Source organism: Leiobunum rupestre, chromosome 4, assembly GCF_980474605.1.
Source record: "Leiobunum rupestre chromosome 4, qqLeiRupe1.1.hap1, whole genome shotgun sequence".
Lineage (NCBI taxonomy): Eukaryota > Metazoa > Arthropoda > Arachnida > Opiliones > Sclerosomatidae > Leiobunum > Leiobunum rupestre.
In genome coordinates this window covers 58964334-59036422 of record NC_143387.1, presented here as the reverse complement: position 1 = coordinate 59036422, position 72089 = coordinate 58964334, and the positions used below count along the sequence as shown (strand labels likewise).

Genomic DNA, 72089 nt, shown 5'->3' with positions numbered 1-72089 from the left:
ATCCTAGACATTGGAGTTTGTGACAAAGCACACGATCTAGGAAGAGACACGTACCTCGTAAAATGTAACGAGACTTTCGACCAGGGCCGGCTCAAGAAATATTTTTCACCCGGGCAAGGGGGATTTTTGGCGCCCCTCTTATTTTGAGACTAAATAAATTATAAATTTACCGTTTTCCTAACAATAAATAATCCCTTTAATCCCTTTCTAAATACTTTGTGTAAACGTATTTAATACCTTCTTTATGGTACAGGGTCATTTTACACGGAGCTTGAAACACTAGGTAAGGTGGCAAGACTAGTATACCTTAAGTACATTATTTATAATGTCCATACTGAATTGTATCACGGTTAATATGTGAAATAAAAGAATTAAATTTACAAAGAACCCGTGAGTTAAAGATAAAAATAATCCCTGGATATTTTTATTTTTAACTCACGGGTTGTTCTTAGTAAACTTAATTCTTTTATTCATTACATTAATTGCTTTAACAACTTAATTAAGAAACGTTTTACGGGTTTTTTTAAGGCCTACACTTATGAACTTTTTAAAAGCTGTCGCTTGCTTTTCTGCTTTAACGGCTTCTCTTAATTTACTTTTTTTATAAAAAGAACCAGAATGCTTCTATTTCTCGGACATCTTAATTCAATTCAACGTGACTCTAATTAATATCTATCTAACAAAAACTATTTAACTGAAAGTAATAAATGGCTTTCTGCGCGTGCGCGTAAAATAGAAGAGACTAACGGTAACCACGGACACACGACAGATTAAATCGTACCGATAGACTGCTTAAGAACTAGCCATCGAAAACGATTTAAATGCATTTTAGAATATTAAATGCAGGTTCATAATAGTCTAAGAAACAAATAGAATTCTTGAAAATGGCCTGCTAGTTTATTTATCACAAAGCTGGATAAATGGACAACGAAATAGCAAGCAAGTACATAAGTACTGTATTACTTTGGGCTTCCTTCTATTCTTGTGGCCCTAAATTGGTTAGAGTGTGCAATAACTGGTGGGTTTACCGGGGAGTCGGGGTCCGGCTCTTGTAACCCATAAGGGCGGTGGCGCACTGGGAGATGTTAGCTCTGATCAAATGGTCCTATCTCCACCTCCGACTTCGGCCAGGTTTGGCTGGAAACTGAACTTCGACTCAGGCTAACGGAGAGGGTCCGTGTAAACTAGCCGCCTCGGCGGATTGGGTAGCCTGCTGTGGGGTGGCGGGCCTCCGTGTGAGGGCACGTTGGTCCTGTTTCCCGGCCTTATGGAGTCACACCGCGATCTCCGTGGCCAGCTGTGCCGGGTTATGTGGACCGCTGTGTCCCGTCGTTCCCCTTTAGGAGCTCTCTACAAAGGGTATGACTCTTTACCTACGTAGGTAGGGTGTCGGAAGGAGTTGCTTTAGCATCCACTCTTACTCGCACGGCTGTGTGCGAAGTGAGAATTGGTCCACCCATTGCTGCACCTTCTGCTGGGTTGAGTGGCTTGCGTCAAAGGTCCGACCATAAGTAGTAGGGTACTACTACCCTAGGGGCTATCGACTTCCCGTAATCGGTGTACACCCTAACTGTAATGATTACGTATTTTTCTGTAATCTTTTGTACTTATTTTTAATCCCGTTATCATTTGTAATCTTCGTACTCATCTGTAATCACCGTAATCATTATGAAATAACGCGTACTCTGTAATCACGTGTAATAATCTGTATAGTGCGTAATCGTCTGTAATCACGCTTATTCATTGGAATTATCCTGTACTCAATTACTCATCTGTAACAATTTTAAAGTTTTGGGTTGCCTGTGTACTCATCGTAATAATTATCTTCTCATCATAATCATTCTGTACTCATCGTAATCATCTGAACTCATTAATGATTACGTAATCGGTGTACAGGCAAATTCTTACTGGCTAGCCCCACGCTACTACCCAGGCTGTATTTGTCACCTGTCCGGGCTTGGGGACGCTGGCGTAGGGCACTATGATGATAGGCCTCCGGTGGTATGCCCCCTGTTGCTAGGTACACCGGGCTAAAACTTCTGACACACTTCTATTCTTGTAGTATCTCCCAACCACTTTTTCTTGTTCATATTATATACCCTGGTTTATAATGAAAATCCCAGGAAAATGCTTTATCCGTCAGAACTATGCACCGTAATTTTATGGTTTATTTACTATTTTAAAATAAATAGTCGCAAAAAAAACGATCATCGACGATGTTGGACATTTTGGTTGGGAAAACGGTTTGTATTTCTAATTAGCTCAAGATTTTTCAAATTATGTTATGCTTTCTTTAAAAATTTTATAAACAAATCCAATTCTTGGTGTAAACTAAAAAGGCGCACAACTTAATTTTGGCGCCCCTCTCAAAACGGCGCCCCGCTCATAGTATTTAGACGCAGCTCTGCGGCTTCCCCAGCGTTAACTCCCTCGGGCGTCTTGAAGGGTGAATAAATTTGCGAGGCGAACGGGGAATTTAAACCCATTTTTAATGGGGCAACAGGTACGGGTGCTTGAAAGTTGGTAATTTCAACTTTAGGTATTGGTATCGCCTTCCTCATTTCCCTGGCCTCGCTCAGTATTTTTAGAAGTTCGCGTAATTTGGAGCGGCTGTTTAAATTAGAAGATAATATATTTTGCAGCTCATTATCTAATAAGTTATAATATGTTTCCTGGGGAGAAACAAGCTGTTTATTTTCTTGAGATATTTGTCCGACACTCGATACGGGAACTAAAATAATTTTTTTCATTTTATCTTTTATTGAATAAATTGGCAATTAAGGGAACGATAGATCCTAGGAGGGCCGGTATGAAAAACCCAGTGCCTTTCTGAATTATTAAAGCACGCTTCCTTTTTTGTGAAATTTTCGGACTGGCCAAAAACCGTATTGTTTTTTTATATATAGATAATTGTTTTTTTTAGCTTTAGATAAAACAATTCCACCCTTTTCAAGTTTTTGCAAACGGTCTGTAAGGCTTTTAATTGCGTTGAAGAACTGTTAGCTAAAAAAATTTTACGTATCCCTCCTTTAGATTTATACAATAAATTTAAATATGGATAGTGTGTTTTAAACCTGTCAGAGGGATTTGCAATAGGAGTCGTTTTTTTACGTACTGTCTTTTTTGGGGCCATTGTCTTTAATGAAGTTGATAATAATATAGTAAATTATTTATTATTGGAAAAAACTACCATTTGTGGTCCGTTTTGATTAAATGTGTACGATCTTAATCGTAAGTTATCTAGAGTGGTGACAGATGTGTCTATAAATAGGGAATTGTAAGGTTCACTAGTAGCCATATCGTAGGCCATTTTAATTATTCTTGTATTATAAGGAGATATTTGATTAGCTAAATATTGAATTTGACTTAAATCTCGAGGAGATTTAAACAGATTTAGATACGACATATTAAGAGAGATTAAACGAGATTGTTTGCCTCGAGGAAATAAGGTTTGTGAGATTAATATGACTGAAATTTCATAATGATGACTGTCGACGGTAACCAATTTAGCAATTTGGTCATTTTTGTAAAGTTCATCCGCCAAATCATCAATAATAAGTAAGGAATTTCTATTTGCTTCCCAAAACTCGCTGTCTATCGGAGGTAGTCCTTGAATAAACTCTATATCTGTTAAAAGTTGACATAAAACCTGGTAACCTGATTGCCAAACCGAATAACAATAAATAATTTTAATAGGAGGTTTATCGATTAATTCATTCCTCCATCTAATTAGTGAGTTCGTCCATGATGATTTGCCTGACATAGTAGGCCCTGATACCATCATTCGAAATGGTGAAAGAAATTTTATATAAGACATTACTGTTTAAACAAAGACAACATACTACGTAGTTTGTTAGTACATTGACTGTTTTATAGATTATATGTAAAAATCAACAAACACATTTTAAATTTAAAAAATTATTTTATTAAAGTATAATATGTTTCTTATCAAAAATCATTCCTTCACCAATTATATAAACTTTCAAAATAACATACAAAAATAACATTTTTGAATAAAAAATAAATCATAATAATTCCTTCACCAAAAAAATTATACATTAATTCCCGTTTTTTAGTAAAAATTCAATTTTGGAAGTTAAAAGTTTAAATCTTAGGTTGTTTAAAAATAAAGTATTTACTCGATTTTCAGAAGAGATTTCATTTACGATAACTATGTGGTTAAATGAAACCTGTTTTGGGGGTTTTTTGTTACATGTTTTTTAGAATTATAATTAAAAGATGACAATTTTATTTTACAATTCGCCATCTTCATATTCTAAATAGCCGTAGGGTACACTAGAGATATTCTCTTTTAGCACACGTTTACAAAATGATTTTTTGAAAGTTTTACTTAAGTTGCCAACTCGTAAAAGCATTTTGTACTTATCTTTTATTACGTTAAAAGGAATTTTCACCTTAAACTCGGTATTTGGTACAAAAATTATCTGTTTGAAAGCGTCGAAATGAATAATGTCTGAATTCTCCCTGGTAAGAGTTATCCCTTTTAGTTTTATAATTGTCTGATTATTTTTAAGTTGAAAGCTGTAACATTTTGGCCCGGTGGACACGAATTTTGTTATATATGTTTCGGGGTCTCGCACGTAAGTTAACCTAAATTACCACCGAGGGGGGGTAGCCATTAATTTTGTCAAAATAAATTACACGCTTTCCCAACTTATTAATTAATTTATGCAGATGAATACGCCCGTAACTAGTGACAAACGAAGCAATTATTACAATATCTTTGTAAATGTGGGTGCCAGCTCACTTTTTTTATAACCTACCATGGCAACATCGTTGTTGATTAGATGAAAGTCTGTTAATTTATTCGTTGTGTCTGCTATAATCTCGGTTAATTGGGAGTAGCGATTGATAATTTTAGTTGTTGATTTATCCATAAGGCCATTCTTCCATATAATGAATTTTGCGCCAATTTCGCGGAAGTTCTTAAGGATGGGTTATCAACAATTTCTTCGGGTTCTAATCTTACTCCATCCGCTTCGTATATAGCGTCTAAATACTCTTTTTGTTCTTGATATGTTTTAATATTAGGTGGAAATCCTGAATTTTTAACTTTTGCTCTAAAAAAAATGTCAATATATGGTTTGAAAAAATTAGTGGTATTACTGTAATGGTAAACTTCGAAAATTTCTAACAGCTGGTATTTACACTCTTTTATTGAGTAGTAGATTTCCACCGAAGGTAAAACCACCGTTATAGCTCGTTCGTCAATCATTATTTTTTACACAACTACCACATAAAGGATAATAAAGTTTCTTATTAAAACGGTAAGGAAGAACGGGCAAGTAGAGGTTTCGGGGGGGGGGGGGGAGGATTCGACAACTAATTATTCCAAAATAGGCGTCAGGTGCATAATCAAAGCTGTGTGTGATAACTTTAACACTTTTACAACCATATTCCTTTTTTGTAAGCAATACGCATACAGACTACAAAAGTCAAAATATCGGATTTGTTCTCCAATTGAGGGGTCTATTTCATGGTACAGCTTAATTGTTTCTACACGCCCTCCAACTAAAGAATCTCTAGGGTTAATTTTAGGAATAATTTTAATTGTATTAAAAAAACCTTTAGCTTCACTATTTTTTCTCAACAAGTCTAATATTTTTCAATAAATTTTTTTCGGTCTAATTCTCTTTCTCTAATTTCTTTAAATGTTTTTCCGATAATTGGATTAAAGCTCGAGCCAGAAAAATGTTTTGGACAACCGTGCCAGAAATCACCCATTACATCAATTACTATGGGTGGATTTTCACAGTAACCATCTACGAAATACGGACCTACAACCTGTTCCCCGGCCGCGGATCTGACCGTTTGCAAAATTAAATTATTTTCCTTCTCGTACCAAAATAAATATTTTAATGCAATCTCGCTTTGATTCTGTCTACTTGCCAAACCGATAGCCGGAATAGTACATAAGGTATATGGTTCTAAAAACTTGTCGATAAAAAACATTGTTAAGTGCCCCAGAAAGAGAAATACCCTCATAATTACTGATATCAATTTCAATTAGGTCTTTATATAAGATGCGAAATTTCTGCATAGCTAAGCGTAATAAATTACAATCTAAAAGACAATACGCTCTGGATTCTGATTTAATACAATATACCGGTTCGAGCTGTTTGTGTGAATACCAATTTTTAGATTCCCGGTATTCCAACTCTTTCATTTTATTGGGTTCAAAAAATTTTTCGTCCGGAATTGGTCCTGAATAGTTTAAAGTCTCTTTTGTCCAAAAAATATAGGGAAAATATCCTTTAGATTTAGGTAAAGAAAACATTTTAGGAAACTGCCTTAGTGGTGCACTAATATAATTTAAAGAATCTACAAAACGAATGTCTATCCCTTTAATATAAATAGTAAGAATTTTGGCTCCATCGTAAATAACCTCGGGAATGACATGTTTAATTAACTTAGAAATAATAAACATTCCATCGAAAGATCTCAAATTATGGGCCATTACGATGATGTTGGTAAATTTCGGTCTAATTGTTTTTCTTTTCCGTTTCCCATCCGTAAGTAAAATAGTTTCATGTTGAAACAAAAAATTGAGAAAGTTATTTACACAATATTGTCCTTCAAAAACCGTGGTTTCCACAGGCTGATTTAAGATTTCACTTTGTGCCACTAACAAAATAGGCTTATGAATATCATGCTCGATTACAGTTTCAATATCGAAATATACATAGGATCGTGGTTTCTTTTTAAAGGTTAACTGTTTAACATAATGTTGATTAGGAGGATGTTCAATTTTACAAGAGTTGCAAACTGTTTCACATTTGTGAGTTTTTAAAGTATCAAATTGAATACAGCATTTTTCACATCTGTGGAAAAGCTTGCAAGTTTCATTTTTAAAATGAAAATTGTAACATTCCCCTTGTTTTAAATACCTATTACAAAGTTTACATCGAATTAAAGGAATTTCTAAAATTTCGTGAAAATTTTGACTTAAACACCTTTTACATTTAATATTTGGAGCAGCAAAACAGTGGTGCTTGTTTCTATGTGTGGTGGAATAAAAAAAAATTTCACAGTCTAAGCACGAAGCTACACCGCCCCAAATGGAATGTAGATTTTTAGCTAAATGAACGTGCGTGCCAATTTTTACAAGTAGAATTTTGTTTTCGGAAAGCGGAAAACCTTTGAAATAAATTTGAAAATTTTCCGTTGCGTTTAATATTATTATCTGATATTTTGGGGCTAAAAATGTTTGAAATTTGGCTATATCACCAATTTCTACAGCATCTTGTGCAATTCCTACATCCTCATGCAATTTTTTAGCGCCTTTAGTTTGTAATTTACTACGAAAGAGTGTTAAGGAGCGATATTCTTTAAGAACACTTGTTAATGGAAGTTTTTTCTTTTTGTATTCGGCAATTTGACAGAGTTTTTGTCCGACTATGAGGGCTCTCGCTACGCATAAATTATCGATTTTGTTTATATAGTAAAAATTGCTTTTAGTTTTTAAAAAAACATCAAGATCAATAATATCTCTGTTTTTTAAGGCTAAAATTTTTTCCCCATTTTCTGTGGGGATTTCAAAAGAATTATACTGAATTTAATTTCTCAATCTAGTAAGAAATCTTTTTTCGATTGAGCAATGCGAGCTATATGGCTAAATATTCGAGAAACAGTTAACTGATCAATTTTAATAAATTTAATGTTAATTGGATGTTCTAAATTTTCAGATTGAATTGCAAATCTGAGGAAATCGAAACCTGGTGCCTCTTGTTTTACGTATTTGATAATTTTGGACAGAATCTTTTCAAAAACTGTAAAAAATAAATGTGTGGGGATTTCGTTTAAATCTATTAGTTCTAATTCAATATCAAGTTGTTTACATTTCCACTTTTTTTAATTTCTAGGACTTAATTTTTTAATTTTATAAAACTTTTTATAATTAAAACTGTTTATAGATGAAAAGTCTAATTCAGAGTCCGAACCGTAATCACTGGAGTCTTCCATATTCTAATTTCGTTTCCAGGTCTAAAATGTTATTCTAATTACTATTACGAATAATTAATTAATGAGTTTAACTTGCCTTCGTGGGTGGGCAAACAATTTTTCCTTCCGTCTGGTCAATTATTTTTTTCAGCCTGTTTGTTGAGTTTATGATTCGAACAACGTCCAGGGATAGTGTGTTGGCTAAGAATTTTACTCTTTTATAATCTCCTTTCCAGATCTCATCTTGAGGAAGATGTTTAATGTTTTTATACGAATATATCTGAATATCTAGATATATGCCCTTGTCGCTCGCCTTCTTTCTCGGAGTTTTAGTTTCGTAAGAAACTCCACTTTTTTCACTTTCACTGATTGTTCGATACCGACTTCTTCGATATTTGACATGCGACGTACCTCTTGAATAAAATCTACATCCGATTCGTCCGAATCTAATAACATCTCCTCTTCAGGCCTATTAAAAACTGCTTGACTCGCGGAGCTTTGACTATCGCTTGTGGAAGTCATTTTAGGCTGTTATGTTTTAATAGTAAAATTTTGCCCTTATATACCAAAATCATTTATTTTTTCATTAATTTTTTTCAAAAATATAAAACCTTGAATATTAAAATGTTTAATACTACAAGGATAGAACCTAGTTATAATTTATCGGTATGTAAATGGTATTTAAATTTTTTTTGTGAATGCCAATTTAAATATAGACATGTATAAAAATATAAAATTATTAATTATTTTTTGAAGGACTTTATATTTAATCAAATATTTTCCGTGACAAAAAAGAAAACGCCCTAAGATTTTTAATATTTTTGCTTTAAAAATCGATTATAGATGTAAGAATTTTGTTAATTACAGGATTAGATGTTTTAAAATTCTATGGGAAGAAATATATTTCTGCGAGGTATAAAATTTAAACGAAGGGATAAAAATTATATTTCTGCAGGGTGTATTTGATAAAAAAAATTGTCTTTGACTTGATTTTAAACAGGTTGAAACAGGATGTAAAAAATTAAATATTTCTAAAAATTTTCTTATAAAAAGACTGTCTTTACCGTATTCGTTTTATAAACCATGGGATCTCGCGAAGTTTTGACTTTTTCCGGTAAGATTTCTCATCCTCTCGCTATTAACCCATTTACTCTTAAATACTTAGCTTTACGCAAAGTTAGGAATTATAATCTTTTTAAAATTAACGATGTTTCGATTAGACTTGAAAATTACTGTATGAAAACAGTCTTTCTTGAGTGTCAAGCGTTAGTAGAACCTTTTAAAAAAATCGTTTTTGCGTGCCCCTTTATAAAAAAATCTTTTAAATTATCTCCATCTGTTTTTGCTTCAGTTTTTTCTAGAAGAATCAACAACAATTCTTGTCTATTTGACGTTCATTCTAATAATTTTTTCTGTCCCCACGATGGTTTTGAGTTTGATGGTTTAATTTTCCACACTCAAACATCTCTTGAGGGCTGGTTTTCTTACGAAATTTTACGTTTAATTGGAAAACATATGCGATTATATCAAAATTTAAATAAGATCCCATGGTTTCGACAACATAGAAATCGTAGGAACCTTCAACACGATCTTTTAATTCTCTATCAATTACAACAACTTTCTTTCTTTCGAAAAAAAAAAACAATTAACTATAACTAATGACTTTCGCCTAACAAGATATACCATCCGTTTAGAATTAGGAATGATAGTTCTATTTTTTATTAATGATTTGGATCGACAAGAAGTTAAAATAGTTACAACTTTAGAGTAAGGAATACTAATTTTAAAAAATAATTACAATAATTAAGATAAATATTTTTATTTAGTTGCAAATTATCTCCACCAAATTCGAATTTAAACGATCGTCGGCGAATTTTACAACTACGATTCAAGGTATTTACAATATTTTTTATTTATTTATTTTAAAAAATTAAATTTATTTTTTTAAAAATAGGACTCAAATCTCATAAAAGTTTAATTTTGTGAATTAGACATTTTTTATTTAATTTTTATTTTTTTTTATTTTTTAATTGTTTATTTGGTGAAAGATAATAATTTTGAAATGTTTTATATTTTTTATTTAAAATGTTTTCTTTTTAAAGAGTTTAAGTGTTTTTTAAACATGTTTTCGAAAATAACTAGCTTTATTAATTTAATTCAGGCGGTGGAGGCTCTTTTTAATACTTCATAATCTACTTTTTCTTTTTTAACTAGCTTTATTAATTTAATGTTGGGATTGGTGCAAAGACCTTTTTTTCTATATTAAACATCCTTTGTTTTCATCTTTTTTATACAATACATTTTCAAGAAATCTTTTTGACAGGTATCTAATTTTTTGGTTAAATTAATTGGTTGATATAAAGATCTTTTTTGTTTTATTAGTATTAGAATTTTTTATATTTTATTTTATTATTATTATTATTATTATTTAAAAAAACTTCTTGAAAATTTATTATTTAAAACTGATTTAAACAAAGTTCATCTGGGATACAATCTATTGCTCATTTCAAACGACCCATTGGTCATTTATTATTCTTATTTTTTTGATTTTTTCATATCTTCTATATACTTTTTTCTATACTAATATCGTGTTTAAACTATAGTGTTTGATTTTCTTATATATGTTTATTTTAGTAATTGTTGAGTGTATTAACTGAAATTTTATAAGTACATTTTGTACTATGTCGTTTAAAAGTAAATATAATTGTTTTTATTAATTTGTTTAAAAAAAACTTGTTTGAGAAGGATAGGGATAATTAGTTAACCTTAGTTGTATTATAAAATTAATAATTATTCCCAAAGGCAATATTTTTAAATTTTAAAATATAGGTCCGGCTTAAACTATAAAATCTCAATGTAAAGGATTTTTACCAGGAGAAATCTAGAATCAAGATGTCTGGTGAATTATATCTAAAGCCTGTAGTTTCTTTGCCCCGATCGTTAAAATTTCTCTCTATTTGTAGATAATTCGAAGAACGTTGTTTAAAAACTGTATTTCTAGAATCTAAAACAGTAATCGAACCATATGGTTCGATTGAATTTAAATGCCCCTTTTTTAAATATTCCTTTAAGTTAAATCCCTTATTTTTTGTCGCACCCTACGAATCGCGAATTGAAAAATCGCAAAACTTTTGTTCTTTTTCTGTGCATGATAAAAGTTTCAAATGTTATCGTCCAGGAATTGTGTACGATAATTTATTATTCCATTGTAGGGTAATGTTAATCGGTTGGTTTAGCTACGAAATTCTTCAATTATCTAGCAAATATATGCAGATATTTTGTAATACTACTCAAATTTCGTGGTGGAATCACAAGAATTTAAAACAGTTTGAGTCTGAACTTCACGTGTTAGATCAAATTCAACATGTTGGTACTGTACAACATAACGTTCGATCTATTTTAATTAATTCAGACATTCTCGAACTGTATACTTCCGAAGCGATTAAGACCAAAACCAGTGTTTTTATTCGTGCGATGGTAGAGCAACAAAAAAAGTTAAAGAATTCTTGTGGTAAATATTTTTTAGATATATTCGTTTTTAATAGATTAATTTATTTATATTTATAAATTCTAGCCCGAATTTCCAACCCGACATGTCGTTTCGTACCGAAGAGGAAAAATACCTTCTACGAATTGATGTAATTATAATTATTTTTAATTCTACACTTAAAATATTTTTAACATTGTGTTTTTTATATTTTTTAGCCTTCAAATTATTTATACCCCCTTCTTTAATTCTTTATTATTTATTAATTCAATTTGTTAGATTATATTTTAGTTTTATTTGTAGTGTTTCTTGTGTTGTTTGAAATATAATAGTTATTAAATATTATAATAACTAATTGTGTTTTTGATTACTTTTACTAAAACTAACATTGTTTTAGAATAATAAAACTATTAAAATATTTGCGAAAAAATGAAAAAAACTTATTTATATTAATTTAGTTATTTAAAGTATTTTGTGTGGGGCCAAAAGTTACCAAGGCTATAAAACGAAGGTCGCGAATTCGTTTCCCCATATCGCAGTTAACTAATTAGCATTTTAAATGGCTAAAAAACTAAAAAACCAAAAAATGTGACACCAAAAGTAAATAAGTTAAAGTATTTGGTGGGGTCAAATATTACCGCCGATATCTCGGTCCGAGCTTGTCCGATCGTGTCCAAACTTGTTGGGGTGATAGACCGAGGCTTAGGGGTTGTGGACAGTGCTCGAGCATCGAGGTCAAAGATTATCTTCAGGGTGAAATTTGAGATTGAAAACAAAAATATTTTGTTGAGTTTTTCCAAGGTCAAAAATTGGTTTTGGAAAAAAATTTTGGGGTTGTTTTTGGGGGGGGGGGTATTTTTGGCGGCCATCTTGGATTTTTACATGTTGAAATTTAGTTCTACTCTACAAATTTTTTGTTGCCTTTTTCCAAGGTCAAAAACTGGTTTTTGGAAAAACATTTGGGGGTTGTTTTGGCGGCCATCTTGGCGGCCATCTTGGAAAAAATGGTTCAAATTTAGTTATCCTCTACAAATGTTTTGTTGACTTTTTCCAAGGTCAAAAACTGGTTTTTGGAAAAAAAATTGGGGGTTGTTTTGGCGGCCATCTTGGCGGCCATCTTGGAAAAAATGGTTCAAATTTAGTTATCCTCTACTCCCGTGAGTATTATTTTAACACATTTAGTTTTCTGATTGTATACGTAGTTAAAAGTAATATTGTTTTAGAGTTATTATTTGAAAAGAGAGGAAGAAATATTTAATGTTACACTGAAGAAATCAGCGAGTGAAATTATGGGTAGGATTCGACCAACTTGTTTATATGGAGAACGACGCCTTCAAAATTCAGTTAGTGGCGACTTCTAGCAACGCCAAAAGGAATCTTTTCCACGCTATTCAGTTTCCACGATATTCAGTTTCCACGCTATTCAGATTCCACGCTTTTCAGTTTCCACGTTATTCAGTTTCCACGCTATTCAGTTTCCACGTTATTCAGTTTCCACGCTATTCAGTTTCCACGTTATTCAGGTTTTACTAACTTTTCCACGTAAATCAGGATGCACGTTATTCAGTTTCCACGATATTCAGTCGGTCCCTTCGGTTCATTTACAAAAATCATAATATAAAGTCATCGCTTCCATAAGCAGATATAAAAAGGTGAGTTTTACGAAGTGAGAAACATGAGCCCGTGAGTATTATTTTAACACATTTAGTTTTGTGATTGTATACGTAGTTAAAAGTAATATTGTTTTAGAGTTATTATTTGAAAATCTTTCAAAGAAGCACTCCTGACTATACATATAAATTATTTTTTTTCTTTAAATTGTAAATTCTGCCTAAGATTCAGTTAATAGGCTGCCCCCTATGAAGGTTAAATTGAACCTACCACACATTATAGATGATATAAAATGAATCTTTTGCAAGTGTTGATACTTTTGGGGGCTTGGTATTACAAAAGGTAAAAATAAAATTCGGAAGCATTTATTGTACCATGTGTTTCTTAATGTATTTTCCAAGATAACCAAAATGGTGGATTACAAAACTTCAATACTGAAGGGTATAAGGTTTTTTCAAGTTATTTTATAGATTAGTTTTAGTTTTCAGTCACAACAAACATTACAGGCGACACTAAAAAGTTCAATGCCTCTATTTAACACGTAATTATTTTCAATTTAATATTTTATCAATTTACTACTCAAAATTAAGGGTTGAAAAATATATACATAAGTTATCAGTCTGTCATGGCCTAAACGCGACCACAAATGCCATGTACCTCTTAACTTAATTTTGGAACTGATATCAACGCCTAGTGACTGCTTCCAGAGCTAGATCCTTTATTCTTAAAGATTGTGATTTAGAAAATATTCGAGCATTATTTATCATACATCGTTAAATACGTAGTAATAATTTCTAAAAGATTTAAACCATTTTTTGTATGATATCAAAAATATAAAATTTCAAAGGTGTTGAATTTCAAGAAAATAGTTTTTGATTTATAAAATAAAAACAAGGAAAATACCCTTTTTAAGAGCTCTTTTCTAGAGCTATATAATAGTGTATTTATATTTCGTGTTTTCAATCTCCAACATGACCCTTTAACCCCAAAAATAAAAATTTACATTTTGACATCCAATAACCTGATATCAATTCCAGTTAAGACTATATAAACTCCACCTTTGAATTGGCCTTGCCGAAATGTGTAAGATTGTCTTATTATGTTAAAATAAAACATATTTATAGAAAGTTATTAAACTTAAAGCGAAGGGGTACTGAAATCAAGGTACGATATACCAAAAAATGTGGGGTTTCGGTTAATCTGTGTTTATTCTAAAACTATTTAATATTTTCAGCTAAAACCTTGGATCTCACGGTTTTTTAGACAAATATATCCATGTTTAAAATTAAAAAAAATAGATTGACCCATGGTGACATGATTGATCGAAATCGTATGGAATGACCCATTCAACGGAAAAGGAATAAAAGAGCGATAAGGAAATAGACAATCCAGCAGAAAATGAAATCGAAGAACAAGATGAAATTGAAATCGAAGAACAAGAAGAAAATGAAATTGAAGTACAAGAAGAAAATTAAAATGAAGAACAAGAACAAAATGGAAACGAAGAACGAGAAGAAAATGAAAACGAAGAACAAGAAACTCAAAGCGAAGAATAATATGTTTAACAAACGATAAAATTTTAGAACATTAATTTATCATATCACTTTATTTGCGTTTTATTTACTTTTTAATTCATGTATTTATTAATATAGTAAAACTAACCCTATGCATTAAAATATAATGCGATGTGCACCTGATGATGTTACCGAACGGCAGCGAAACTAGTCTTGTCTTTTAATAAAACATTTTTAAATTTTACTATGCAAGAGTGGTCGTTTTCTTAATCTTTCTACATGAATTTATTAATTTATATATTTATTCACATTTGATATTTACTTTTTATTGTTATAAAAAATATTTTCAAAAAATATCTTTGGTATCGTTCGCTTTGGAACTGCATGTGCTGTGGTCGTAACGACCTAGAATGCCCTCTAGTGGTTGAATGTCAAGTCAGGCAGTCTTGAAACTATTTTTTTCGAACTAAGCGCAACATTTTGACTTAGTATTCGCCTTAGAACATTTTTCATTCGAAATTGGCCTTAAACCAAGGACGTTTTTTATTAGAAAACGAAGGGTGGGGTATCAATTATTATTTAATATTAAAATAAATACTTAATCACTTTAATCCAATTAAACTTTGACCTTCTCCAATGCAACAGGGCTACCTTTGAATATTACTTGAAGTTTTAATTAATAATCATTAGCTAAGAAATATACCGTTTTTCGTTATAATTTAAAGATATTTTAATTTATTTGCTCGTGACCTTTGATAAAATCGACGTTTTAAGAGTGTATAAAGAAGGATAAGACAATTTGAAGAAGAATGACACCTCAAATGTTGAGTTTGGGTAAATAGTTTTTGAATTATAAGCGAATATAAAATGGCGGCCGTTTTTCAAGGTGGCGGTGAAAGTTGGCACCGCAGACTTTAGGACTTTCAGGGGGTCCCTTAAGTTCTCCCCCCCCCCTTTGACTCTAGACGAAGACTCAATAACTTATAATTTTCGTCTCATTTTGCTCCATAATACAACACTAAAATTAAATTTTGCTCTACAATAGTTTTTGAAATAATTTAATTTTAATTGAGGGGCCAACTTCATAACTAGCCCCCTAAATCTCACTCATTTCAAAAACTAATTAGTGCATTAGATTCGTCTCAATTTGCTCCATTATACAACACTACAATTAAATTTTGCTCTAGAAATAGGTTTTGAAATAATTTAATTTTAATTCGGGGGCCAACTTCATAACTAGCCCCCCTAAATCTAACTCATTTCAAAAACTATTGTAGAGCAAAATTTAATTTTAGTGTTGTATTATGGAGCAAAATGAGACGAAAATTATAAGTTATTGAGTCTTCGTCTAGAGTCAAAGGGGGGGGGGACAACTCAAGGGACCCACTTTGGGGAGGTTCTATAAGATCATAACCTCTTTTGATTGTGAAATTTTTAGGTATGGCATATTTTTTTCCACAAAAAAACATTGACACTGTGCTAGCGCAGAAACGACTGCTCAGACGCTAAATTCAAATAAGATCATTCTTGTCAAAAACGTGCTCAGCATTAATTTTGTAATTGACAGTATAGCTGTAAAAGTAAAAATAACGAATATATTGGTGAAAAAACATTTTTGCCGGTCATTTTCCCGCTAAAAAAAGTTCCATACACCCCAATGATGGGGACTTTTGACACAACGTTACTAGACACTAATTAAAGGTGTATGCGAAAATTCAGCCCGGGGACATTTTTTCCGAAGTTTGGTCGATTTTTTTCCTAAAGTTACTGGACTAAAAGTTAATTTTTCACCCCCAGTCTCGTTTCCTTTTGAAAAAGGTGACTTGGTTCGTATGAGCAAAAATAAAACAACGTTCGAAAAGGGTTACAAAGCTAACTATACCGAGGAAATATTCAAAGTAGCTCAACGCTTATCTAGAGACCCTCCGGTATATGAGCTCGAGGATCTGAAGACTGAGCCCATTTCGGGTGTGTTCTACAAGCAGGAAATACAGAAACACGGGAAAGACCTCAACAATTTTTTGTTTAATATAGATAAATATTAAGAAAGAGAACTAAAACCGACGGAACTAAAGAGCTTCTCGTACGTTGGCGTGGTTACAGTTCAGATTTTGACTCTTGGGTGCAAGAAATCGTAGTACTAGGAGTTTCTATATTACGTTACCCTCGGATTCTTCAATACATTATTTCAAAAACAACACTATAAGCAAGTTCAGGACGTATTTACCGGAACCCATTAAACTAGAGGGAGCGTACGAAGTTGGACTTGCTGAAATAAGTTATCCTAGGACGTGGAATAACGTTAATGAAGAATGTTTAGTTCGAATTTGGAACACTGTAGAAGATACTACATTTGTAGACGATACTTTTCAGATGTCCTTGGAAGAACCATTATCCAAGAGGTCTAAAAAAGTACCCAACCAGTCAATTAAGAAGACGGCAAAGAACTCAAACGCGAAACGGCAAAAGACCCCGAAAATTTTGTGAAGAGAGATCTCGAAGATGAAATGCGTGATATAAGCATACTTATACCTCCCGGATATTACGGCCCTACCGAAGAATTACTAGAGATTATGTCACTCGATGATGACGAACAAAAAATTAACTCGAGGGTCGAGTTTATTACAACAAACCTAATCGGCGGGTGGTTGTCGAAATTAAAGGAATGAACCAAGTTAACATACCGCATGAAATCACCATTATATTAGGATTCACGAGAATTCCAGGCAAAGATGTAACTGTAGTTACTTCCATGACAGTGCCTTTTAGCTGTGATATGGACGCTGGGCTACATTATCTGTTGATATACTCTGATAAAATACAAAGTCGATCGGTTGGAGATTCAGATGTTCCCTTTTTACGTATTATAAGTATTCAAGGAAAAGACGGGGACACTGTTGATAAGGCGTTTTCTTGACCCCATTATATGCCTATTGCGAATAACAATTTTCAAACCATTGAAATTAAAATTATGAGTGAAATGGGTGAGCTTGAGGAAACGTTCACATCACTCTTCATTTTAGACCCCGAAGAACATGGACTTCTCTATAAAATCAGGTGTAAAATCTTTCTTCTGTTCATTTGTGGCTAGCGAGTCAAAGGATAATAATAATAATAATAATAATAAGATTTATTTATCAACATTAATATTTACATTTTTGTTTGGGGGAGACTAAGTCGAAAACGACTTTTATGCCTCTGTATGTGTATTTATATTAACATTTGTTAGGAAAATAGTGTTTTCAAGTTTTCGACGAAAAGTCAAATATCGATGGTGACATAATAAATTACAACAAGTTGGCAAGCCAAAATATACCTCTCCTCGGAAGAATTGTCCCTAGTGGTATTAATATCTCGAGATGACCCTTAAAGTAATATCTCCGCAATTCAGAGTTATTTGCTAAAAATGTTATCCCAGTTCTATCCCGCCTGGTATAAAATTTTAATTATAATTAAAATAATTGAGACGAAACGACCAATATTAATTTATTCAAAATATTATAAATTATGTAGTTACAACAGTGAGTTAGACGTACTATAACAATGCACAATTGAATTAAACCCTTTTTACAGTACAAGTTTATCAGTTGAATATAATACAAAGCAAATTTTAATGAATGAAATATTTCTACAGAGGGTATTTGTATTTTTCTCGCTTACGAAATACTATAGCCACACCTTTAACGCTCATTTTATTTCAACACTTGCCCTTGATGAAGATACCATAGAATAGCTATTTTCGACCTCTGGTAGGGGGAATCGTATATATCCAAATATCCACACCAAATGTATTAACAAGAAGCAAAAACCTTACCATTAACAAAGCACAGAGAGCCACTTAACTAAACGCAAGCTCGAATATCAATAAACGTTAAATGAACGCCTTCGCTGTATTGCAACTATATTTAAGATGATTAGAAAACCCGTAAATAAATAACAGAAAATAACAAAGTGGATCACCCAAAGGTTTTACCCTTTAACCCTCTTATCTCTGCTGACTGCGCTAAAACAAGATTTGACCTTAAAAATTGCATGCGTAAACAAGAAATAGGTTCTCCTCTGACGCTATCGCGCGATTCTTACAGAATTAGATAAAATAAATTTGGTCGTCCGGTAACACTGCCCATTTGCCTTTGAAACGAACGAAAAAATAGTTCTCTCGGTACCCCGGCCTTATCGAGAAACCCGTATGACGTCATCCTCTTCGCTTTTGCCGCTCGCCGTTCGCCGTTCGGATTCGCAACTTCAAAACGCGTCTGAGGATTGAGAATACATGGAATTTCGAAAGTTGCGTGTGACGAATTGCGGACCCTTATACGAGGTGCCCATTGCTCTCCGTAACGTCTACGTCCTGCCTTCCACAGGCCTTACCTCCTTACGTAGACTCGTGTATTTACCTCGCCTGATATTGAAAAAACCCAAAAATAATTAAAATAAACCCGCGTGCACCGGCCTAATTGAAACTAAGACGATTACCGTAAACAATTAGTGGAAACCCTGCCATTGGAAGTTGAGAGGTTGCATAACACTCAGCACTCGGTTAGTCCCAAAAGTCAATAAGAAGAAATTGAAGATAAAACGCCCGTACAAACACAACAAAACAGACTCATCACTCACAACCGTCATAACACAAACTCAACATTCACAGCCTAAAAATGGGGGAGGAAGGTGCAAAATACGTTATATTGTCTATTATTCTCGCTATTCTTTTTTGTAGTAAAAGTAATCTGTTTAAATTTTTTCCGCGGTGTTTCCCCAGATGGAGACGCAAAATATTAGATATATAAGTGGGGCTATTAAATATAGGGACTTGCTATTTCGAGGGCTCTGGGAATTACATCATCGTAGCCTGGTGACGAGTCGATTTTTAAATTATTAATGATTAAAAATATTTCGCGTTCATCTGTCTCTATTAGCACCATAGAGTTCGATAGTGTTTTTATATTATGTAGATTTTTATTAATTTCAGATTGTGGCATATTTTGTTTATTTGAAGTAAAAAAATTATTAAATTCATTAGCGGTACATTTGGTTTTTAATTCTTTTTTGTGTCGATTCTTTCCTATTAGATTATTAATTATTTTACAGGTTTGCTTGGCGTTGTTACCTGCTAGCAATAGTTCATGTTTATAGTAGTTTATTCGGGGATTTCTTGTAAGGTTATTACATCTATTACGTGCGGTTCTGTAATTTTAATATTTATTTCGCTTGGATAACGGTTCGATATCGGTTCGATATCGGTTCGATATCGTTTTTAGTTGGTTTTTGGTTTTAATGGCATCCAACATTTTTTCATCTATCCACTTGTGCGAGTCTTCCCTGGTGGCCTCATAGTATGGAAATGAGCGATTATAAAGGTTAAGAAAGTTGGAGTGAAAGCAATTAAAAGCGCCATCTACGTTATCCCCGTAATCAAGTAGATAAACATGTCTCCACGTAATTTAGATCACGTTTCTGTAAACGACTATAATAACTATTACTTAAATCAAATTGGACACGGATCAATTCCGGTAGTAGGGTCTTCGAGCCGGTCCCAAAACATACAGTGGAAATCCACCGCCCGCGGGTAAACACTTAGGTGGTGAACGTACAAAGGCAGGGGTGGTACAGGTGGTGAACGTACAAAGGCAGAGCGGTGTCGGCAGTGAACAGCCAAAGCTACAGTTGAGTGGTGAACGTGTAAAGGCAGCAGCCTTTTGTGTATTAATGGTTGACGCTCATCCCTTTAACCCCTCTGCGAAAAGAAGGGTTATAATCCTGACTGACACTCCCCGCTTTCGTTGGACGGTGAACGTGTAACGCTATAGAGAGTGGTGCATAAGAAAACGTAAAGACTGTACCCCGCTAAAATGAAAGGTTTATAGAAGGTAGCAGCCTTTCTCTGTATTATTGAATTCCTACCGAAAATAAGGGTTTTAATCCTGATTGACAGTCCCCGCTTTTCGTTGGGTGGAGAACTAGTAAAGATAAGACATCAGTGGTGGTGAACGTGTAAAGCTATAGAGAGTCCCAAAGTGTCCGGAAGAAACCCATTATCCTAACTGGACCCCTTAATTTGGAATACGTCACTTTCAGCCAATAGGGAAAAAGAGAGATGCTCCTCAAAAATTGCTCAATATTGTGTTTGGGGTAAACATAGAATTCACCGCCCTCTCGGACAACGTTTAGGCATACGTCATTTTTAACTGGTGAACTGGTGGTGAACGCGCAAAGGCGGGGTGAGGGTGAAGTTTTCAAATCTAAAAAGGGTATAAAAAGGCCTGGTACGATGTGAAAAAGGTATATTCAAGATGTATTCGTGTAGTATCTGTTCAACCGTTTTCTCCCAAAAGGGTAAAATCAACCGTCATATGATATTAGTGCATGATAATACCAGGTTAAAATGTCCCGTGTGTGATAAGTCATTTTCGAGACGAGACGTTTTAAATCGTCATCAACGTAATTTTAATCACGGGACGGTCCCCGTTACGGTACCGAATTCTCCGCATCCACCGCTGCCGATGACGTTTCTCCAACCCGGACCGTCTTCGAGGTCCCAGCCGTCCCCGAGATCCGAAACGTTTTCCCGGCTCGAGCCGCCCCCGAGGCTAGAGACGTTTTTACGGTCCAATCTGACACCTCGTATCGTTGCAAGCCCTTCATTCACTCGTTCAGGCGCACCACATGAATTACCACCACCAAACTCACCTGTAAAAAGGGTCTCATCACCAGACTCTTTTTCTCGTAAACGAGTTAAAAATGGTAAGTTTCTTCAAGAAAATTTTATTATTTGTTACATAAAGTATTTTTTTTTTCTACAGATGGTCAAGAAGACAAAGTGATTCAACAATCGGAAATCTACGATCCCTTAAACCATCTATTAGAGTCTCAAGCGGATGACGAGTGGCTTGGTGAGCATTGGGATAATATTCAAGCCCAACACCAACAACCAATCGCCGTTGGTTCAGCCGTTGTTGGCCAACAAGCAGTCGTCGCTCATAACCCACCCACTAACTCACCCGTTAACTTACCCGTTGCCTTTCCAGTTGGTCAACCACTAACTCAACCAGCAGTGCTACCAGCTCACCAACCAGCAGTGTTACCAGCCAGCCATCCATTTCAAATAGAGGAGGTTAATGCGCTTGGTGACGCGATATTTTCGGCTCGAATAACGGCACCAGATGGGGTTACCGACCCTGTGTTATTTATAAATGAACACCGTGCTAAGGTAGAAACGTATCTTCAAAACAAACTAAATACCAATAAAGGAATAAAGTGGTATATGGTGGTGCGGGCACGATCTACCCGTGAACTTGGCAACACTGGTACGGACGTTGAGGCAATGCCGTATTTCAGGGGATTTACACACGCGACGCTGTCACCCGAGGTAATACCCGAACAAATAAACTCAAGTCGAGACAAAATTTCCGACAGTATGAACAATTATGAAGGACTAGGAAGTGGTTGGGTTTTGGATAAAATTTTGTATTTACAAATAAACGTTATTCAATATTTGCCTCTCGTAGGTGGTACATATTTGGGGCTGTTCACAAATTACGTAACGTGGGGGGGGAGGGAGGGTTCACTAAAATGTTACGTAACACATCTTATTTTTAATATCGTAGAATAAAATTTTCATCACTTTCAGAAACAGTCGCAATTATTAAAAACATAAGCATTTTCATTGGTTTACATAAAAATACAGTTGTAATTTCAAATGTAAATTACAAACAACAAAATTTAGTACCTGATCTTATAGTACTTTATTACTAGCATATTAGTTGTTACGTACTATAATAATTTAAGGGGGGGTTCAATATTTGTTACGTAATTTAAGAAGAGGGGTCTTTCCATTTGTTACTCTTTGTTACGAGGGGGAGGGGGGAGTCCAAAAAGTGGTTTTTCTGCGTTACGTAATTTGTGAACAGCCCCTTTTCAATTATCGCCCGTGATTGAAAATAAACGGGCTACGGTAAATGTGAACCCTGAAGACCCAAGTGACAATAAATGTTTCTTGTGGTCAATCTTGGCTAAACTACACCCAACCACTAATATTCCCAGTCGTATTTTACATTATAAACGATACGAGAACGAACTCAATTTGTGCGGTATTACTTTCCCATTCGAACTGGATGCTTATAAACTTAAAAAGCTCGAAGAGGCGAATAACCTATCAATTAACATTTTCGCGTACGAAAAGGGTTATTCCCCGCGTTATGTAAGTGAAAAGCGTGTACCCGAGTCTGGGGAAATTGATTTACTTTTGGTGACAAACGGTAAAAATAAACATTACGTCTTGATCCGCCACCTAAGTCGTTTGTTCAGTGGATTCACCAAACGTGATCACAAGACGTTTTATTGTCGCCGATGTCTAAAAAGGAGCAATTCAGAGGAAATTATCAAAGTTCATATGCGCGACTGTAATGTTCACCAACCACAACGCGTGGAGATGCCAACCAAAGAACCAATTTTAAAATTCAAAAATTTTGGTTGGAATCAAATGGTAAATAATTTATACTTTTAAATTCGAAATATTTATTTATTTGTTTCATATAGGTTCCTTACACCATTTTCACCGATTTCGAGTCGATAATGTCAAAAATAGCGACATGTTTGCCAGACGCAACATTGTCATCGACCACGACCCTAGCCTTACATGTCACGTGTGGATTTTCATACGCAATTGTCACGTCGGAAGAGGTTAATTTACTTCTGCGAAAAGGAGTTTATCCGTATTCCTACATGGATTCGGAAGATCGTTTTAAAGAAACACAACTTCCACCTATCGAGTGTTTCTTCAACGATTTAACCGATGAGTCTCTCTGTGAAGCCGACTACGAGCATGCGAAAAACGTCTGGAAAACTTTCAACATCGGAAATTTGGGTATGAACACTATTAAAATAATAAATATGTATAATCTTTAATTGAAAATTTTATTTTTAAAGGACGGTATCACGACATTTATGTTTTGTCTGACACATTACTTCTGGCAGACGTCTTTCAAAATTTCCGTCAGATGTGCGTAACTTCATATCGTCTAGATCCCGCCCATTCCTACACAGGCCCGGGTTTCGCGTAGCAGGCGGCCCTATGTATGACTAAGGTGCGTCTTGACCTTTTTCTGGATGAGGACATGCATCTTTTCATAGAAAAAGGGATACGAGATGGGGTTTCAATGATCAGCCATCGTCTCGCACAGGGTAATAACAAGTACCTGGAAACACACGACCGTTCCAAACCAGATAGTTACATCTGTTATCTCGGTAAGAATAATCAAAATTTTAATAATAAATTTAATTATACAAAAAAATAATTATAATAAATTAAAAAAAAACTAAAAATTTTATTTAAAAAAATATTTTAAAAATTTTATTAAAAAAAATTAAAAAAAATATTTTAAAAATGTTATTAAAAAATATTAAAAAAAATTAATTAAAAAATTAATTTTAACGATGTTATTTTAAACATATTGTAACAATTTGTACGGTACTGTCATGTGCGACGCGTTACCAATGAAAGGTTTTGAGTGGATTGAGCCCACCTCTGACTGTCAACGCGAAATTATAAGTTGCCCCGATGACGCCTCTGAGGGATTTATTTTGGAAGTGGATTTGGAATATCAGGACGCATTACACGATGAGCATAACTGTTACCCGTTAGCTCCGGAGTTCATGTCCATTAAACCGGAAATGCTTTCCGAGTATTCCAAAACCCAGATGACTGTACTGAAAATCCCTGTTAAAGAGACTCTACCGAAACTGGTGCCCAACCTAAACAACAAAGAGCGATACGTTGTACACTATCGCAATCTCAAGTATTACGTGGAAAAAGGGCTAAAAATCACGAAAATCCACCGAGTTATGAAATTCGAACAAGGTGCCTGGTTAAAGTCATATATTGACTTTAATACGGATAAAAGGAAGATGGCCGCCAACGATTTTGAAAAGGACTTTTTCAAATTAATGAACAACGCTGTCTTCGGTGTGTAATTAAAAATGAAAATTAAAAATTGAAATTTAAATAAATTTTTTTTGCAGGTAAAACCATGGAAAACTTACGTTTACGTAAGGATTTTAAATTGGTTACGACACCAGAAAAGGCTGTTAAAAAAGCTAGCTCGCCCGCGTTCGAAAAGTTCACCATCTTCCAAAACGACCTTGTTGGAATTCATTCCGCCCAGAAAAAGCTTATTCTAAACCGGTCCATCTATACAGGTTTCGCCATTTTGGATCTCTCGAAACTTTTAATGTATAGATTTCACTATGATGTAATAAAGCCGCAGTACGGAGAAAAGGTCAAACTTCTTTTTACCGATACTGGTACGTATACCCTCTTGTATACAGGGTCTTTTTTTTTGCTCGGAAAAGTGTTTTTTTTTCAAAAACTATTTATAGTACCGATTTCAAATTTGGAAGGTCAATTCTCTATACCGGGGGACATCAGTTTGAGAAATTTGAGCGTTTTCGGTAATGTTTTTCACCAATTTTGAAAAATTATTTTTCGACCACTAGGTGCGAGATAAAAAATTTCTATTATAAAGTTGTAGGCCGTCATCGAAAACCCTTAAAAATTGTTCACTCGACGAAAAACAATTTATTTATCAGTGAAAATTCGAGCTTGAAAAATTTACAAGTTGGTGAAGCCAAATTACGATTGTTTGAAACGATAATTGAAACCGAATTACCTAATCCAGTTGAAACTTTGGTTAAAAAAACGACCGGATTTAAAAAAACACGAGGCTATAGGTCAATCCTAAACATGCATTGGGTATTTAAAGGAAAACTTTGGGAGATTATTATCAGTGTTTGATAATATTTCGAACAATGCCTCGTTATTCAGTAGCTGAGCGTACCGAGATAGTTGCCATTTACTATGGAGAAGCAGCGCAAAACCTTAGAAGAGTGACTGAAATCTTCGCAGAAAGACATCCAAATGGAGCACCATCTGTAAATACAGTAAGACGAGCAATTCACGATTTCAATCAATTTGGTAACTTGCAACCTAGGTTTCGCGGATTGGGTCAACCGGATTTAGACTTCGAGAACAATGTACTCGCGTACTTTGTGGCATATCCTCGTCACAGTTGCGCTAACGCCGCTGCTGATTTGGGTTGTTCTGCAAATCGTGTGTGGAAAATTCTTCGTAAGAATCGCTATCACCCATACAGAGCTACGCTCCACCAAGGACTAATTGACGGAGACCATCAAAGACGTTATGAATTTAGCAACTGGTTACTAAATGCTGTCCAAGAAGATAGACAATTTTTGCGCCATGTTTTGTTCTCCGACGAAGCGTCATTTTCTAGAGATGGGCCCTTTAATCATCAAAACAGCCATCTTTGGTCTGACATCAACCCACATTGGGGTTTTGAATATCATCACCAGGTTCAATTTGAACGGGTCAATGTTTGGGTTGGACTTGTTGGAAACCGTTTGATTGGTCCCTTTTTCCTGCCGACGAACCTCAACGGCCAAAGGTATTTACATTTTCTACAGAACGAACTGAGTGACGCAATCGACGACCTTCCATTGGCTGAAAGACGTCAGTTGTGGTTTCAGCAAGATGGCGCCCCTCCGCATTTTTCCCGGCAAGTAACTGAGCACCTCAACAACGAGTTTCCTGAAAGGTGGATAGGGAGAAATGGTCCAGTGCATTGGCCAGCAAGGTCACCTGACCTAACACCGCTGGATTATTTTCTCTGGGGATTCGTTAAAGCAAAGGTATACGCCACGCCCATTGAAACTAGGGAGGAACTCATTAGACGAATAATCAGTGCTTGCCGAGACGTCACACCAGAAATGGTAGAGAAAGCGTTTGAGAACTTAATTGTCCGCGCACAAACCTGTGTTGCAGCCAATGGTGATATTATTGAAAATGTTTTGTAAAAATTTATGTGAATAAAATATCTGCATTTAAAAACCAAACGTGTACATTTTTTCAAGTGTGAAAACTCTACTACGTTTGTATTAGACTTGTTCCCTTTTCAATTATCGTTTCAAACAATCGTAATTTGGCTTCACCAACTTGTAAATTTTTCAAGCTCGAATTTTCACTGATAAATAAGTTGTTTTTCGTCGAGTGAACAATTTTTAAGGGTTTTCGATGACGGCCTACAACTTTATAATAGAAAATTTTTATCTCGCACCTAGTGGTCGAAAAATAATTTTTCAAAATTGGTGAAAAACATTACCGAAAACGCTGAAATTTCTCAAACTCATGTCCCCCGGTATAGAGAATTGACCTTCCAAATTTGAAATCGGTACTATAAATAGTTTTTGAAAAAAAACACTTTTCCGAGCAAAAAAAAAAGACCCTGTATAAGCTGGAGGATTTGAAAACTGAGCTCATTTCGGGTGTGTTCTACAAGGAGGAAATACAGAAAATCGGGAAAGACCTCGAAAACTGCTTATTCAAAATCGAAAAAGTTCTAAGGAAAAGAACAAAACCAGACGGAACTAAAGAACTACTAGTACGTTGGCGTGGTTACGGTCCAGATTTTGACTCTTGGGTGCAAGAAATCGTCACATTATGAGTTTCTATATCACGTTACCGTCCGACTCGTCTATGCGCTATTTCAAAAACAATACTATAAGCAAGTTTAGAACGTATTTACCAGAACCCATTAAACTTGAGGGAGCTTACGAAGTTGGACTTGCTGAAATCAGTTATCCTAGAACGTGGAATAACGTTCAAGAAGAATGTGTAGTTCGAATTTGGAAAACTATCTCTCTACCGGATTCCTTAGAAGAATCAAAGACTAAAACAACTAAGACACTGAGAAAACACACTGACATAGAAAATTTCAACGACATAATGGATTTCGTTAATATAGTAATACCACCAGGATATTACGGAGTTGAAGATTTACTAGAAATCATGACTACTGATGACGACGGGCGAAATATTAGCTCTAGAGTCAAGTTATATTACAACAAACCAAACCGTCGTGTAATTGTTGAACTATATGAAATGAACCAAGTTTACATACCACATGAAATCGCCATCATATTAGGATTCACGAGAACTCCAGGCAAAGACGTAACTATAGTAACTTCCATGACGGCGCCTTTTAGCTGTGATATGGACGCTGGGTTACATTCTCTGTTCATATACTCGGACATTATACAAAGTCGATCGGTTGGAGATTCAGATGTTCCCTTATTACGTATTATAAGTATTCAAGGAAAAGACGGAGACACTGTTGAGAAAGAGTTTTCACGACCACATTATATGCCTATTGCGCATAACAATTTTCAAACCATTGAAATTAATATTATGAGTTAAATGGGTCATCCTGTACATTTCGAAAGAGGAAAAGTTCACGTCACTCTTCATTTTAGACCCCGAAGAACATGGACTTATCTATAAAATCAGGTGTAAAATCTTTCTTCTGTTCATTTGTGGTTAGCGGGTCAAAGGAGAAACATGTCTCCACGTAATCTAGATCACGTTTCTGTAAACGATTATAATAACTATTACTTAAATCAAATTGGACACGGATCAATTCCGGTATACCGTGGAGTAGCCGTGCAAAGAGGATATGGTCTTGGAAATATATTAGCCTCGGCATTTCGGTCTGCCATGCCTTTACTCAAAAAAGGTGCCTCATTCCTTGGTCGAAAATTTTTAAATACCGGGGCAAAAATTGCTTCCGACGTCTCGAGTGGTGTGTCTATTAAAGACGCGTTAAAATCTCGGGGGAAAGAGGCGGGGAAAGAAACCTTAAGAAGAGCCGCCGAAGCAGTGAGTAAACTTAGTGGAAATGGACGTAAAAGGAAACGTAAAACGTCTCCCATCATCAGTTCAGTTCGAACCAGGAAGAAGAAAAGACGTTCTCTGCTTCAGTCTGATATATTCTCTTAATCATTGAACAATGTCCCTAGCTCACCCCAGTTCACAAAACAGCATTAGCTCGGAACTTGATTTATTTCACGTACCTTATACTCAAACTGGTATAATAGGAAGTCAATGGGTTGAATATAATCCAACATCGAACATAAATGAAAACCAAGCAATTATCTTTAGTATCGCTGGAAACTCGGAGACTTACATTGATTTGAAAAATACTTTACTTCAAGTTCAAGTGAAAATTGTGAAAGCAGATGGAACTCTACCAAAACCCGATATTTACGACGCTGTATCTAAAACCACAACTCCCGCGGACAAAGTTGGTCCGGAAAATTTGTTTTCACATAGTCTCTTTGGCGAAGTTCACGTATCATTGGGTGACAGATCAGTTACGTCATGCCCTCAACAGTATCCTTACAAGAGTATGATTCAAACGCTCTGGACATATGGTGGACCAGCCAAGGAAAGTTTCTTAACCGCGTCTCTATTCTATAAAGACAAAGCCGGGAAATTTGACGAATTTTCCAATAACGACGGATTTAAGAAACGTGCAAAATTTGCTCAAGAAGGTGTTATTGACATGATAGGAGTTGTACGAGCCGATATTTGTCAACAAAATCGACTTATTCCTAACCTGATAGATCTAAATTTCAAGTTTATCAAAAGCTCAAACGAGTTTTGTTTACACACAGACGGTGAAAAATGCAAAGTTATTTTCACACACGCATCAATGTTTGTCAGAAAAGTTAGATTGACGCCAGAGATTATGTTATCCCACGCTAAAACTTTGGAACTGGCAACAATGAAATATCCAATCACCCGTACGGAATGTAATTCATTTTCAATTTCCCAAGGCAACAAAATATGCGTCAAAGACAACTTATATAATGGTCAAATACCGAGTAAGGTGGTGATCGGATTTGTGGACCAGAATGCGTATTTGGGAGACTACAAAATGTCACCTTCTAACTTTAAAAATTTTTCGTTAACTCAAATCGCCCTATACCTTGATGGTAGTAGTGTCCCGGCAAAACCGTTAAACCCAAATTTCAAAGATAAGTTGTTTATGCGATCATACGTTAATCTCTTTCTTCAAACTGGGCAATGGAATATTGACGAAGGAAATTTTATCGACCGTGATGAATTCGCCAATGGAAACGCACTATTTGTATTCGATTTAACTCCCGATCTCAACGGAAGTTCAACTGACTGTTTCAACCTGGTAAAGAACGGGAGCGTTCGTCTCGAATTAATATTCGGAGAATCATTGCCGTCAACAGTTAGCGTGATTTACTATTCCGAATATCAATCTTTGGTCGAGATCGACAAGAACAGAGCAGTTTTATATGATCAAAGTTCATAATGGACTCGCAACAACTTGAAATCATACTCAAGAATGATCCGTATACCAAATTTTTGTTCAGAGGAGTTTTCCCTGCGGATAAGCTTCCCAAGAATGTGAAAACGTATCCTTCACTTTACATCGTGAACACTGATACGTCCAATGGGGTAGGAGAACATTGGTGTTTGATATATCTCTCAAGGTCACTAAATTGTACATTCTTCGAGAGTTTCGGGAACAGTCCTGATTTATTTAAATTTAACTATTTTATAGAGCGGAACAGCCTAACTGTGACGTATAATTCTGTTCAATTACAAGGAAATTCTAGTAAGACCTGCGGTGGTTACTGTATATATTTTGCAATTAATTTGTGTCAGGGAATAAAAATGTTTAGTATATTGGAAAGATTTTCTGAAAACAAAAATGTAAACGATCGTATGATATCTGAATTTATGTATAAGAAATACTCAATAAATTTGTCATAAAAATATTTTATTTGGTTTTATAATGCCCGTGCGCGAGCGTTGATATACCATCGTCTAAAATATAACGTTTATCATCGCACGGGTTTAAACACAATTTGTTTTGTCGCACAGTCTTCACAATATGCTTATTACTCACTATGCGCTTCATCTCCGCGATAGTTAACTTACGGTTCAGAAGACACTCGCGATATTCCGCGTGACGGACGCGCTTCTGCACAACGCGTTTACACACACCCTTGCAAGTCTTTTTCTCGCCTTTAGATGACAATATAGAGTACATTTTGGGTCTTAGTCCGCAAAATTCTTCAATTGGTGTGCCGTCCATCTCATCCTTAAATTTGCCTAGCCTCTTTTTGTTGGTTTCGTCAAACAGAGGATGATTTTTGGGGTATCCCGAAAAGTCATATTTCTCTTTTTGTTGGGCGAAATCTTCGTACAAATCAGGGGTTTCGATTTGATACGTGAGACTGTCTGTAAACATAGAATACATTATTAGTTATGTTACGAAATAACCCTAGAAGATTTATGTACTTACCGGTGTCGGTAAAAAGTAGTTTAGCCTTTTCACCGTACTGTTGCTTTATGACGTCGTAGTGGAATCTATACATTAAAAGTTTCGATAGATCCAAAATTGCGAACCCCGTGTATATAGGTCGGTTAAGAATAAGCTTTTTCTTGGTAGAATGAATTCCCACGAGATCATTTTGAAAAATAGTGAATTTTTCAAACGCCGGGGAACTAGCTTTCTTTACCGCCTTTTCCGGTGTGGTGACTAGCTTGAAATCCTTACGTAAACGTAAGTTTTCCATGGTTTTACCTTAAAAAAAAGTAAAATGTTAAATTAAAATTAAATTTTCTTTTAAAAATGTAATTTATTATTTAATTACTTACCAAACACCGCATTGTTCATTAATTTGAATAGGTCCTTTTCAAAGTCATTAGCCGCCATCTTCCTTTTCTCTGTGTTGAAGTCGATGTAAGACTTCAACCAGGTCCCTTGCTCAAATTTCAAAATTCGATGAATTTTAGATATTTTGAGTCCCTTTTCTACGTAGTATTTCAGGTTTCGATAATGAATTACGTATCGTTCTTTATTGAAAAGATTAGGAACTAATTTCGGCAGACTTTCTTTGATTGGAATTTTCAATTTCGGCATTTGGGATTTGGAATAGTCGGATAACGCCTCGGGTTTAATTGACATCGACTCGGGTGCCAGTGGGTAGCAATTATGGGCATCGTGTAATGCGCTGGGATATTCTAGGTCTACTTCGACAATAAATCCTTCCGGAGAATTCTCGGGACATCTAAGAATTTCCCGTTCACTGTCTGAAGACGGATCAATCCATTTGAAATGTTTCATGGGTAAGGCGTCGCACATGACTGTTCCATATAAGTTATTTGCGTCTGTTGATTAAAATTATTATTATAATTAATTTTTTATAATTTAATTTTTTTGAAATAAAATTTTTAAATATTTTTTTTTAATTAAATTTTTAATTAAAATTTTGATTATTCTTACCGAGATAGCAAATATATTTATCGGGTTTGGAGGGGTCATGTGATTCGAGGTATTTGTTGTTCGCGTGAGCGAAACGATGACTTATCATTGATACACCACCTCGAATTCCCCTTTCTATGAAAAGATGCATATCCTCGTCCAGAAAAAGATCTAAGTGCACCTTGGTCATACAAAGGGCTGCCTGCCACGCAAAACCTGGGCCTGTGTATGAATGTGTGGGATCTAGTCCATAGTAGGTCATACACATCCGACGAAAATTTTGGAAAACGTCAGCCAAAAGGAGAGTATCGGATAAAACATAAAGGTCATGATACCGTCCTGTAAAATTAAAAAAAAAAAACGTTAATTTATTTGAATTAATAATAATTAAGTAATCCATACCCATATTTCCAACTTTGAATGTGCTCCAAACGTTTTGCGAATGTTGGTAATCGGCTTCACTTAATGGTTCATCAGTTAGATCGTTGTGAAAGCAATCGATGGGTGGGAGACAAGTCTCTTTGAATCGATCTTCTTTATCCATGTACGAATACGGATAGATCCCTTTCCGGAGAAGTAATTTAACTTCTTCCGGTTGGAAAACCGAGTTCAATAAGGTAAACTTCCCAGGTCCACCTTTTGCTAAATTTCCAACAAGCGTTTCAAGTGAAGCAGGCAAGAATCGGATGCTGTCAACGAAACGGAGCTTGTCTAGAGTGAAGGAAATGTACGTTTCGCTATTTGTTGCTATACAATCTATATTTTTCTTTTTTATCTTTGCAATATGTTGCATGATAAGATGCGCGTCATATCTGTGGAATATCATCGGTTAATATATATATTATTAAAATATTGACAACCTATATAGTACCTGCTTAAGTTGTGAAGGAAAACGGGGATAAATTTGGGTGCTTTTAACTTCAAATTGCAACTTTGGCACGCACATCCCCTGTAGGCTCCCGTGTAGTGGTCGTGGTCGCGGGTTTTGATTGATGTTTTTGTGAATGCTTCTTCACATACGTAACAGTGTGTCGCTGTCTGGTATCAATATTCTTCCGCGTCTGTAAGTTGCATGGGTATATTTTCCTTCAACTTATCAGATATGATCGCAGATTCGTCTAGAAGCATTTTTAAAAACTTCAACGCGCCATCTTTTCCTCTGTATGTCTCGTGTTTTTCTAGATTACCTATGAAATAATTAAGTTAAATAATGGATAAAAATGTAAAATATAATAAATTACCAGTGGGTCCGATAATGGCGTATGAAAACCCGCATGTGACGTGTAAAGCGAGTGTCGTAGTTGATGAAAGCGTACTATCAGGGAGACAAGTTGATATCTTTGATTGCAAAGATTCAAAATCTGCCACTATGATATATGGAACCTGAAATAAATTAAATTTTTTAACATTTATTTTTACAAAATTTTGTAATGAATTACCATTTGCTTCATGCCGAAATTTTTGAACTTCAATACTGGTTCGTTATGCGGCATTATCACACGCTGTGGATCATGAACATTACAATCACGTATGTGGTTCGCGTGAACTTCCTCTGTATGACTTCTTCTGAGACAACGACGACAGTAAAATGTTTTGTGACCGTGTTTAGTGAATCTACTTAAGAGACGACTAAGATGACGAATTAATACGTAATGTTTATTTTGACCCTTTGACAACCAAAGAAGATCAATTTCTCTTGATTCGTGTACTTTTCTTTCACTCACATAACGCGGGAATACACCTCCTTCATATGCAAAGATATTTATCGATAAGTTATTTGCTTCTTCGAATTTTTTCAGTTTATATGTATCAAGTTCGAAGGGAAATGATATTCCTGAAAAATCTAGTGTATTCAGGTAATTCTTATAATTACTAATACGACTAGGGTTGGTAGAAGCTGGGTAGAGTTTGGCTAGTATAGACCACAAAAAACATTTATTGTCACTGGGGTCTTGGGGGTCAACATTTACCGTTGCCCGTTTAGTTTCAATCACAGGTGGTAATTGAAAATATGTACCTCCTACGAGGGGTAAGTACTGGATGATATTAATTTGCATATATAAAATTCTGTCCAAAACCCATCCACTTCCGAGTCCTTCATAGTTGTTCATACTATCTGCAATTTTGTCCCGGCTCGAGTTTATTTGTTCATGGATTATCTCAGGAGACATCGTTGCGTGTGTAAAACCTCTGAAATACGGCATTGCCTCAACGTCCGTACCAGTATTTCCAAGCTCACGAGTATAACGCGCACGTACCACCATATACCATTTTATTCCTTTATTAGTAATCAGTTTGTTTCTGAGATATTCTTCGACTGAGTTACGGTGTTCGTTGATGAACATTACGGGATCAGTAATGCCATCTGGTGCCGTTATTCTAGCTGAAAATATCGCATCACCTAGAGCGTTAATTTCTTCAATTTGAAGTGGTTGAGCGGCTGGTAGCACTGCTGGTGGGTGAGCTGGTAGCACTTCTGGTTGGGTTGGTGGTTGACCAACTGGAAGGGCAATGGGTATGTTAATGGGTGGGTTAGTGGGTGGACTATCGAGCGGGTTAGTGGGTGGGTTAGCGGGAAAGTTAGTAGGTGGGTTAGGAGGGGTGGCTACTTGTTGGTCAATAACGTCTGAACCAACTGCGGTTGGTTGATGATGTAGGGGTTGAAAATTATCCCAATGCTCACCAAGCCATTCGTCTTCGGCTTGAGAGCCTAATAGATTGTTTAAGGGATCCGGTTGTTGAGATTCGGGTTGATCGATTGCACCGTCACCGTGTTGGGCGTCCCAGTTCTCTATAAAGTCTTTTAAAACCTCATCATCTTGTGAGTCCAATAACGCGTCATTATCATTAAAAATCACTCCTAGAGCGTCCATTGCGCGATCACACTCGCTGTGTGTAATTTGTGGTGTTCACGTTTGCGCGGTTTCTACGCGCACAACATAATCATTGAGTTTATCATCACCGTCTTGGGTACACAATAATTCATGTAACGGGTCGTTGTCGAAGTTTTCGGAGAATAAGTGCAGCGAATAGTCCGCAATCGACTCGTGACTATTTTGATCCGCAACCGCAGCGTCTAATAACTCATTAAGAGAATGTATCCTTAAAGGATCAGACGGTGCGTGATCTTCTAATAGAGAAAGATATTTTATTTTCATGTACGAAATGTTAAAATGAGTTAAAGAAACTTACCATTTTCAACTCTGACTCTTTTAAGAGGATTTGAGTCTGAGGATGAAGCCCTTTTTACAGGAGAGTTCGACGGACCCGGCTGCGGGGATGATGGTCTAGCGCTTCGGGGAGCCTCAGTTGACGGAGAAGCAGCCGTAGATGGCACCACCCGATCGAGGATACGTGGCTCGGACCTCGGGGGCAGTTCGGACCTCGAAGACGGTCCGGGTTGAAGAAACGGCATCAGCGGCGTCGGAGAACTTGATTGCAAAGACGGGACGGCTACCGCGGGTTGACCGTGATTATTTGTACGTTGATGACGTTTAAGGGCATCACGTCTCGAAAAAGATTTATCGCATACGGAACAATTAAACGAAATATTACCGTGAACTGATACCATATGACGGTTGAGGCTTCGCTGATGAATAAAAACCACGGAACAAGTACTACACGAATACATCTTGAAGTCGAATGTGACCTTTTCACCCTTACACGTTCCTTTTATACCGATTGATATGCAAAAAATGATTCGACACTTTTACCGATTCACCACCAAGATTCCCATTGGTCAAAAATGACGTATGCCTATAGCGGTGTCCGAGAGAGTGGTGTATTCTGGGTTTAACCCAAACACAATATTGTGTAATTTTTGCGATGTATGTCTCTCTTTACCTATATACATTGAAATTAACGTATCCAAAGTTAAGAGGCCTAGTTAGGTTACTGGGTTTCTTCAGGACATTTTGTAATTTTCTCCAATTTTCACGCGCGTCAATGATTGACATAAAGGGGAAAAGGTTGGGTATGTGCGAGGAGAGTGGTTTCTACTACGGATTACCACAAATATATTAAGAAAACCTTTCACTGTCCATCTCCCGTTGTTCATCGAAAAATAGCGAACACTTGATGGTTTTTCCGCAACAGTAGTTTTACTCTAGGGTATTTACGTTTCTCTCTATATTTAGTATCTATGGATCGTAAATCACGGAAAATACATAGTGTCATTAGGGTATTTCTTACTACTTAACCTTTGAAAATGTTATTTTTACAACTATGGGCAAAATCCGACATACCCAATTGGTACCTATAAAAAGGGGTTGCATCCGAATTGCAACATCTAGGTGTGTATTACAAGGGCCACCTTGGAAAACTTTCCAAATGTAATAGTTTTTTTTTTTATAAAATAACCTTGACCAGCTTTTTGAAATGTTGCCCTGGAATAGTTCAGCCAATGCCTAAGAATGAGTTCATAAGCTCTTTAGTGGGAGAGAAAACGGATCCATAGTTCAAGCAGGGGAGGCAACATTTCAACAAGATGGTCAAGCTTATTTTATAAAAAGAACTATTACAATTTGAAAATGTTTTTTTTTTTTAAATTCATTAAAATATTTTTTAATTCTTTAAAATGTTTTTTAATTCTTTAAAATGTTTTTTAATTCCTTAAAATGTACTTTTTTTTATTATTTTTTGAAATGTTTTTAAAATAAAAAAAAATCAAACTCTTGAGCTAAATAAAATTGCTTTTTATTCACATAATCTCCAATTTACAATAAAGATATTTATATAGAGCCACTGGGCATATAAGGTACTCTTTTCAAGAGCGCAAGAGTATTTCTTACTTTCAAAATTAGTATTGTGTTTAATAAGACACGTAAACCTGGGTCTGTATTCATCCAATTCAGTAACCTTCGGGCAACCTACACCATTTAGGTCTATCACTTCGCGGTGTATTAGTTCTAATAAAAATAAACATTTCTCCTCGCCTTTAAAAAATACGCGGTCATAGCCGTGAGTAGCCATTAGCATGCATTCTTCCAATTTGTTGTACGGGGTGAAACCATAGTCCCAACCAAGGCCGTGTATGTTCTTCTCAACCCACGTGTTCTGGCGTTGAGTGCGGGACGGTAGATCGGTTCGGGGGTACGGCGGCAGGAAAACCCACGATGCGACCCGGGATGTATTTTCGGCCGAACATGCTGACGCTTCTTTCACTATTTTCTCCGGCTTCTCATCTTCGGTCCGCCCGTCAAAGAATTCAAAATCAATGACTATTGATTTCTTATGCCTATAATTCAAAAGTAAATACATTACCCTCCGAGAAAGAGGACTAAAATATAAAAAAAGGGATTATACTTACATAGTTCTTGTCGGGTTATTCTTCTTGACTTGAATTTTCGTGTTTGAAAGCATATCCACTGATCGCTCGAGTTTATATACTCAATTATTGCGTCATGGTATTTACATCACCACAGCGGATAACCCATGGATTTCGCTCCACCGCTATAACATTCACCACCACTCATTCGCCTCTTTAATAATACCGGGGAAATCAGTGGTTCAAATTTAAGTCTAAGTTGCATAATAAAATGTTGTTTATTTCTCAATTCGTAGTTTACACGGTCTTCGTACGGTATAACGTGTACAATAGTATCGGAGAAACGTACGCGCTTCATACAGGCGGTGAAAAAGCGGGGGGTGTCAATCAGGATTAAAACTCTTCTTTCTGCAGGTGGCGACCTTCTATCATTAATAGCGAGAAAGACTGCTGCCTTCTATAAGGCTTTCATTTTATCGGGGTACAGTCTTTACGTTTTCTTATGCACCACTCTCTAAAGCGTTACACGTTCACCACCAGGGATGTTTTAGCTATACTAGTTCTTGAAAGCGGGGACTGTCAATCAGGATCATAGCCCTTCTTTTCCGGAGGTGGGTAAAGAGCTAACCGTCAACCATTAATACACAGAAAGGTGGCTGCCTTCTACAATTCACCACCAGTGGTGATCTAGCGTTGCTAGTTCACCACCCAGCACCACCCTGCCTTTGTAAGTTCACCACCAGCGCCACCCTGCCTTTGTACGTTCATCACCCGGGTGGCGGCCCCCCACTGTACTGTTTTAGAATCGGCATGTTGACCCTACTCTTCCTAACTAGAAAAGTCGTCTTCCCGAATAACCTTGAAAAAATGAACGTATTACGTACGGTACAAATATTTTCTCAGCCGTTAACTGCTGCTTTAAGAACTCTTTTACGCATTCACCTTGTAGATGAAGAACAACGGGAAAATTTGGAAGCGACAATTTTCTTTATGGAGAGTGTAAGGAAATGGCATGAAATTCATGATATAGCCAATCGAACAAATGCGATTCATTCTCGCAATGATAATAAATTACCATTTTCTGAGTTCGATGATACACGGCTGGAATGGCTTATAGAAGACTTTCTACCCTTTTTAGCAGTAATTCAGGATAATGCCACAAACAAGATGGAAAGACTATCAGATGAAACTTATGAAGCTGTGCAACTAACAACTAGATCTGCAGTTGACTTAATTAAATACCTCCTTGAAAGTGGCTTTCATTATGTCCTAACAAGAAAACTATCCAGTGATGTAGTGGAGATGACTTTTAGTCATTTGCGGCATTCAGGAGGTCGAAATGACCAAATGGATGCAAGAGCGGCTACTTTATCCATTGAGAGATCATTGAAAATTGGAATTTTGAAATCCTCTGGAAATTCCAATGTTGGAGCAAACAAAAGTCTCAAAGAAAATCTGGAATTCGGTATGTGTTGTAATATTTATATTCAGAAATTTTGTTATGGAATTTAATAATAATTTTTTTTTCAGAATTATTGTCTAATAACACGAGATCCTTCAAAAATAAATTGAACAGCAACATATCTAACCCTGTCAATCTCAGTGTGCAGCCAGTTTTACCATGGGGTTTAATTAATTTGTTAAATTTAATGGAAAAAGTAACCCGGAATGGTAATATTTTGATAATAGAACTATTATAATAAACACGTTGTTGAATTCTCTATTTTATTATTCAGATTTCTGCATGGTAACAATGAGGAATTGTTCGGTTGCTCTAATAGGTGGATATATAGTACGTGTTGCTGAAGAAAATTCAAGTTGCGATGGATGCTTGGAAAAACTAATACAGCCACAGTCCGAAGCACCTCTACTGTATTTAATTAAAGCAAATGATAGAGGCGGGCTTAAATATCCTAGTCGATTATTTATATGTTTACTGGTACTTGTCTTAGATTTCGTAAATTCATCAATCACCCTGTTTTCCCGTCAAAATATTTTAGCAAAATATGTCGAAATAATATTGCCCCATTTTAAAAAACCTTTGCAGTGTGAATTAGATTGTGGGAATTTAGTTCTTCTCAAACTATTATTAGAAAACTTTTTACGACCCTTACTCAACAATTACGCCAAAGATGTTTCGGATGTAAAAGAGAAAGTCAAGAAATATAAGACAAAACCGTTATCTCGAAAACTTTTAAAGATTTAAATACTAGTATTTAAAAAAATTATTTCAAAAAAGCATGTTCCTATTTTTAAGTGCACTTCATTAGTATGCAGTAAGTTTAACTCAATATGCATATATAAGATATCAAACACTGACAAAAAATTATCTAATTTCAATATCTTAAAGTTATCTTTGAGATATATGTTTTAAATGTGATCAAATTAAGAATTTATGTTCCATTTGGAGAACAGTTTTGATATTTTTCAATTTAACATGTTCCTATTTTTAAGTGTAAAATGAACAAAAAATGCATTAATAAGATATTAAACACCGTGATATTTTAAAAAGTAGTCTAGTGATATTTTAAAAGTAATCTATTTGCAATATTTTAAAATGTAACTTTTAAGATATAATATAATATGTTTAAAATGTGTTCAAATATAGAATTGATGTCAAAATTGTAAAATGGTTAGATAAAAATGTCTAATATTTTAAAAATTGTCTTTAAAGAGAAAATGACAGATAATATCCATATTAATTTTTCAAAAATAAAGTTTAATTTTGAAGATTAGAAACGGCGTAATTGCTTATTTTCATATAAATAATGTATAAATAAGTATAGTAAGCCTACGCCTATATAAAAAAAAGTTGGCATACATTTTTAGCTTTATGGCAGCTTCCTCTAAATTTCTTGAACCTTTATTGAGCACCCCGAATCTCCTAGTCCATAACACGCCACCGTACGGTTTAATTGAGAACTAAAATTCGGCATGGAGTAAGTAAATTATCTCCCCCTCTCTGAATACCATGCACGGGCTTTGATTAATCTAGGCGGCTATGGTGTGACTGTTTCTTTCCTATCTGCGAGTGTTGAATGTGGGATTTAACGAAACAGTTAATCATATATATTCTGATTTCTTAAGTATTTCTTTTATGGTATGTTTTATTTTATTATTGCTCATAAAATATTGAATAATAAGTAATTCCACGTACGAAAATTCATCGAATAATTATTTGCGAGAAAAGAAATAATGAATAATGAAGTAGAGGTGTAAAAATCTTGGCAAGAAAACTCTATTGATAGTGAGCCCGGACTAGCGACGCGCGAACGTAGAACGCTAACCGATGGGCCGTGAATCCTTTTAACAAATAGACTATACTAAGTTTTGTTCACTTTTGACCAGTGATACTGGACAAGCTATAGGAGCTAGAGAAAAATGGCAATGGACAATTTCGCTCCTTTGATCAAGCTTAACAAAAATGGCAATGTAAAATTATGTTTCAATTTGAAAAACATCTGTCGAAAGCCAAATCCCATAGAAGAAGTGCGATGTCCTTTAATAAATCTTATGAAATTAATTTGATGGTTTTCCGCAAATTTTTATGAAATTTGAATTGAAATTTTAGCAAATCTTGAGAAAATTCATAAATTTCTACGGGAAATTTAAGAATCTTCAAAATTTACAAATTTACAAAAAACCCCGAAGGAGAAATTTCCAAAGATACTGTAAACTATTTCTGTGATAACTGCGCACCAGAATTATAATATGTAATATATTAATATTTTTATATATTAATATTGTAATATTACAATATCTACCCTATTAAAATATTTGTTTCCATATTATTTATTTGCCTTAAATTACTTCTTAAAACCAAATTTACCGTATAATTAGGCATATGTTTTTTTAAATGTCCAATGATAGACGAAATTGTCCAAAAATATACCTTCTTGTCCATAGTTTTCCTAATAGTGTCCAAAGTTAGCGAATTGGTGTCTAATTTTAAACCTTATTGTCTTTAGTTAGCACCCCCCCCCCAGTCTAATTCAAAACTATTTTGTCCAATGTTTGACTTACTCACTTCATTTTTTAAAATAATTATTGTTTTAAAAATTCACAAATTTAAATACCAAAAACCAGAATATATTAAAAATTAAAATTCATTATTTGTATTTCAAATCGTTTTCAAACGGTCTACTCTAAATTTGTGTTTTTAAATTTTACAAAAAGTGTCCATTCTTACCCTCACTCACCCTAGTCTACTACAAAAAAAATAGTTACTTGCTTTTATGGTAGGAAATCCCTTTGTCGAGCTGTAAAAGACGGAACTAACCGTCCGCAGGTCTTTACTCGTCAATATTCTAAGAAATACCTTCCAATTCTATAATTCTATTGGCTGTATCTCTGAGATAACAGTTCTACGCACTTAAAATTAATCCGTCTCGTGATCAAAACTGCAAGTAAAGGTTGATTCCCATTGGTTTACCCTACACTGACGTCATTTCACAAGTTGAATAGTGAAAAAAAAACCCATTGTTTGACGTCATTTCTCAAGAAAACAAAACAATTAATAGAAATTTACATTTTATTAGTATACCAATTAAACATTTTTGTATTATCCAAATGCTAACGTTAAATTGCAAAATAATGAGCTATTTCAATTTAATATAATTTATATTAAATTCTTTATTTTTAATAGAAAAAATTGTTAATTATAGTCAGGTTGGGGAAGATCATATAAATTTTACTTCTTAAAACGCACGCGAGTCTCTTCTGCGACATGAACAATGTGACAAAGTGAGCTCGGTTAAAAAGGATTAAATTATTATAATAATAATGCAAGGATACATCGTTCGTAGCATCCGGATTTGTCCGAGGGGTCGGACATTGGTACAAAATCCAATACACTTCAGAAGAAATCTCCGACGAAATCGCGAAATCCCTGCCGAAATCGCAAAATCTTATGAAACCCCGAAATCTCTGACGAAATCGCGAAATCTTTGACGAAATCGCGAAATCTTAGACGAAATCGCAAAATCTCTGACGAAATCGCGAAATCTCCGACGAAACCGCGAAATCTCCGACGAAATCGCGAAATCTTTGACGAAATCGCGAAATCTGATGAAATCGCAAAATCTCTGATGAAATCGCGAAATCTCCGACGAAATCGTGAATTCTTTGACCAAATCGCGAAATCACAGAGATTTCGAAATCCCGTACGCTTTACTTGTGAATGTCCGACCCCTCGTATTTGTCTCTTGTGTTAACTATGTTGACAAGGAATTAAAAAATTCAACGAAACAATATCTCAATTTGATATACATTTAATTAAGATTTACATTTTTGAACTTCTATTATAAACAATCTTAAAAATCATTTTTTTATTTATTAAAGGATGAAAAGTTTTTAACTAAATCTACGCGAATTGTTTTTTTTTTCGGAATTAAATGGTTAGTTCAAATACCAAAATTATACGTAGTACAAAACTTGTCCGTGAATAATCCTGATGTCGAAACTAAAAATCCCCACAATTAAATGATAAACCTATTCATATTATTGAATTATTAGAAACCTACTCATATTATCGAATTATTAGAAACCTACTTATATTATCGATTTATTAGAAACTTACTCATTTTACCGAATTATTAGAAACCTTATAAGCAAACTTTTTCAAACAAAAACATTTCAAACAAATTTTAAGTAGGTTATTTTTTTCCCCATTATAAATGAACGGTTAATATAGAGGCTACAACGAAGGAGAGCGACGTCACATTAAATAGAGCAACTAGTTTCAAACTTCAACTATTCTCTTTAAATATACGTAAACTTTCTTTATCTTAAAATGGCTATAACCATTATATTTTACCCGGCGATGAATTGTACACTAACTCATATACAAATAAAGACGTTAAACAAAATAAAAATTAGTAATTATTGTAAATATTTTAAGACAATAAAGAAATTAAGAAATGTTTTAAATAAAATCGCTTTTATTTTCTACAATAGTCACCTTTTATTACTATAAATATTTCAATATTAAAATTTACATAAATTATTATTTTTAATATAAAATCGCACAATTTAAAAAGGACTAAAGCCAGACAATACTATATAATATTACAAAAAAAGTTCTAATGGCACTGATCGATGACGTCAATAATTCTAGATTTCATTTCGAACTGGGAGGCAAGTTAGTTACTTTATCTTTCTAGTTCTCTGCTCTCTTCCAACTATCTTGCAATATTTTCAATCTAATTATATCTGTTTTTAAACCTTTAATTTTATTTCTCAGTACAATTTCTCTTTGACTAGCTTCTTCTAACTTTAATTTCCACTCTTCTAAATGCTTTTCAATTTTTTCAAATGCTTTCTTATTTCTTGCACATATAGCCACGTCTCATTATACTCCTCCACTATTTCACTCGCTTCTTCAAATGTATTGAATACTTTTCGGCTATAAGTAACAAAACACAATTAATATAAAAAGTTCAGAAATGCTAAATGTAACACCTCGGGTCGTCTCCTTGTTAGCAGGGAACACTTAACAGAGGGAAAGGCGAAGACCCGGTGGAGAGCGTCAGATAAAAGCGTCTCGGTCGTTTCTAAAAGTTCTAGCGTTTATTGCTATAGCGCATGCGCGCTTTCCAAACCAGTACGTAGTTGATTCCGTCACGTGGTTTCGTACGTAACTGGCCGAAAAGGCGCTAAGCATTTGGCGAATCGGTAGCGCGAAAACCCAGCCGGCTTTATAACGTTGAGCCGCCTTTCCCTCTGTTAAGTGTTCCCTGTTGTTAGTAGCTTCACAACTGCAAGATTTTTTCCAAGTTCCAGAGTAAGAATTTCCCATCTGTGGGTTGAGGCGCTGAAAAAATTGTAAAACTGTTCAATAAAATCAAAAAAAGCTGTAGCCATGGGAACAAAACCCACAGCCGAATGACCGACGAGGTTTAACGAGTGCGCAAAACAAGAAATATAATCAGCTAAAGGATTTATCTCACGAATTTTAGATTGAAGATCGTTATACTTTCCACTCATGCTTGAGGCGTTGTCATAAGATTGACCTCTGCAGTTCTGCAAATCTATATTTTGTTTTTCTAAAAACGTTAGAATACTCTCGGCAAGTTGTTCGTCACTGTGCCCTCTGCAATCGAGAAAATTGACAAATCTTTCAACAGGACCACTCTCACACACATATCGAACTATACAGGATAGCCGATCAACGTGTGAAATATCAGGGGTTGAATCCACGGATATTGAAAAATACTTGGCTTCCTTGAGTTCCGAAATAATTTTCTCCAACACTTTTTGTCCAATAATTTCAATAAACTCATCACATATTGAGGATGAAAGGTAAGACTGGGAAACCTTTACCCTGGTTCGCATTCTTTTCAATATGAGTTGCCAACCAAGGATCAAATTGCGCTAACAATTCGAGAGTTCATAGAAAGTTTCCATTGTGTGATGATCCGATGAGCTCGTCGTGTCCCCTTGTTGTAATAAAGGTCAGACCGTATTCAAAGAGTATAAAAGTTTATTACATAGCCGAAAAGAATGTAAACTTCCAATCTCGTTACATTGGCTTATATACAAAGCAATTTAGTTTTTTATAATTTGTTTCCCGACTTTTGCCGGTAGACACGCTAACGCCATCTACATGGCACGAATTTCAATTACAATATTATTACACCCTAATTGCTAGTCCACGCGCAGCAAGAAATTTAATAGTCGCAACAACTCTCTCCAAAATTGCTATCATATAATCACGCTGTGATTGGTATTGTTCAGATATTAAGCTATCTATACATCCAACATTTTGGGACCTTGTGGTAAAGATAATAGTCGCATCTCGATGACTTAGGCTATTTTCATGCTTTTCTAATCTTGGACTAGCATTTTTCCAGTCAGAAAATCCGTGTTTCGAAAAAGCGTCGTTTACAATTGAAAATAATTTGCAGTTAAAACAAAATGCTTTGCCTGTACTGGGAGAATAACACAACCAGCTTCTTTTGATTTTCTCACCATTGGTATGAGATCCGTAAAACATGGACTTACTAAAGTAACGCTTCTGTTTACCATCATATTTGATAGATTTCTCAAAACTGGTATTTTTATTCGAACAGGTTTCACTTCCTTTCTTTAACCAGTGTAAACGCGTGTCCTCTGAAATAATTTCAGACCAATTGCCCAAATCGCTCTCTGTCTCCGTTCATTTTAATGACTTGTCTGCCACATTTTCTAATGAAGTTAAATTGGATAATTCCGATTCTTCGTAAACGTTTTCTTAGTCAATATTACCATCGGCGTCGTTATTATAGTTCAAATTATTATCCACAGTAAAGTCCATATTTTCGTGTATATCATTTTCGATGCCACGAATTAAGGAGACTGATTCTTGGGCTGACTTAAAAAAATTGTCAAGCTTACAAGTATTCTTTAGTAGATTTTTTTGCGCTATTTCCTTTTCTTTCCTTTTTTGGGCTCCACTTTTATGTTTATAATCTCTAGTAGCCATTTTGTAAGGATCAATTTGAACAAACTGTATTTTTATAAATAAATGTCAGGCGATTCTCTCGAACTCTGAGAGACGTAGAACCGTCCCGTAGTCGCTCTGAAACAATCTAGAACGATGCCATAGTGTTCGTACGGGGTCAAAATAAAGTCGGGGGAGGGGTGGGTCTAACCCCGCGAAAAACAAATCGGGGTCGGGGTCGGGGATGGAAAATTCTTTGTATTTATTAAGAGTAGAAAAATTATAAAAATACCCCAATTTTACGATTTAAGATTAGATAGTGTATCTTGTGTAAGCCAGCCTCTAAGCCTAGGGACTATTAGTAAGGGCCCGTTCCAGAGACATTTTCAAAACTCTCGTAAGTTAAAAAGTTACGAGAGCAAATCTACGAAACCCGAACTCTCGTATCTTAAACGCGTTCCAGAGACAACTTTTCAAGAATTCGTAAACTCCCGCTCTCGTATCTTTCGCCTTTTTTTTAATAAGCTCCGCCCCCCGCCATAGCCAATAGAAACGCTGGAAAATATCGGTGGGAAGCAAGGGGAGCGCATTCGCGTTTTTGCCCGGCGTTTCTTTTGAGAAAACTCGCTAGCTCTCTTTATACCGCGCGAGTGACGTAGCTGGTTGACGGTTTTCCCGTAGACACGGAGAGTAGGGTGTCTTATAAGTACCGTGTATTTTGTCTGTCATGGGTAAAAAAAATCTGTGCAAAAATGTGGTGAAATTGCATAATCTTGGGAGAATGTGAAAGAATATAAATACGTTGGAATTATTTTTTGGGTTTTCAATTATTGTGGTCGGACGTGGTCAGAAGAAAGAACTATATTTTTTAATAAAACTTTTATTAAAATAAAAAATAGGAAAATTTTAACATTGAAAAGGCACATTTTGAAATTCATTAAAAAAGGATTATATTGTTCCGTTTAAATCTGTCAACTGAACAAAAAGGCAGCTTATTTTTTAAACTTACCTACTTAATTTTTTAGTTTTCTTATCTTTTTTCCTGTCTTGGGCCTCAGTAATACTTTTTGAATTTAAATATTTAATTCTAGTTCTCATTTTTAAATAACAAAAAACAATCTCTCTTGGATATTTTGAAAATAATGGCATACGTTCATTAGTTAGGTTATTGATAAAAATTTAAATCTTAATTTCCTTTCCAACTTTACCTTAAAACTATCACTTTTACAATTTCACTATTAATTTATAATAATATTAGGCCTAGGCCCTATGCTATAAGCTTATAAAAGTTCTGGGTTTTAATGTCAGCTAATACTGGAAGTTTTAATAATTTAGAGAATATAATACTTACAGAAATTCATATAAAGTGCCAAAACAAGTGTAAAATTGAAGGGAAAACGACCGCACGTATTTATTTTTCTATACCGCATTTTTTCTGATTTCTGGTTTCTTTTATTAGGAATTCGACTGATTTCTCTAGTCTCTCCTCTCTTCGCGCTCTACTACCCTCCCCGCGGCTTGTTTCTGGTTTCCTGTCAACCAGCGACGTCACTGAAGGTGGGCCGGTAGTTGCCAAGCTCCCCAACGTGCCCGCTGAAGCGCTTCTCTACAGACCCCGTCGAAAGAGCTAACCTTATTATACGCAGTATTTTACCAACCTTGGGTGGGAAGCGGGTTTCTTCAAGCACGGCCAACTTTGATGTCTCGCGCATCTCTCGCGCTACAGCGGCCATCTCATTCGTTGACGTTTCTGTGTTAACCTATCAGCAAAAGATGTGGGAACGACTCATAATTACGAAAATCACAACTCCGAATACAAAATTCCCATAAATTCCCATATCGCCGAATTCCCATAACTCCGAATTCCCATTACGTAGAATTCTCATATCTTCGAACCAAAACCCCGAATACAAAATTCCCATAACTTCGCATTCCCATAACTTCGAATTCCCATAACTTTGAATTCCCATAACTTCGATTTCCCATAACTTCGAATTCCCATAACTTTGAATTCCCATAACTTTGAATTCCCATAACTTCGACTTCCCATAACATCGCATTCCCATAACTTCGAAATCCCATAACTTCGAATAGTAGTTTTTTGGGTACGGAAATGCTAATTATTATTCTCAACTCAATGGTGAAGTTTGTTTTCGTTGTAAAGCTCTCTTGCGGAAGTGAATAGGAAAAAGCGGATAAAATATGCTACCAAACAATTTTCTTATACTGTAATAAAACATCATATTTAATTACGACCAAAAATTAAAATAAAGGGAAAACTTCAGTCAAGATTATTTAATTTCAATAATCTTGCTTTAGCCACAAGCGGGCGTGACACGTAGGAGGTTTAACTCTGCATAGTGTAACTAAATACATTTCGGAGAAATGGGACTTCGGTGATATGAGCTTTCGGAGTAAAAGCAAGAATATGTCAATTCGGTGAAAAGGGAATTCGGTGATATGAGAATTCGGAGAAAGGGGAATTCGGTGATATGGGAATTCGGAGAAATGGGAATTCGGAGAAACGAGAATTCGGAGATGTGAGGTCACTAAATACATTTCGGAGAAATGGGACTTCGGAGATATGAACTTTCGGAGTAAAAGCAATTCGGAATTATATCAATTCGGAGAAAAGAGAATTCGGTGATATGGGAATTCGGAGAAAGGAGAATTCGGCGTTGTGAGGGCGACCCAAAGATGTGTATGACGTCAGCGCCCCTAGCGGATTATTAGTTTTAGTATAGTTTTTACATTGAAGACAATATAACAACCGAGCGTGGCGCTGACCTCCTACACATTATAGTACAGTTTATAGGGGAAAATCCTTGCTCGCGGAATTTCGACGAATGTGTTGGCCGCTGTAGCGCGAATAGCGCGTGATCAAAGTTGGCCGTGCTTCAAGCGCTTAGTTAAGCCTTAGCTTTGACTTGTTATTTATTTCATGTAAACAGTGGCAATTTTCCACTTTCAACTTTCAGTTATTTTACTATATATATTAAACTTTATTTACATATTTTCAAATTTTGTTGTTATTTACATTTATTATTCATAAGTTTTACGCGAAATTGTTTTAAAAATTGGGCAAGCAAAGGAGGAGTGCAAAATGCAAAGAAGTTTAACCAAGGTTGAAGGAAAGGGAAGAAATTGTGGCTGAGCTAGAATATGTTTGGTCAACAGAGTTATGAGAATAGTGAAGGGCCAAGATATCATAAGGATCAGGAAAGTCCACCACTAGCCAGAACAAGTGGTGTTTTTATTGGTATGCCAAGTGCGGGGTGTTTTCACATTACTCCTACGAGTACTCCACCGAGCGTGGATGGTAGTGCTCCCTTTCATTTGGCTTCAAAGAGACGGCAAAATATTTCTAGAAAGTAGAGGTTATCAATATTTAATTTAAATTTAATTGAGCTTCCCATATTGATGACAACACAATTAAATAAAAACAAAGATTGACAAAGCAAAATATTGCCAATGAAATGGGTATAATTAGAAAAAATCAGTTTAGGTATATTACTTACTAGCAGCATGGATTATTTAATCCATGCTAGCAGATATAACTCAGTTACATTTTTAAATAGATGCCAGGGCTGAAAAACCACTTCTAGATCCGCCTAGGCCAACGGTAGGAGAAATTTCAAAAGTGGTATTGTTAACGTTGCTCTTTTCCTACATTCCCGGAAAAACAGATTGACATAAATTTACATATAAGTAATAATTTGGTATACGTGTTAAAGGTGATAAAAGAAGCCATAAGAAACATCAAACATTACCTGTGTCCTCCGAACCCATTGCTACTAGCAATGCGGAAACATTAGACAACGTTGCCCTGTCGGTAGTAAATAGTTCTCTTTAAATGATAGCTACAATTATAAATAAATACTTCTATTTGAGGAATTAAATAATTTTTATTATAAGTGGAGCATATGTAAAAATATTAAGGTGTAATACAAAAAATTATTTGGCTGTTGAAGTTTACACTGTGAACGATTCGACAAACACTCAACTTGATAATAATTCGCCGTCTTTCCAAAACAAATACAACACATGATTATGCGGATCTGCAATAAGATAATTTTAAATTTATTAAAACGAAAAGATAGTTCTTTCTTTGTTTCGTTTTATTATTAAATAAAAATAGTGGTAAAGGAATTCTTACCTGCGTAGCGGAATCTATGGAGCGCCCTTCAATTCAGGCCTCGGCCATTCCCATTTGTAGCGCAATAAACGCGGTTTCAGTTAAATGTTTCATTATTAGTGCCAAAAATCATTGGGAATTTTTAAGAATAGCACCTTTTGTTGTTTTTGGTTTTTGTTTATTTTTTTAGGTGTATTATTTGTCAAGGATTACAGAAATGCCAAAAGTTTTAAGCGCAATTTATTATTTAGAAAGATATGATAAATATAAAATTGTTACTTACCCTCAATATTTATCTCGGAAAATACATAATATTTCGACATTTTTGTACGTATTGGTTGAGGTAGGACTGATGAAGAATTAGATTTAACGGCAAGATACTACTAAATTTAAGAAAAAGTGCTAAGTGAAATGTGTTTTTTACGGCGAATTCAATTTGGTTTTTTTTGTTAATTTTTTATTTACATTTATTATTCATAAGTTTTACGCGAAATTGTTTTAAAAATTGGGCAAGCAAAGGAGGAGTGCAAAATGCAAAGAAGTTTAACCAAGGTTGAAGGAAAGGGAAGAAATTGTGGCTGAGCTAGAATATGTTTGGTCAACAGAGTTATGAGAATAGTGAAGGGCCAAGATATCATAAGGATCAGGAAAGTCCACCACTAGCCAGAACAAGTGGTGTTTTTATTGGTATGCCAAGTGCGGGGTGTTTTCACATTACTCCTACGAGTACTCCACCGAGCGTGGATGGTAGTGCTCCCTTTCATTTGGCTTCAAAGAGACGGCAAAATATTTCTAGAAAGTAGAGGTTATCAATATTTAATTTAAATTTAATTGAGCTTCCCATATTGATGACAACACAATTAAATAAAAACAAAGATTGACAAAGCAAAATATTGCCAATGAAATGGGTATAATTAGAAAAAATCAGTTTAGGTATATTACTTACTAGCAGCATGGATTATTTAATCCATGCTAGCAGATATAACTCAGTTACATTTTTAAATAGATGCCAGGGCTGAAAAACCACTTCTAGATCCGCCTAGGCCAACGGTAGGAGAAATTTCAAAAGTGGTATTGTTAACGTTGCTCTTTTCCTACATTCCCGGAAAAACAGATTGACATAAATTTACATATAAGTAATAATTTGGTATACGTGTTAAAGGTGATAAAAGAAGCCATAAGAAACATCAAACATTACCTGTGTCCTCCGAACCCATTGCTACTAGCAATGCGGAAACATTAGACAACGTTGCCCTGTCGGTAGTAAATAGTTCTCTTTAAATGATAGCTACAATTATAAATAAATACTTCTATTTGAGGAATTAAATAATTTTTATTATAAGTGGAGCATATGTAAAAATATTAAGGTGTAATACAAAAAATTATTTGGCTGTTGAAGTTTACACTGTGAACGATTCGACAAACACTCAACTTGATAATAATTCGCCGTCTTTCCAAAACAAATACAACACATGATTATGCGGATCTGCAATAAGATAATTTTAAATTTATTAAAACGAAAAGATAGTTCTTTCTTTGTTTCGTTTTATTATTAAATAAAAATAGTGGTAAAGGAATTCTTACCTGCGTAGCGGAATCTATGGAGCGCCCTTCAATTCAGGCCTCGGCCATTCCCATTTGTAGCGCAATAAACGCGGTTTCAGTTAAATGTTTCATTATTAGTGCCAAAAATCATTGGGAATTTTTAAGAATAGCACCTTTTGTTGTTTTTGGTTTTTGTTTATTTTTTTAGGTGTATTATTTGTCAAGGATTACAGAAATGCCAAAAGTTTTAAGCGCAATTTATTATTTAGAAAGATATGATAAATATAAAATTGTTACTTACCCTCAATATTTATCTCGGAAAATACATAATATTTCGACATTTTTGTACGTATTGGTTGAGGTAGGACTGATGAAGAATTAGATTTAACGGCAAGATACTACTAAATTTAAGAAAAAGTGCTAAGTGAAATGTGTTTTTTACGGCGAATTCAATTCGCTAGATACTAGGTACGTTTTCACTGGATACGATGTCCGTATGTGGAGTTAATAGAAGGATGGAAAACTCCATTTTGTGGGATCTATTCATATCTCAGTCGCTATCCCTTGTTTAATTCGCAACACAAGAGACTATACTAGGTACTGTCCTCTAGGTTGCGTTATAGATAGCACAGCTTGATTAGCAAGAATGGGGCTGGGGTGGCGCCGCGCGCCCCCAGCGCTCGAGCGAAGTGAGTGCGCGGCGCCGTAAGGCGCCAATACGTTCCAGTTTCACTTTTAGTTAGGAACTGCGCCCAAAGAATAATGCCCGTTTTTCACATTTTCTAAATTTATCCTTCGTCAGTCCTACGTTACCCAAAAGCTTTGTATAATGCAGTACCATTAAAAAGCCCATTTTTTCAAGATTCCAATTTTTTGGCTCCTTTTTCTTTCTTGTAAAACATGTTTCCGTAAAATAATTTTTTTTTATTCCTTGACCACTAATTAACAATTAGAAAAAAATTAACAAAAAAAACCAAATTGAATTCGCCGTAAAAAACACATTTCACTTAGCACTTTTTCTTAAATTTAGTAGTATCTTGCCGTTAAATCTAATTCTTCATCAGTCCTACCTCAACCAATACGTACAAAAATGTCGAAATATTATGTATTTTCCGAGATAAATATTGAGGGTAAGTAACAATTTTATATTTATCATATCTTTCTAAATAATAAATTGCGCTTAAAACTTTTGGCATTTCTGTAATCCTTGACAAATAATACACCTAAAAAAATAAACAAAAACCAAAAACAACAAAAGGTGCTATTCTTAAAAATTCCCAATGATTTTTGGCACTAATAATGAAACATTTAACTGAAACCGCGTTTATTGCGCTACAAATGGGAATGGCCGAGGCCTGAATTGAAGGGCGCTCCATAGATTCCGCTACGCAGGTAAGAATTCCTTTACCACTATTTTTATTTAATAATAAAACGAAACAAAGAAAGAACTATCTTTTCGTTTTAATAAATTTAAAATTATCTTATTGCAGATCCGCATAATCATGTGTTGTATTTGTTTTGGAAAGACGGCGAATTATTATCAAGTTGAGTGTTTGTCGAATCGTTCACAGTGTAAACTTCAACAGCCAAATAATTTTTTGTATTACACCTTAATATTTTTACATATGCTCCACTTATAATAAAAATTATTTAATTCCTCAAATAGAAGTATTTATTTATAATTGTAGCTATCATTTAAAGAGAACTATTTACTACCGACAGGGCAACGTTGTCTAATGTTTCCGCATTGCTAGTAGCAATGGGTTCGGAGGACACAGGTAATGTTTGATGTTTCTTATGGCTTCTTTTATCACCTTTAACACGTATACCAAATTATTACTTATATGTAAATTTATGTCAATCTGTTTTTCCGGGAATGTAGGAAAAGAGCAACGTTAACAATACCACTTTTGAAATTTCTCCTACCGTTGGCCTAGGCGGATCTAGAAGTGGTTTTTCAGCCCTGGCATCTATTTAAAAATGTAACTGAGTTATATCTGCTAGCATGGATTAAATAATCCATGCTGCTAGTAAGTAATATACCTAAACTGATTTTTTCTAATTATACCCATTTCATTGGCAATATTTTGCTTTGTCAATCTTTGTTTTTATTTAATTGTGTTGTCATCAATATGGGAAGCTCAATTAAATTTAAATTAAATATTGATAACCTCTACTTTCTAGAAATATTTTGCCGTCTCTTTGAAGCCAAATGAAAGGGAGCACTACCATCCACGCTCGGTGGAGTACTCGTAGGAGTAATGTGAAAACACCCCGCACTTGGCATACCAATAAAAACACCACTTGTTCTGGCTAGTGGTGGACTTTCCTGATCCTTATGATATCTTGGCCCTTCACTATTCTCATAACTCTGTTGACCAAACATATTCTAGCTCAGCCACAATTTCTTCCCTTTCCTTCAACCTTGGTTAAACTTCTTTGCATTTTGCACTCCTCCTTTGCTTGCCCAATTTTTAAAACAATTTCGCGTAAAACTTATGAATAATAAATGTAAATAACAACAAAATTTGAAAATATGTAAATAAAGTTTAATATATATAGTAAAATAACTGAAAGTTGAAAGTGGAAAATTGCCACTGTTTACATGAAATAAATAACAAGTCAAAGCTAAGGCTTAACTAAGCGCTTGAAGCACGGCCAACTTTGATCACGCGCTATTCGCGCTACAGCGGCCAACACATTCGTCGAAATTCCGCGAGCAAGGATTTTCCCCTATAAACTGTACTATAATGTGTAGGAGGTCAGCGCCACGCTCGGTTGTTATATTGTCTTCAATGTAAAAACTATACTAAAACTAATAATCCGCTAGGGGCGCTGACGTCATACACATCTTTGGGTCGCCCTCACAACGCCGAATTCTCCTTTCTCCGAATTCCCATATCACCGAATTCTCTTTTCTCCGAATTGATATAATTCCGAATTGCTTTTACTCCGAAAGTTCATATCTCCGAAGTCCCATTTCTCCGAAATGTATTTAGTGACCTCACATCTCCGAATTCTCGTTTCTCCGAATTCCCATTTCTCCGAATTCCCATATCACCGAATTCCCCTTTCTCCGAATTCTCATATCACCGAATTCCCTTTTCACCGAATTGACATATTCTTGCTTTTACTCCGAAAGCTCATATCACCGAAGTCCCATTTCTCCGAAATGTATTTAGTTACACTATGCAGAGTTAAACCTCCTACGTGTCACGCCCGCTTGTGGCTAAAGCAAGATTATTGAAATTAAATAATCTTGACTGAAGTTTTCCCTTTATTTTAATTTTTGGTCGTAATTAAATATGATGTTTTATTACAGTATAAGAAAATTGTTTGGTAGCATATTTTATCCGCTTTTTCCTATTCACTTCCGCAAGAGAGCTTTACAACGAAAACAAACTTCACCATTGAGTTGAGAATAATAATTAGCATTTCCGTACCCAAAAAACTACTATTCGAAGTTATGGGATTTCGAAGTTATGGGAATGCGATGTTATGGGAAGTCGAAGTTATGGGAATTCAAAGTTATGGGAATTCAAAGTTATGGGAATTCGAAGTTATGGGAAATCGAAGTTATGGGAATTCAAAGTTATGGGAATTCGAAGTTATGGGAATGCGAAGTTATGGGAATTTTGTATTCGGGGTTTTGGTTCGAAGATATGAGAATTCTACGTAATGGGAATTCGGAGTTATGGGAATTCGGCGATATGGGAATTTATGGGAATTTTGTATTCGGAGTTGTGATTTTCGTAATTATGAGTCGTTCCCACATCTTTTGCTGATAGGTTAACACAGAAACGTCAACGAATGAGATGGCCGCTGTAGCGCGAGAGATGCGCGAGACATCAAAGTTGGCCGTGCTTGAAGAAACCCGCTTCCCACCCAAGGTTGGTAAAATACTGCGTATAATAAGGTTAGCTCTTTCGACGGGGTCTGTAGAGAAGCGCTTCAGCGGGCACGTTGGGGAGCTTGGCAACTACCGGCCCACCTTCAGTGACGTCGCTGGTTGACAGGAAACCAGAAACAAGCCGCGGGGAGGGTAGTAGAGCGCGAAGAGAGGAGAGACTAGAGAAATCAGTCGAATTCCTAATAAAAGAAACCAGAAATCAGAAAAAATCAGAGGTGGGCAAAAAATTGCGAGCGTTCGGAAAAATGAGCATATAGAGTTTTAAACACGGCTTGCTCAAGTGAGCGAGTACTCAAGGCAAACGAGTTTATTTTCTCTATCTCTAATTGAGAAGCCTCTGGGCGAGCGCCGAATAGTTCGCTCCGGCGTTGATGGCTGACGGCGCGCTGAGGGAGATTCCCCCCTCAACGGGTTAGTTCCCTCACTTTTAAGCGCTCACCGCGCGCTGAGCGAGATCTCCCGATCTTCGGAATAGCCCCCTCACTTTTAAGCGACGCGTTAGTACCCTCAGTAGAAAGCGCTGACGCAGCGTTAAGGGAAAATTACCGAGAGAAGGAATAGTTCGCTCAGATTTGTGCGCTAGCTACGCGCGGATTTTGATCACGGTGAGCGACGGTAAAGTTCGTTTACGCAAATCGCTCACAGCGCGGCGAGCAAAAATTTCAAAAATCAAACATTAAACTATTACTCGGCTATGGGTTTATTATATACTTTTTTTATTAATAAAATGAAGGGTACTCTAAACGTCGGGAGTTAATGATATCTTCGATTGAATAAAATTCAAAGGTTCTTCCTAATTTATCCAACGATAAACTAGACTGCAAATATTCCGTTTAGTGTTAAAAGAGCTTTATTAAATATTAAAAGCCACAAATTATAACAATAGGCGCTAGTATACAATCTTTTGGTCTTGACAAACTTGGCAGGTGAAATGGGCTACGCGGTACGCGTTTCTTCATTTTTAGGGGATTGTGGCTCGCGCTACTTTAATGGAAAATATTAATTAATGATCGGTACCATAAAAACAAGTGGACATTTACTAACCCCTAATCCAACTCATTTGTAAATCTCCAGAATTTAATAGACAGTTTTAGCAACTACCTACAGGGGCGGTGCCAGAAGATTCTTAGGTGTAGGCTAATAATGTTTAAAAAATCAATGTAACAAAAATCAACAGTGAAGAAGCTGTCAACGATCACCGTCAAGCTCAGCATGTGGGGAGTGGGGACCCGCTGGCTGCCGGGGAGTATGAACAAGGAGGGAGGGGGGTGGCATTACCAAGGTAACCTATTTAAAGTTACTATAGACAATAGGCTATAATCACTATGCTGTAAACATTTGTGTCGCGCGAAAGCGATCCAAATCTAACGACTGACGATTACGATAAAAATTACATCATTCTTCCGAACTTCAAAAGGGCGTTATTTTATTTCTGGGGGGGGGGGGGGGGGATTTCTATTTGAACTTGTAATAACTTACACACAAATATTTTCTTTACATTTTTCTGTTTTTATTGCTTACGATGTTACATTTTATATACAATATCGGAAATATTTCAATAATTATTTAAATCTTCGCTCTTGCTTGATACCTACAAAGATTCTCAAAGAAAATTGTGTGGAGCGTGTCATTTTCGCCTAATTTGGTTTGACAACAATGAAACGAAACCAAAATTAGTTACCGCCATACGCCAAACGAGGAGGCAATGAACACCGCTAATGCCCCACAATGGAACATTTTGAAATAAAAAAGGATCCACCGTGGAACTTCGGATGTCATTAGAAAGTGTTCATCTTGTAAAATACGGAACAATTAAAACAGCGAATATATTTTAGTTTCAATAGTTCAGCATTTTAGAATCACACAGCCTAATGGCCTTTAGACCAAACGAAGGTGGTCCTGAAAAGGACCGTTTTGGTTTTAGCCAATTATTTGGCTTCTTCTGGTTTTTGAATTTTTGAGACCTTTACGCAAGAACAACCAGCTACAGCCACTTCGGGGGCTTTGTTGGCATTGTCCAACTGCTCCTTATACAACTGGAGTTCAAATTCCATTGCCCCGTTCTTTAACTTGGCATTCATCAGCTCATCTGGCCTTTGGTCGAGTTCTTGTTCGTTACAGAAAATATCAAAATATTTTTCTGTAAATCGTCCTAAAATATAAAAAAACAAAAATTATCAATAATTAGTAACAATAATAATAACTATAGGTAAAACTAATTTGCTGTATTTACGTTTTAGCGATCGGCTTTCAACTTGAAGCTTGAAAAGAGGGGGGGGGGGGTGGAACCTCAACCCCTTTCCAAACTATCCCAATCGTTTCAATTTTGGGACCCGCAGGTGGAGTCCAGACACGAAGGCGTCTCTTTCGGCATCTTAACGAAAAGGGAAAGGTTGACCACTCATAGGAAACGTCTCTTCGTCGCAGCGGGACATGACTAACCAAATATTTCCCCGAAATAGGCATTCACTCGCTAATTTAGGCTTGACTTATAATATACATATATAAATATACTTTTCGCTAAACTGAACCCCCCCTAAAAATGAGTCGTATAGCTTCATAGACTAGATCAAAGCTAGCCCTTCTGAAACCAAAATAAGTATTCTATAATAAAATACCATATAGGAAAACGGAGAAAACCATGTATATTCGGGCCGCGTCTACGGAACGTTAGCTCCAAAGTATATTTTTCTGGACTACGGATAGACTAACATGAAAACGTTAATCAATAAAAATAAAAATACTACGTAATATCATAAATCCATAATTTAATGGAAATAATTCACTAAAACCTATTTACAGAGTGACGTCATCACGGTAAAAAATCACCCCTAGCGAGATGCTGATATAGGGCACGTCATACACGAGAAGCCCTCTATATAGAGTGTCTCTTGTGGCTAGTTATCAGTAAACGTTTTGCATATAAAGAATAAGACGTGTCATACTTATGTAACAATATTATTAACTAATGGTATTATTAGCTATTTTTACTACATTTATTTACAATGTTTATTTATTCTGTGTTACTATTTACTAAGTTGCGACTAATCGGGCCGATTAGATATTATTGAACCTTGGAATCTATAGCCGACATATTCAGACATTAGAATAATATTAGTTAATTCAAAAGCATTGAATTGGCGGCTTGGCCCGATTCATAAAATCCTATTTGGCTCTGCAAACCTTTTTTCCCACTTTGGGCTTTTTTTTCCAACACTGCCCATTCCAGACAGCAAGGGCGCCACTTACTCCTTACTGCACCTGACAAAAATATTAAAATAGGGGGACAGTCGATGGAGGTTTTTTTCTATTTAGCATCGAACCCATTTTCTTCATTCTCGCAGTTTTCAATTTCAACAATAGCGTGTACTTCTTAACGTCATATGACGGGGTCAACGCCAGAATTCCGAACTGACGCCAATGAGTCGCCCCTCCCTTGGGTCTTAGCCGTTTAAGATAGCCAATGCTAGGGCAATTTCGAAGTTTCCTATACTTATACCTCGCTTCGTAATCCTTTCTACAATAATAGTATAAATAGTAGGTTCCTTTCTCATTTCGTTACAGTTTCTTGTCGACTTTTCTCAAGTCTGCGTCTTTCGATTCGTATTTCGGTCCTTCCTTAGTTTAATTTTTTCGTGTTTTTTGCTTTAGCTGTTCATAATTTTTCTCGCCTTCGAAGTTTAATTTTTTCGAGTCCATAGTTTTGGAGTTATAGTACTTCGACTGTGGCTTGAGTTTTTTTATTCAGTTTCAGGCTTTAAGTTCGCTTCCGTATTTTACAAGATGAACACTTTCTAATGACATCCGAAGTTCCACGGTGGATCCTTTTTTTCAAAATGTTCCATTGTGGGGCATTAGCGGTGTTCATTGCCTCCTCGTTTGGCGTATGGCGGTAACTAATTTTGGTTTCGTTTCATTGTTGTCAAACCAAATTAGGCGAAAATGACACGCTCCACACAATGTTTTTGAGAATCTTTGTAGGTATCAAGCAAGAGCGAAGATTTAAATAATTATTGAAATATTTCCAATATGGTATATAAAATGTAACATCGTAAGCAATAAAAACAGAAAAATGTAAAGAAAATATTTGTGTGTAAGTTATTACAAGTTCAAATAGAAATCCCCCCCCCAGAAATAAAATAACGCCCTTTTGAAGTTCGGAAGAATGATGTAATTTTTATCATAATCGTCAGTCGTTAGATTTGGATCGCTTTCGCACGACACAGATGTTTACAGCATAGTGATTATAGCCTATTGTCTATAGTAACTTTAAATAGGTTACCTTGGTAATGCCACCCCCCTCCCTCCTTGTTCATACTCCCCGGCAGCCAGCGGGTCCCCACTCCCCACATGCTGAGCTTGACGGTGATCGTTGACAGCTTCTTCACTGTTGATTTTTGTTACCCGCACAAACTAGACATTAGAATTATTCAAACATTTTTATTATTACTAAAATTCGGTGTGAAATAAAAACGAAAAGAACGCTATTAGTTTCAAAACCAGGTATCTAAAAAATATTATTTAAATTTGATAAAAATTTATAACGTAATTCTTTTTAAAAATGGAAAATAATCGATAACTTTGTAACTATACATTGGCCGCTATTTGTAATATTTATATTTTTAGTGTAAAAGAAGTTTGAAAAACGGCAAAAAAGAAAATTCGCGTAAATCAAGTTACCTCAATTTGGAACTAAAACAGTTTTAATATTGGCACAGGCTGGCCATTATATTAATTCCAACCCCTCCCTTTTTTCCTGAAAAAAATTATTATTTAAAAACCGTGAATCTTCGCAATTAGCTTGATCATTTGATGATATGGTTATTTTTGTCGATGTCATAAACAATGGACAAAATCGAAGATGGTTATATGCACAGATATTGTATTATATTTTACATATACATTAAAAATAATCTTATTATTAACTTATTCATACCGTCAAATGTGAAGTTTAATTTTTGAAATGTTTGCTCTTCGCGATTTACCGTAAACGAACTCTGTCGTCGTTCACTGTGATTAAAATCCTGGTGTAGGTAGTCAGGAGCGGCGTTATAGGGGTAGGCAACTAGAGCTATAACCTACTTTTGTGTTCAAATAGGGGCCCACAAATCGATCTGACGGGGCCGAATCAAGTCGATTTTTAAATTCAAATAAAATATGTGATGATAGTTAATACTGTAAAATTTTAAAAACCGCACTAATATCAAATAATAAATAAATTAAGTGAATTTGCAAAATTGAATTTTAAGTCAATACATAGAGGGGCCCAATATTGAGGAACAGGGGGCCCACAAATGATAAACATTATTAGCCTACACCTAAGAATCTTCTGGCACCGCCCCTGTAGGTAGTTGCTAAAACTGTCTATTAAATTCTGGAGATTTACAAATGAGTTGGATTAGGGGTTAGTAAATGTCCACTTGTTTTTATGGTACCGATCATTAATTAATATTTTCCATTAAAGTAGCGCGAGCCACAATCCCCTAAAAATGAAGAAACGCGTACCGCGTAGCCCATTTCACCTGCCAAGTTTGTCAAGACCAAAAGATTGTATACTAGCGCCTATTGTTATAATTTGTGGCTTTTAATATTTAATAAAGCTCTTTTAACACTAAACGGAATATTTGCAGTCTAGTTTATCGTTGGATAAATTAGGAAGAACCTTTGAATTTTATTCAATCGAAGATATCATTAACTCCCGACGTTTAGAGTACCCTTCATTTTATTAATAAAAAAAGTATATAATAAACCCATAGCCGAGTAATAGTTTAATGTTTGATTTTTGAAATTTTTGCTCGCCGCGCTGTGAGCGATTTGCGTAAACGAACTTTACCGTCGCTCACCGTGATCAAAATCCGCGCGTAGCTAGCGCACAAATCTGAGCGAACTATTCCTTCTCTCGGTAATTTTCCCTCAACGCTGCGTCAGCGCTTTCTACTGAGGGTACTAACGCGTCGCTTAAAAGTGAGGGGGCTATTCCGAAGATCGGGAGATCTCGCTCAGCGCGCGGTGAGCGCTTAAAAGTGAGGGAACTAACCCGTTGAGGGGGGAATCTCCCTCAGCGCGCCGTCAGCCATCAACGCCGGAGCGAACTATTCGGCGCTCGCCCAGAGGCTGCTCAATTTAGCCCTCTCGCTGAACAAGAGCAGCTGGAATTCGAATTTGAAGCGCTCGCTCATTACTGCAGGATTTTCAAAAACGAGTGCTCACTATTTTTGCCCACCTCTGGAAAAAATGCGGTATAGAAAAATAAATACGTGCGGTCGTTTTCCCTTCAATTTTACACTTGTTTTGGCACTTTATATGAATTTCTGTAAGTATTATATTCTCTAAATTATTAAAACTTCCAGTATTAGCTGACATTAAAACCCAGAACTTTTATAAGCTTATAGCATAGGGCCTAGGCCTAATATTATTATAAATTAATAGTGAAATTGTAAAAGTGATAGTTTTAAGGTAAAGTTGGAAAGGAAATTAAGATTTAAATTTTTATCAATAACCTAACTAATGAACGTATGCCATTATTTTCAAAATATCCAAGAGAGATTGTTTTTTGTTATTTAAAAATGAGAACTAGAATTAAATATTTAAATTCAAAAAGTATTACTGAGGCCCAAGACAGGAAAAAAGATAAGAAAACTAAAAAATTAAGTAGGTAAGTTTAAAAAATAAGCTGCCTTTTTGTTCAGTTGACAGATTTAAACGGAACAATATAATCCTTTTTTAATGAATTTCAAAATGTGCCTTTTCAATGTTAAAATTTTCCTATTTTTTATTTTAATAAAAGTTTTATTAAAAAATATAGTTCTTTCTTCTGACCACGTCCGACCACAATAATTGAAAACCCAAAAAATAATTCCAACGTATTTATATTCTTTCACATTCTCCCAAGATTATGCAATTTCACCACATTTTTGCACAGATTTTTTTTACCCATGACAGACAAAATACACGGTACTTATAAGACACCCTACTCTCCGTGTCTACGGGAAAACCGTCAACCAGCTACGTCACTCGCGCGGTATAAAGAGAGCTAGCGAGTTTTCTCAAAAGAAACGCCGGGCAAAAACGCGAATGCGCTCCCCTTGCTTCCCACCGATATTTTCCAGCGTTTCTATTGGCTATGGCGGGGGGCGGAGCTTATTAAAAAAAGGCGAAAGATACGAGAGCGGGAGTTTACGAATTCTTGAAAAGTTGTCTCTGGAACGCGTTTAAGATACGAGAGTTCGGGTTTCGTAGATTTGCTCTCGTAACTTTTTAACTTACGAGAGTTTTGAAAATGTCTCTGGAACGGGCCCTTACTAATAGTCCCTAGGCTTAGAGGCTGGCTTACACAAGATACACTATCTAATCTTAAATCGTAAAATTGGGGTATTTTTATAATTTTTCTACTCTTAATAAATACAAAGAATTTTCCATCCCCGACCCCGACCCCGATTTGTTTTTCGCGGGGTTAGACCCACCCCTCCCCCGACTTTATTTTGACCCCGTACGAACACTATGGCATCGTTCTAGATTGTTTCAGAGCGACTACGGGACGGTTCTACGTCTCTCAGAGTTCGAGAGAATCGCCTGACATTTATTTATAAAAATACAGTTTGTTCAAATTGATCCTTACAAAATGGCTACTAGAGATTATAAACATAAAAGTGGAGCCCAAAAAAGGAAAGAAAAGGAAATAGCGCAAAAAAATCTACTAAAGAATACTTGTAAGCTTGACAATTTTTTTAAGTCAGCCCAAGAATCAGTCTCCTTAATTCGTGGCATCGAAAATGATATACACGAAAATATGGACTTTACTGTGGATAATAATTTGAACTATAATAACGACGCCGATGGTAATATTGACTAAGAAAACGTTTACGAAGAATCGGAATTATCCAATTTAACTTCATTAGAAAATGTGGCAGACAAGTCATTAAAATGAACGGAGACAGAGAGCGATTTGGGCAATTGGTCTGAAATTATTTCAGAGGACACGCGTTTACACTGGTTAAAGAAAGGAAGTGAAACCTGTTCGAATAAAAATACCAGTTTTGAGAAATCTATCAAATATGATGGTAAACAGAAGCGTTACTTTAGTAAGTCCATGTTTTACGGATCTCATACCAATGGTGAGAAAATCAAAAGAAGCTGGTTGTGTTATTCTCCCAGTACAGGCAAAGCATTTTGTTTTAACTGCAAATTATTTTCAATTGTAAACGACGCTTTTTCGAAACACGGATTTTCTGACTGGAAAAATGCTAGTCCAAGATTAGAAAAGCATGAAAATAGCCTAAGTCATCGAGATGCGACTATTATCTTTACCACAAGGTCCCAAAATGTTGGATGTATAGATAGCTTAATATCTGAACAATACCAATCACAGCGTGATTATATGATAGCAATTTTGGAGAGAGTTGTTGCGACTATTAAATTTCTTGCTGCGCGTGGACTAGCAATTAGGGTGTAATAATATTGTAATTGAAATTCGTGCCATGTAGATGGCGTTAGCGTGTCTACCGGCAAAAGTCGGGAAACAAATTATAAAAAACTAAATTGCTTTGTATATAAGCCAATGTAACGAGATTGGAAGTTTACATTCTTTTCGGCTATGTAATAAACTTTTATACTCTTTGAATACGGTCTGACCTTTATTACAACAAGGGGACACGACGAGCTCATCGGATCATCACACAATGGAAACTTTCTATGAACTCTCGAATTGTTAGCGCAATTTGATCCTTGGTTGGCAACTCATATTGAAAAGAATGCGAACCAGGGTAAAGGCTCCGAGTCTTACCTTTCATCCTCAATATGTGATGAGTTTATTGAAATTATTGGACAAAAAGTGTTGGAGAAAATTATTTCGGAACTCAAGGAAGCCAAGTATTTTTCAATATCCGTGGATTCAACCCCTGATATTTCACACGTTGATCGGCTATCCTGTATAGTTCGATATGTGTGTGAGAGTGGTCCTGTTGAAAGATTTGTCAATTTTCTCGATTGCAGAGGGCACAGTGACGAACAACTTGCCGAGAGTATTCTAACGTTTTTAGAAAAACAAAATATAGATTTGCAGAACTGCAGAGGTCAATCTTATGACAACGCCTCAAGCATGAGTGGAAAGTATAACGATCTTCAATCTAAAATTCGTGAGATAAATCCTTTAGCTGATTATATTTCTTGTTTTGCGCACTCGTTAAACCTCGTCGGTCATTCGGCTGTGGGTTTTGTTCCCATGGCTACAGCTTTTTTTGATTTTATTGAACAGTTTTACAATTTTTTCAGCGCCTCAACCCACAGATGGGAAATTCTTACTCTGGAACTTGGAAAAAATCTTGCAGTTGTGAAGCTACTAACAACAGGGAACACTTAACAGAGGGAAAGGCGGCTCAACGTTATAAAGCCGGCTGGGTTTTCGCGCTACCGATTCGCCAAATGCTTAGCGCCTTTTCGGCCAGTTACGTACGAAACCACGTGACGGAATCAACTACGTACTGGTTTGGAAAGCGCGCATGCGCTATAGCAATAAACGCTAGAACTTTTAGAAACGACCGAGACGCTTTTATCTGACGCTCTCCACCGGGTCTTCGCCTTTCCCTCTGTTAAGTGTTCCCTGCTAACAAGGAGACGACCCGAGGTGTTACATTTAGCATTTCTGAACTTTTTATATTAATTGTGTTTTGTTACTTATAGCCGAAAAGTATTCAATACATTTGAAGAAGCGAGTGAAATAGTGGAGGAGTATAATGAGACGTGGCTATATGTGCAAGAAATAAGAAAGCATTTGAAAAAATTGAAAAGCATTTAGAAGAGTGGAAATTAAAGTTAGAAGAAGCTAGTCAAAGAGAAATTGTACTGAGAAATAAAATTAAAGGTTTAAAAACAGATATAATTAGATTGAAAATATTGCAAGATAGTTGGAAGAGAGCAGAGAACTAGAAAGATAAAGTAACTAACTTGCCTCCCAGTTCGAAATGAAATCTAGAATTATTGACGTCATCGATCAGTGCCATTAGAACTTTTTTTGTAATATTATATAGTATTGTCTGGCTTTAGTCCTTTTTAAATTGTGCGATTTTATATTAAAAATAATAATTTATGTAAATTTTAATATTGAAATATTTATAGTAATAAAAGGTGACTATTGTAGAAAATAAAAGCGATTTTATTTAAAACATTTCTTAATTTCTTTATTGTCTTAAAATATTTACAATAATTACTAATTTTTATTTTGTTTAACGTCTTTATTTGTATATGAGTTAGTGTACAATTCATCGCCGGGTAAAATATAATGGTTATAGCCATTTTAAGATAAAGAAAGTTTACGTATATTTAAAGAGAATAGTTGAAGTTTGAAACTAGTTGCTCTATTTAATGTGACGTCGCTCTCCTTCGTTGTAGCCTCTATATTAACCGTTCATTTATAATGGGGAAAAAAATAACCTACTTAAAATTTGTTTGAAATGTTTTTGTTTGAAAAAGTTTGCTTATAAGGTTTCTAATAATTCGGTAAAATGAGTAAGTTTCTAATAAATCGATAATATAAGTAGGTTTCTAATAATTCGATAATATGAGTAGGTTTCTAATAATTCAATAATATGAATAGGTTTATCATTTAATTGTGGGGATTTTTAGTTTCGACATCAGGATTATTCACGGACAAGTTTTGTACTACGTATAATTTTGGTATTTGAACTAACCATTTAATTCCGAAAAAAAAAACAATTCGCGTAGATTTAGTTAAAAACTTTTCATCCTTTAATAAATAAAAAAATGATTTTTAAGATTGTTTATAATAGAAGTTCAAAAATGTAAATCTTAATTAAATGTATATCAAATTGAGATATTGTTTCGTTGAATTTTTTAATTCCTTGTCAACATAGTTAACACAAGAGACAAATACGAGGGGTCGGACATTCACAAGTAAAGCGTACGGGATTTCGAAATCTCTGTGATTTCGCGATTTGGTCAAAGAATTCACGATTTCGTCGGAGATTTCGCGATTTCATCAGAGATTTTGCGATTTCATCAGATTTCGCGATTTCGTCAAAGATTTCGCGATTTCGTCGGAGATTTCGCGGTTTCGTCGGAGATTTCGCGATTTCGTCAGAGATTTTGCGATTTCGTCTAAGATTTCGCGATTTCGTCAAAGATTTCGCGATTTCGTCAGAGATTTCGGGGTTTCATAAGATTTTGCGATTTCGGCAGGGATTTCGCGATTTCGTCGGAGATTTCTTCTGAAGTGTATTGGATTTTGTACCAATGTCCGACCCCTCGGACAAATCCGGATGCTACGAACGATGTATCCTTGCATTATTATTATAATAATTTAATCCTTTTTAACCGAGCTCACTTTGTCACATTGTTCATGTCGCAGAAGAGACTCGCGTGCGTTTTAAGAAGTAAAATTTATATGATCTTCCCCAACCTGACTATAATTAACAATTTTTTCTATTAAAAATAAAGAATTTAATATAAATTATATTAAATTGAAATAGCTCATTATTTTGCAATTTAACGTTAGCATTTGGATAATACAAAAATGTTTAATTGGTATACTAATAAAATGTAAATTTCTATTAATTGTTTTGTTTTCTTGAGAAATGACGTCAAACAATGGGTTTTTTTTTCACTATTCAACTTGTGAAATGACGTCAGTGTAGGGTAAACCAATGGGAATCAACCTTTACTTGCAGTTTTGATCACGAGACGGATTAATTTTAAGTGCGTAGAACTGTTATCTCAGAGATACAGCCAATAGAATTATAGAATTGGAAGGTATTTCTTAGAATATTGACGAGTAAAGACCTGCGGACGGTTAGTTCCGTCTTTTACAGCTCGACAAAGGGATTTCCTACCATAAAAGCAAGTAACTATTTTTTTTGTAGTAGACTAGGGTGAGTGAGGGTAAGAATGGACACTTTTTGTAAAATTTAAAAACACAAATTTAGAGTAGACCGTTTGAAAACGATTTGAAATACAAATAATGAATTTTAATTTTTAATATATTCTGGTTTTTGGTATTTAAATTTGTGAATTTTTAAAACAATAATTATTTTAAAAAATGAAGTGAGTAAGTCAAACATTGGACAAAATAGTTTTGAATTAGACTGGGGGGGGGGTGCTAACTAAAGACAATAAGGTTTAAAATTAGACACCAATTCGCTAACTTTGGACACTATTAGGAAAACTATGGACAAGAAGGTATATTTTTGGACAATTTCGTCTATCATTGGACATTTAAAAAAACATATGCCTAATTATACGGTAAATTTGGTTTTAAGAAGTAATTTAAGGCAAATAAATAATATGGAAACAAATATTTTAATAGGGTAGATATTGTAATATTACAATATTAATATATAAAAATATTAATATATTACATATTATAATTCTGGTGCGCAGTTATCACAGAAATAGTTTACAGTATCTTTGGAAATTTCTCCTTCGGGGTTTTTTGTAAATTTGTAAATTTTGAAGATTCTTAAATTTCCCGTAGAAATTTATGAATTTTCTCAAGATTTGCTAAAATTTCAATTCAAATTTCATAAAAATTTGCGGAAAACCATCAAATTAATTTCATAAGATTTATTAAAGGACATCGCACTTCTTCTATGGGATTTGGCTTTCGACAGATGTTTTTCAAATTGAAACATAATTTTACATTGCCATTTTTGTTAAGCTTGATCAAAGGAGCGAAATTGTCCATTGCCATTTTTCTCTAGCTCCTATAGCTTGTCCAGTATCACTGGTCAAAAGTGAACAAAACTTAGTATAGTCTATTTGTTAAAAGGATTCACGGCCCATCGGTTAGCGTTCTACGTTCGCGCGTCGCTAGTCCGGGCTCACTATCAATAGAGTTTTCTTGCCAAGATTTTTACACCTCTACTTCATTATTCATTATTTCTTTTCTCGCAAATAATTATTCGATGAATTTTCGTACGTGGAATTACTTATTATTCAATATTTTATGAGCAATAATAAAATAAAACATACCATAAAAGAAATACTTAAGAAATCAGAATATATATGATTAACTGTTTCGTTAAATCCCACATTCAACACTCGCAGATAGGAAAGAAACAGTCACACCATAGCCGCCTAGATTAATCAAAGCCCGTGCATGGTATTCAGAGAGGGGGAGATAATTTACTTACTCCATGCCGAATTTTAGTTCTCAATTAAACCGTACGGTGGCGTGTTATGGACTAGGAGATTCGGGGTGCTCAATAAAGGTTCAAGAAATTTAGAGGAAGCTGCCATAAAGCTAAAAATGTATGCCAACTTTTTTTATATAGGCGTAGGCTTACTATACTTATTTATACATTATTTATATGAAAATAAGCAATTACGCCGTTTCTAATCTTCAAAATTAAACTTTATTTTTGAAAAATTAATATGGATATTATCTGTCATTTTCTCTTTAAAGACAATTTTTAAAATATTAGACATTTTTATCTAACCATTTTACAATTTTGACATCAATTCTATATTTGAACACATTTTAAACATATTATATTATATCTTAAAAGTTACATTTTAAAATATTGCAAATAGATTACTTTTAAAATATCACTAGACTACTTTTTAAAATATCACGGTGTTTAATATCTTATTAATGCATTTTTTGTTCATTTTACACTTAAAAATAGGAACATGTTAAATTGAAAAATATCAAAACTGTTCTCCAAATGGAACATAAATTCTTAATTTGATCACATTTAAAACATATATCTCAAAGATAACTTTAAGATATTGAAATTAGATAATTTTTTGTCAGTGTTTGATATCTTATATATGCATATTGAGTTAAACTTACTGCATACTAATGAAGTGCACTTAAAAATAGGAACATGCTTTTTTTAAATAATTTTTTTAAATACTAGTATTTAAATCTTTAAAAGTTTTCGAGATAACGGTTTTGTCTTATATTTCTTGACTTTCTCTTTTACATCCGAAACATCTTTGGCGTAATTGTTGAGTAAGGGTCGTAAAAAGTTTTCTAATAATAGTTTGAGAAGAACTAAATTCCCACAATCTAATTCACACTGCAAAGGTTTTTTAAAATGGGGCAATATTATTTCGACATATTTTGCTAAAATATTTTGACGGGAAAACAGGGTGATTGATGAATTTACGAAATCTAAGACAAGTACCAGTAAACATATAAATAATCGACTAGGATATTTAAGCCCGCCTCTATCATTTGCTTTAATTAAATACAGTAGAGGTGCTTCGGACTGTGGCTGTATTAGTTTTTCCAAGCATCCATCGCAACTTGAATTTTCTTCAGCAACACGTACTATATATCCACCTATTAGAGCAACCGAACAATTCCTCATTGTTACCATGCAGAAATCTGAATAATAAAATAGAGAATTCAACAACGTGTTTATTATAATAGTTCTATTATCAAAATATTACCATTCCGGGTTACTTTTTCCATTAAATTTAACAAATTAATTAAACCCCATGGTAAAACTGGCTGCACACTGAGATTGACAGGGTTAGATATGTTGCTGTTCAATTTATTTTTGAAGGATCTCGTGTTATTAGACAATAATTCTGAAAAAAAAATTATTATTAAATTCCATAACAAAATTTCTGAATATAAATATTACAACACATACCGAATTCCAGATTTTCTTTGAGACTTTTGTTTGCTCCAACATTGGAATTTCCAGAGGATTTCAAAATTCCAATTTTCAATGATCTCTCAATGGATAAAGTAGCCGCTCTTGCATCCATTTGGTCATTTCGACCTCCTGAATGCCGCAAATGACTAAAAGTCATCTCCACTACATCACTGGATAGTTTTCTTGTTAGGACATAATGAAAGCCACTTTCAAGGAGGTATTTAATTAAGTCAACTGCAGATCTAGTTGTTAGTTGCACAGCTTCATAAGTTTCATCTGATAGTCTTTCCATCTTGTTTGTGGCATTATCCTGAATTACTGCTAAAAAGGGTAGAAAGTCTTCTATAAGCCATTCCAGCCGTGTATCATCGAACTCAGAAAATGGTAATTTATTATCATTGCGAGAATGAATCGCATTTGTTCGATTGGCTATATCATGAATTTCATGCCATTTCCTTACACTCTCCATAAAGAAAATTGTCGCTTCCAAATTTTCCCGTTGTTCTTCATCTACAAGGTGAATGCGTAAAAGAGTTCTTAAAGCAGCAGTTAACGGCTGAGAAAATAGTTGTACCGTACGTAATACGTTCATTTTTTCAAGGTTATTCGGGAAGACGACTTTTCTAGTTAGGAAGAGTAGGGTCAACATGCCGATTCTAAAACAGTACAGTGGAAGGCCGCCACCCGGGTGATGAACGTACAAAGGCAGGGTGGCGCTGGTGGTGAACTTACAAAGGCAGGGTGGTGCTGGGTGGTGAACTAGCAACGCTAGATCACCACTGGTGGTGAATTGTAGAAGGCAGCCACCTTTCTGTGTATTAATGGTTGACGGTTAGCTCTTTACCCACCTCCGGAAAAGAAGGGCTATGATCCTGATTGACAGTCCCCGCTTTCAAGAACTAGTATAGCTAAAACATCCCTGGTGGTGAACGTGTAACGCTTTAGAGAGTGGTGCATAAGAAAACGTAAAGACTGTACCCCGATAAAATGAAAGCCTTATAGAAGGCAGCAGTCTTTCTCGCTATTAATGATAGAAGGTCGCCACCTGCAGAAAGAAGAGTTTTAATCCTGATTGACACCCCCCGCTTTTTCACCGCCTGTATGAAGCGCGTACGTTTCTCCGATACTATTGTACACGTTATACCGTACGAAGACCGTGTAAACTACGAATTGAGAAATAAACAACATTTTATTATGCAACTTAGACTTAAATTTGAACCACTGATTTCCCCGGTATTATTAAAGAGGCGAATGAGTGGTGGTGAATGTTATAGCGGTGGAGCGAAATCCATGGGTTATCCGCTGTGGTGATGTAAATACCATGACGCAATAATTGAGTATATAAACTCGAGCGATCAGTGGATATGCTTTCAAACACGAAAATTCAAGTCAAGAAGAATAACCCGACAAGAACTATGTAAGTATAATCCCTTTTTTTATATTTTAGTCCTCTTTCTCGGAGGGTAATGTATTTACTTTTGAATTATAGGCATAAGAAATCAATAGTCATTGATTTTGAATTCTTTGACGGGCGGACCGAAGATGAGAAGCCGGAGAAAATAGTGAAAGAAGCGTCAGCATGTTCGGCCGAAAATACATCCCGGGTCGCATCGTGGGTTTTCCTGCCGCCGTACCCCCGAACCGATCTACCGTCCCGCACTCAACGCCAGAACACGTGGGTTGAGAAGAACATACACGGCCTTGGTTGGGACTATGGTTTCACCCCGTACAACAAATTGGAAGAATGCATGCTAATGGCTACTCACGGCTATGACCGCGTATTTTTTAAAGGCGAGGAGAAATGTTTATTTTTATTAGAACTAATACACCGCGAAGTGATAGACCTAAATGGTGTAGGTTGCCCGAAGGTTACTGAATTGGATGAATACAGACCCAGGTTTACGTGTCTTATTAAACACAATACTAATTTTGAAAGTAAGAAATACTCTTGCGCTCTTGAAAAGAGTACCTTATATGCCCAGTGGCTCTATATAAATATCTTTATTGTAAATTGGAGATTATGTGAATAAAAAGCAATTTTATTTAGCTCAAGAGTTTGATTTTTTTTTATTTTAAAAACATTTCAAAAAATAATAAAAAAAAGTACATTTTAAGGAATTAAAAAACATTTTAAAGAATTAAAAAACATTTTAAAGAATTAAAAAATATTTTAATGAATTTAAAAAAAAAAAACATTTTCAAATTGTAATAGTTCTTTTTATAAAATAAGCTTGACCATCTTGTTGAAATGTTGCCTCCCCTGCTTGAACTATGGATCCGTTTTCTCTCCCACTAAAGAGCTTATGAACTCATTCTTAGGCATTGGCTGAACTATTCCAGGGCAACATTTCAAAAAGCTGGTCAAGGTTATTTTATAAAAAAAAAACTATTACATTTGGAAAGTTTTCCAAGGTGGCCCTTGTAATACACACCTAGATGTTGCAATTCGGATGCAACCCCTTTTTA

General features: G+C 35.2%; 1 protein-coding gene and 3 long non-coding RNA genes across 4 annotated transcripts; 2 read left to right on the top strand and 2 right to left on the bottom strand.

The window, feature by feature from the left end:
- The first annotated feature begins 28427 nt into the window (after window positions 1–28427).
- Window positions 28428–29765, top strand: LOC149948505 (uncharacterized protein F54H12.2-like). Its single transcript, XM_090171091.1, has 2 exons — window positions 28428–29147; window positions 29310–29765. Exons 1-2 carry the CDS (start codon window positions 28428–28430, stop codon window positions 29763–29765), a joined length of 1176 nt encoding a protein of 391 aa, XP_090027217.1.
- A 19073-nt stretch (window positions 29766–48838) lies between these two features.
- On the bottom strand, window positions 48839–49831 carry LOC149948504 (uncharacterized). Its single transcript, XR_016480516.1, has 4 exons — window positions 49569–49831; window positions 49417–49470; window positions 49183–49238; window positions 48839–49078 (listed from the first exon to the last, which is right to left on the bottom strand). It is a non-coding gene; the product is annotated as an uncharacterized LOC149948504 (long non-coding RNA).
- Window positions 49832–50401: 570 nt separating this feature from the next.
- On the bottom strand, window positions 50402–51394 carry LOC149948503 (uncharacterized). The gene is made up of 4 exons (XR_016480514.1): window positions 51132–51394; window positions 50980–51033; window positions 50746–50801; window positions 50402–50641 (listed from the first exon to the last, which is right to left on the bottom strand). It is a non-coding gene; the product is annotated as an uncharacterized LOC149948503 (long non-coding RNA).
- Window positions 51395–52221: 827 nt separating this feature from the next.
- Window positions 52222–53214, top strand: LOC149948502 (uncharacterized). The gene is made up of 4 exons (XR_016480515.1): window positions 52222–52484; window positions 52583–52636; window positions 52815–52870; window positions 52975–53214. It is a non-coding gene; the product is annotated as an uncharacterized LOC149948502 (long non-coding RNA).
- Window positions 53215–72089: the final 18875 nt, after the last annotated feature.

Coding starts and splice junctions, on each gene's coding strand:
- LOC149948505 (XM_090171091.1), top strand. CDS start 28,428: ATGTCCCTAGCTCACCCCAGTTCACAAAACAGCATTAGCTCGGAACTT. Junction 29,148..29,309: donor CATCAATGTTTGTCAGAAAA/GTTAGATTGACG, acceptor ATACCGAGTAAG/GTGGTGATCGGATTTGTGGA.